The sequence below is a fragment of the Salarias fasciatus genome, assembly GCF_902148845.1.
Source record: "Salarias fasciatus chromosome 23 unlocalized genomic scaffold, fSalaFa1.1 super_scaffold_20, whole genome shotgun sequence".
Classification (NCBI taxonomy): domain Eukaryota; kingdom Metazoa; phylum Chordata; class Actinopteri; order Blenniiformes; family Blenniidae; genus Salarias; species Salarias fasciatus.
This window is the reverse complement of record NW_021941230.1, coordinates 10,109,827-10,181,674: the sequence shown is the minus strand read 5'-3', so window position 1 is coordinate 10,181,674 and position 71,848 is coordinate 10,109,827. Positions and strand designations below refer to the sequence as shown.

The 71,848-nt window shown below is 43.3% G+C and overlaps 3 protein-coding genes across 4 annotated transcripts in view; 2 read left to right on the top strand and 1 right to left on the bottom strand.

The window, feature by feature from the left end:
* LOC115383789 (interleukin-1 receptor accessory protein-like 1) overlaps positions 1-5,910 on the top strand; it is a 209,549-nt gene extending 203,639 nt beyond the window's left edge. Inside the window, exons 11-12 of one of the 2 annotated variants that reach the window (XM_030085972.1) lie at positions 1,887-1,931; positions 5,181-5,910. In XM_030085972.1, the coding sequence (XP_029941832.1) occupies positions 1,887-1,931; positions 5,181-5,908 (773 nt within the window). In that variant the 3' untranslated portion in view covers positions 5,909-5,910. The remainder of the gene's footprint in view (positions 1-1,886; positions 1,932-5,180) is intronic. The other variant, XM_030085973.1, reaches the window with a different exon arrangement.
* A 7,900-nt stretch (positions 5,911-13,810) lies between these two features.
* Positions 13,811-15,264, bottom strand: LOC115384020 (tripartite motif-containing protein 35-like). Its single transcript, XM_030086277.1, has one exon. It carries the CDS (start codon positions 15,262-15,264, stop codon positions 13,861-13,863), a length of 1,404 nt encoding a protein of 467 aa, XP_029942137.1. The 3' UTR covers positions 13,811-13,860.
* Positions 15,265-23,698: 8,434 nt separating this feature from the next.
* Positions 23,699-44,579, top strand: LOC115383815 (complement C3-like). Its single transcript, XM_030086004.1, has 38 exons — positions 23,699-23,827; positions 24,481-24,676; positions 24,756-24,918; positions 25,122-25,216; positions 25,521-25,609; positions 26,265-26,347; positions 26,441-26,528; positions 26,658-26,760; positions 27,126-27,246; positions 27,347-27,462; positions 27,746-27,892; positions 28,292-28,391; positions 28,479-28,573; positions 28,650-28,838; positions 28,915-29,070; positions 29,224-29,353; positions 29,920-29,994; positions 30,127-30,496; positions 30,646-30,734; positions 30,828-30,967; positions 31,221-31,433; positions 32,074-32,125; positions 32,210-32,299; positions 33,396-33,596; positions 33,730-33,805; positions 33,913-34,072; positions 34,201-34,296; positions 34,485-34,635; positions 41,380-41,465; positions 41,653-41,730; positions 41,833-41,988; positions 42,097-42,159; positions 42,252-42,333; positions 42,416-42,505; positions 42,591-42,680; positions 42,765-42,848; positions 43,202-43,346; positions 44,438-44,579. The coding sequence occupies exons 1-38, from the start codon at positions 23,742-23,744 to the stop codon at positions 44,577-44,579; spliced, it is 4,686 nt and encodes a 1,561-aa protein (XP_029941864.1). The 5' UTR covers positions 23,699-23,741.
* The last annotated feature ends 27,269 nt before the right edge of the window (positions 44,580-71,848 follow it).

Sequence of the window (71,848 nt, the reverse complement as noted above, 5' to 3'; positions counted from 1 at the left end):
TTCTCTCACGGCGATGTGCCAAAAAAAAGTTGTGTTCGAATGTCTTGTCGCTTGGTGTTGCTCGTGTGGCTTGTTGTCCGAGTGCGGCGTTGCCGGTGATGCCTTGTGTGTCGTGTTTCTGTCCCGCACACCACACCACACCCGCGAGACCATCACTGCTTTTTTCTAACCGCTGGATCAGCAGGGGGGCCCTTCCAGGTACCCGGCTTCAGCTTTTGGATTAGGAAGCGCAACAAATATGTTTAGCAAATAGCTTGGTGTGTTTTTTGTTTTTTGTTTTTTTTATTCCCGTCAACAACTTACTGGCAAAAAAAAAAAAAATGGAAAAACCAGTCAGCTGCAACAGACAGCTCAAATTTAGACTACATGACGGCTTTTCTATCGCACAAAAGTTTTTAAAGTTTTGCGGAATAAAAACAAAGAGTGTGTCTGAAAAGGTTAACCAAAGATAGCACACGCAGTGCATGTTTGAATGAGGACTTCAACCCTACATTTTACACAAATTTGAGAAAAGATCTTTAAATTAATCTACAAAATGTCCTTGAAGATGAATGCAGTTTGTAAAATAATAGAAATTCATGAAATGTTGTGTATAATAGTCACATTTCTTAGATTAAATTCTAAATAAAAAGATAACATTTCTTTATTGTTTGACAAGAAAGGTCAGGTTGTTTTCAGATATTTGTACGTGGATTATTTGTCAGAATCAGAGTGAAATGGAAGACAGCTACACGTACTTGGAAGATTTTTTTCTATTTGATGCGCCTTTATACTTGTACTTTACATCGTCCTGGCTGCAAATGACTAATGTGCCTCCGCTCAGCGCCACATTATCACCTCAGAAAAAGGTCTAGACTCACAGAAGTTCATTCTTTTTTTTTGCGCAGAAGTATTTAAAGAGCACGACCTACACAGCTTTAAAACCTGTGGGAGGCGTTATGTCTTATATATGTGCCACGCAATTAGCCGGAGGAGCCAAACCTATTATTACAGTCCATGTTCCTGATCCAGCTCCATAGCAAGTGCGCCTCTGCATGCCGCTGTGTAATGGTGTCAGCTGTACAATCAACAATCTCGTTATGCATGGCTCTTAATGCATGTTTTACCACAGTATATTTCTAATGGAGCCTTCCCCCCCATGCCCCCGCCATGCTTATCTTTGATTAACTCATCACGCAGATGAGTTTGATAATATCATCATGTTATTAGCCCCCGTTTTTTTCCAACAGTTGCATCCGCCTGTCTCTCTCCCCGCACATACCGCCATCACTAATTATGTTCCTCCTCAAGTGGCGTTGTGCCAAGGTTATAAACTGAAAATCCCTTGCTGTGATTATGTGCTCAATGCGAAGGGGGACTGTGGTAATATGGGAAAAATGGCATAAAAATGCAAGGATTGAGCGCCCGCCACAATCCTGGCTCGGCCGCTTTATTGCGCCGACGTGTAAACATTTAGCCCCCAATGGGAGCGCGTTAGCATCTCAACAGTTGATGTAATAAAGCATAATCCACACTATAGATAAACACAGTTTGGCCATTCGGGGATTTCCGCATGTGCCAACAATCCTCCTCCTGAGCTGTTGATTCCGCAGCGCGCTGGAATATTTTTTTTTTTTTTGAAGCATATTTCTCACATCCTGATCGAGCGCAGAATCTGTGTTTCTCGAGCATGACTCGGCTCGCCTCCCCACAGCCTTTGCTTTTTTATGCTACGTGTCCCATATTAAACTGGAATAAACTGGAAAGCGCGATTCAGCCGACCATTGCGTGGACAGAGCGCAGTTTATGCCAGAGTCCCCACCTCGACCGAAACTGTTCTTGATGCACTCCCATGTTCTGCCGAATCTGCTGATCCCACTTTTTCCAATTGAAATATCTATGTTTAGGTTTCACCAATGATCATTTCCAGGATGACACAAGACTACTTAGAGGTACTTTGTTTCTTGACGCTCGTGCCAAACACACACTGACACACACACACACACACACACACACACACACACACACACGGACCGGCCCGGGAGGATAACCTTGCTAGCACGTCGCGACGCGCCATGAGGCCTTATGGGTTGTTACTAATGGTTTGAGTGCTGGTTAACAACTTTATTTATGCTTCAGAGATCAGTGATGAATCTTTCATGATTGGTGTTTTTAATTTTCTTCTCGGGCGGCATTCACTGATCTATGAAGCCTCCTTCATGAATTATGTAGCTAAACCATTAGCCGCAGCTTATAAACTCATTTCGACACACAACTTACTGAAAAGTTTTGCCAGCAATTCTTTACTTTTTAACCCGAGTAACTAACAACACAGAGTTCTGGGTGTTTGAGTCTGTAATATGTGGAGACGTATCACAACGCAACCAGCCAATAGAGAAAAAGGTTCATTAATGGGTTAATTTGTCTGAAATCAATCTGGAAAGCACAATTTGACAGAAATAATCTGGGAATTGATGTCATATTGTGATAAAATCTGCCCCATTTGCTCTGTTTGTACAGGAATGTCTCCACTAAATGGTGAACGATCACCAGGAGGTGGAAAGGAAGTTTTGAGGCTGTTTGTGTTGTGTTAGTCTCACTGAGAGATTTTGATTTGCCTTGTTTATTTTACTCTAGTGACACTGGATTACACATTAGATCGGGTTAGATCACTCTTTTTTTTAATCAGATATTTGTTAAAAAAAAAAAGGAAAAGGTAGAATGAGAATTTGAGAATTTTATTTACAAGATATAAAAAATAAAACTGAAACAGCTGGAGTTCATCTCTGACAGATAACAATAGATTTAAAAAGAAAAAAAAAGTCCACCGTATAGACATTACTGTTTTTCTGCACCAAACTTTTAAAATATTCTCATCAAATTTTACCTTTTTCTTTTTTATTAATATATCAACAAGTCAAGGGAAGATGGCACCTAAAATATGTGCCATATTAAACTAGCAATATTTTTTTTTTCCTGCATTCACGCTCAGTGTTACAAAGTCTTACATCCGTACGCTTTCTTTTTATCGGTATTTCTTTCCGTCTTCCAGAAGCTAACAAATGTGGCTTTCATGCTGCAATTCCACTGGTAGCCACATGGGGGCAGTGTTGAAAGCAAACAAAATTGAGAAACATATAAAGACTTCACAAACCACAGACAGCAACAATCGTGCCTCTTTCGGAACAGCACACTAAGCTTTTTAGATATCGATACCGCAGTACCGATCACACAACGTCAGGTCAAAACTTTTTTCTTTTCTTTTTTTTTTTGTGGGGCTGATTTTTCATGTTTTGCCCAGAGCCACAGTGATTTCCTGCCCCGTTGTAATTCAGCATTGATTGAGATTTTATGTGGACGTGAATCGATTATTACACACGCAGCCGTTTGATTGTAAAGCTTGTGAATGGAGGAGTGTAATCTATACGGCTATAAAAGCGACGCCACCCCAAGAGGGCAGATTTACTTCCAGGCTAATCAATCCAAAACGTAAAATGAAAGTACAGCTCATTAGCTAATTATAAAGTCTCCATTTATTCCTTCCTGTGGGTTCTTTTCACGCGAAGATGAAAGATAAGATTTGCTCAGTGGAGCTAAGTTTACTCGGATCACACTTTCCCACATACTTTGATTTGGAAGAGAAACCTCTTCCATTCTTTCTCGGACCCACGCTGCTCTTTCGTCTTTGCTTTAGATAAGAAAAGCTCATCACCACATCAACGTTTATACACTCCGCTGGTGTTTGTAGTGTGAAATCTCACAGGGTTTAATCTGAAATGACAAAGATTAATAGAAACTGGCACCGCTGTCTTATTTCATGTTGGATGTTGTGCGTAAAACCGATGCCTCTCCTTGTTTGGTCCTCGTATAAACTTCTTAAGTACTACAGAGTCTGCAGTTGTGTAATAACACACACTCTGTCCTCATTTATGTTTCAGCATCTTAATACCAGACGGTGGAATAATTTATAGCGCCAGTGTACATTTCTTAATCCATCAGATGTGTGCGGTTTGTTTTAGATCTTCAATCTGAAATCTTGTTTTTCCAACACGACACCGTCTCCATCCAAAAGTTAATTGGATTTGCTTGAAACTTTGATGGCTCGGTCGCTACAAGGCCGGGAGATGTGATACTGCTCAACAGGCCTTCGCTAACTGAATCACACAGACAGCTGCGGCGAAAACAGCCGCTCAGTAAATTTTTCGTTTGTCAGAATCTCGATTTGCGTGCGCATCATCTGGAGTGTGTGTCTGTAACTTCATTTGTGTGTACACTGATCTGTACGTACCTGATATTTGTGTGTCCGTCCTGGAATTTGTGGGTGCGACCACATACTATTTTGCTTTCGAGTAACAAACCCTGTGCTTGTGTAATTTGATTTGTTCTCCTCCGATTTCCTGTGATGCTTCAGCATCCTAATACCAGAAAGTGGAATAATTTATAAAGTATCATCATAGTCTGATGTAGTTTTACGATTGAACTAACCTAGCAGTGATGCAGCCTTCATAGATTAGACGGTGAGCCTGCAAGTCAAGACTCAGGGAATTGAGAAGTACGAGATTTGAACCGATATTTAAGGTCAAGGTTTTCTGGAAGGATAATTTCGTGAAAGATATTTTCCTGGAATATTAAATTGTTGAAGTACACTTGTTAAAGAATCTGTAACAAAAAACAAACTGTAAAGCACTTCTTGTTAGATTTTTTTCTTTACATTTCGTAATTTGCAGAAAATGACTTTCATATTTTCAATTTAAATGCTTTTTTTTTTTTTTACAGTTTTAAAGTAAATAAACAGCAGGGGTTGTCAAACTTACTGTTGTGTGTTTGGAATATATACAAAGAAATCAAGGAGTTACCGAACATTGTCTCCTCTCCGGTGAAGGTTCAGACTCATTACCGCAGTGTCATCAGCAAACAAGTTGATTCTTTTGATTTCATCTGTGAAAAAGAGCCGAGGTTTGTCTGAGGTGCCCAAATCTCATTACAGAGGAGCAAATTGCACACGCACAAACATTTTGCACTGGGATTTTTTTCTAGTGTTTGCACATATCTGAAGACACACACACACACACAGATCTGAAGACGCACGCATGAACTGAGATTCATACACACAGCTCCCAGGCCAGGCGGTGAAATTTGCTGTGGTTGGTGAGTAGCGATTGTGAGGAATGACGCAGCTCTGTCTTTGCCTCTGTGTGCAGCGTACATCGAGGATGTGGCGCGCTGTGTGGATCAGAGCAAGCGCCTCATCATCGTCATGACCCCGAGCTACGTGGTGCGGAGGGGCTGGAGCATTTTTGAGCTGGAGACGCGGCTGCGCAACATGCTGGTGACCGGCGAGATCAAGGTCATCCTGATCGAGTGCGCCGAGCTGCGCGGCATCATGAACTACCAGGAGGTGGAGGCGCTCAAACACACCATCAAGATGCTGACGGTCATCAAGTGGCGCGGGCCGTCCAGCAACAAGCTCAACTCCAAGTTCTGGAAGCAGCTGCTCTACGAGATGCCCTTCAAGCGCATGGAGCCCCTGAGCATCTCCCACGAGCAGGTGCTGGACGTGAGCGAGCAGGGCCCCTTCGGCGAGCTCCAGACCGTCTCGGCCATCTCCATGGCGGCGGCCACCTCCACCGCCATGGCGACGGCACACCCGGACTTGCGCTCCACGTTTCACAACTCTTGCCACACCCAGATGAGGCAGAAACACTATTACCGTAGCTACGACTACGACCTGCCGCCCGGCGGCACGCTCCCGCCGCTGTCCGCCCTCGGGAACCAGCACACCTACTGCAACATCCCCATGACGCTCATCAACGGCCAGCGGCCGCAGGCCAAGTCGCCGCGGCAGCAGAGTCTGGAGGAGGGCCACGGAAACAACGCCATGCTGCCGCTGCTTCCCAGAGAGACCAGTATATCCAGCGTCATCTGGTGACGGGGGCGGGGGGACTCACCTCTGGCGCCCGGACCCCGGAGGCACCGGAGCCAGGCCGACCCCAAAAGGCACTAAGCTACTTGCTGCTGTTGAATTTGCACCAGGAAACAACAGGGGAGGGGAGGGGGGTGGGGTGGGGGGCGATGGGGTAAACACCCACAAACTGGAGCTGGATTTTTTTTTTTTTTTTGGGGGGGGGGTCTTTGTTTCTTTTCTTCTGTTTTGAGCCAATAATAAGAGCTTTTGTTGTTTTTTTTTTGTTTTGTTTTTTTAAGACTTGAACTAAAACAGAAAGCAAGGAGAACTTCTTTTGTATGCCTGTATACAAACACTCACTTAACACAAAGCCAACACCGATGATCATTTACCCAGAGAGTCAAGGAATACAGGGTCCTGTACATACCTTTTTCTAATTCTTTGTAGCAACAGTGTTTGGGAACTTCTTTGTTTTGGGACTCTTCCTTTTTTTTTCTCTCTCTCTCTTAATTTCTTTTGTTTGTACAAAAAGTGAAGCAATGGCCTGTGAGATGTGTTGGTTCTACCTGTTGTTACCTTTATCTTAATTTGTCGGCTGGTGTAGTTTTTACAGCTTTGGGCGTTGGGGGTTTCTTTGTGTTTTGAGGGATGGGTTGGGGGTGGGGGGTGGGGGGGGCAAACAAAAAAAAAGTCTTCGGGAGACAAGGAGGAGTAAGATTCGGACTTGGGCTCAACCAGAATATGCAAAACTCGAAGTCCAGGGATGCAGGTCGGGGTTTTAAAGGCGAGCGTGTCCGAAACCGACGAACGCTGAGGAGGGGAACACGGAACATGGTGCTAGGCTTCACATCTCTCTGTTTCTCTCACTGGAAAAAAAAAAAACATTTACTTTTAAAAAGAAAAACAAGAAGAAGAAAAAACAGCCTTGCTATTTACCTTAACAGATGATTATATCACCGAAAAAGTAATTATGTGTATTATTTTATGAGGAAAAAGTCTATTTTTGTAACCGAGGGATATTTGCTTAGAGAAGTTATACCTATAATGTTTCTGATAGAAGGAATCCGGGGGGAATATGGTTTTAAATGGAAAAAAAAAAAAGAACCAAGTTTTGTTGTGTGGAACTGCATAGCTCACAAAAACACTCTAATAGGTCATTCACTAAATGTCTTATTGCAAGAGAAAAATGTTTTCATTGTTTGGGAGGGGGGGGGAAAGCAGGGTGGGGGGGAGTTTTGACATTTCAGACGCTCGGCTCGGGCTTTCCACATCATGTTTCACTGCAGTGATTCACGGCCTGTCGGAGGGGGACGACGGCGGCGGCGGCGACAACGACGATGATGATGTCAACGCGGACGGAGGACAGAGACGAGACGAGACGTCAGCCGAAGCATTTAACGCATCTGCCTTCTCCCCCGCAGGAACCGAAAACCAGGCTCAGACCGTCCTCCGCCCCCTCGTGAAAAGTGACAGCTTGGTTAATTGTTCGCCACCCTCCCCCACTGAGATCAGTGAAATAGGGCTTTTCCCATCAGAAAGAGGAATCCAGGAAACTCCTTGAAACCTCTTCGACTTTTCGGTCAGTGGCTCCCAGTCTTTATCTCTCCGCCCCAGCTGACGTCACGCCGGCGGACCCTCCCAGGATCAAAAAGCATTCGGTTTCACCTTCAGAGCACATTTCGTCCACTCGAGTCGTCTCGACGCACTTTATCGGACACAATCCCCAACGTTAGGACCCGACGTTCGTTCCCTGCTTTTCTTGACGCGTGCCAAAACCTGAGAGAGAAGGCAAAGCCTCCGAAGCTCGGGAACCGTTGATTTAGACATTTTGTCTCCTTTCAGAAAAGCATAAGAAAACAGAATGTAGTTCAAATGCAAATAAAATCCCAGAAACACAACAGAACCAAAGCGAGCTGAAGTGAGCTGTTCTCCACCGTGGTGTTATTTATTTTTTTTTTTCTTTTTTTCTCTCTCCCGGTGACGAATCGGTCCAATCAAGAGCTATTCTCACACATCCACTCAGACCTGTGAAGGCGTCCTGTTTACGTCCTCCTCCTGCAGCTGTGCCACATCATCCGTTTCAATCAAGGCGCCGACCTCAGACTAAAATACCTGCCGTGGATTTCTCATTTTAGTTCCACAAAATATGCAAAGCGATTGAAAAGTAGTGTTTTTAATCCTCAATCTTACTGTCATCGAATCTGTTGAAGCAGGTATGGATTTCAATAAAATTGTATTCAATGTTTTTTTTTTTTGTTTTTTTTAATTAACCGATAGATCTTTCTTAATCCATCTCGCTCACAAAAAGTAGTGCAAGGCTTTTAGGCTGAAATGGCGTTGTGTAAATATAATCAAGACAATAACGTGATCACAGTGGAGACAATCGAGCCATATTCACCAGAACCAACGGTCATTTTAGTCACAGAGGGGCGCCGCCGAGGCCGAGCGGGATGACACACACACACACACACCTGAGTTTCAAGACGAGCCGACTTGGTTTCTGACGGGGAACGGCGACGAATAACAATATATAGCACAGAATTATTCCAGGCACTTTCACGACTCTCGAGACGACGTCTCTCCTGTTTTCGGATTTCTTTTTTTTTTTTTTCTATTATGTATCTGCAATGTTCATTAAAAGAGATACTGTTATTAATAATAAAAAAACACATTTATGGTAATGTGATTTCTCACTTCTGAGTGTGTGTGTGTGTGTGTGTGTGTGTGTGTGTGTGTGTGTGTGTGTGTGTGTAAGCTGAGAGCTTTGCTAAACAATGCCAGACGCCTGTCTTTGTTTATGGAGCGGCGGTCTAGATTGCTGACGATGCCCGGATGGCTTTTCGTTGGCAGTGAGCCAAGGTAACCCCCCCCCCCCCCCCCCCCCCCCCCGAACCCCCCGACTGCCATAACTCTTTCCGTCTCCCGTAAAAACCTTGAAACAACAATCAATAAGTCTCCTTTTTCAACTCGGACTGAATCAGGACGGTCCGTGTCCCAATTGTTGCTTTGACCTCGGCGACCTTTTCGCCGACGGTTTGCGAGGACAGCTGGCACAACGGGACGTTTTCATTCCGCGCAGCGGCGGCGTCCTCTTTCGACGCTCGCTTTTTAGCGGGAGTTAGCCAGTTCGTTCAAACTGCAGCTGAGAAAACTGATGCGGAGAGAAAAGGAGTCCGACGGTGTTAATTAGCCTTGGCGCTCTCGTCTGGAATGATGAGGTCGTTTGAGTTTGAAGGAGGGGTCAAAGTTCATAGGAAAAAAAATCATGTATGAAAACTATTTCGCTTAGCTATCTGAAAAAAGCCTGTAAGGGAACCTTTGTGTCGAGCGCCACTGCAGCCAACTAATAAATGATCCGAATTTCATTGGTTTTATTGGATAAAGTTGTGATTTCACTTAATTGAAAATATTTAACAGTGGAGTTTTTAGTTCCTTAATTTTGGAGTTTTGATGGTTGTAGACGACTGAATACACACATTTCAGTCTTTTTAGTCAGAGCAGTTCCCCCACTTATCCTAGATTATTTTTTAAAAGCTATTCTAAAGGATTTTCTGTCAGACTGTAGCAACTGTCTATTGTCATACAGTGACATCTGGTGGTCACATCTGGTATTTCACACCTATAATTTCTTAACGTGAGAGTCAAGAACAGCCAAACAATGAAAAAAAAAAGTAACTTTTAGTCAATATAAGAAGGTAGTGGATGATCATAAGGAGGACATTTTACTTTATATACTTTTCTTTTGTATGTGTGGCTGTTTCATGGAAAAGATGGATATTTTTACATGAGGTTTTTAAGATGCTCAGCCTGATTTGTCTGCTGTGGTCTTTAGAGACACTTGAGGGACAGTCCGCTTGGATCTCCGCGGTGAGACGCCGCCGTCGCTTTGCTCCAGAGCGAGCGTCTCCAACACGCTGCTCAAAGATGGAGAAGAAGTTGTCGGTGCCAGATGAGTCAGAATGCTGTTTCCCTGCGTGGAGCTGGAGCAGCTGCCTCCTGCACACACACACACACACACACACACACACACACACACACACTCCCTATAGCCAGTCTTGTTTTGCAGCATCATTCCTGTAACATTGAACTGCATTCGCATGAATGCAGAGAGACGCCAGATGTTGTCATCTGAGTCGATGTGTCGCCATATGGTGTGTGTGTGTGTGTGTTTGTGGGGCAGTTCAGTCACTTTCCACTCAAATGGAATCATTTTCACTTCATTGTAGTCTCTCGCCATAAGTCGTGGTGATGTCCAGATGTTTTGTTTCCACCTCTGTCCACACACACACACTCACACACACTGCTGAGGAGCATTACTCATGCTGGCAGGTATACCATGCCCCCGACGCCCCCCCTCTCCCCCCATGTCCCACAGGGCCTTGTTACTCAGAGCTCAGTGCTCCTTTGCCCTGCGTGACTTGTCTTCCACTCCAAGAACCAGGCCAATTGTCTGTACACGGATAGGTGGCAGCAGTGTGTGTGTGTGTGTGTGAGAGAGCGAGCGAGAGAGAGACATCGTATTTCCAGAGTGGATGCAGGCTGCTGTTAACCCACTTTTGGAGTCACTCCGAACTCACTAGGCATAATTGCCTGCGTGTGAGCGCGCAAGATGCAAAGGTCACGGATCACTGATTGCTTCGCCGAGGCCTGCAATTTACCTGAAACACTCCAACTGTACTTATTATTTGGCGGCGGCATCGATGCGGGCGCAGCCCGGCGCTCGCTGCATATTGATCCCGGTGAGGAGGACACAGCCGGCTTATCTGCTGTTTTTACTTCTTAATTGAACACATCAAGGATGTGTCTGAGGGGGTCCCACACACACACACACACACACACACATTCAATGTCAGATGCTGCCCCCTGCTGGAGGAACCGCACCGCGCACCCAGGAAAGGATCCTCTCGCAAGGCATGCTGGGAGAACAGAGAGCCAATTTGGAGCCATTATGGGAAAAGTGGGGTGATGGGTAAGGATCATTCAGTCATGATAAAACTCACACACACCATCTCTAAATTGCCCCAGCTGGAATCTTTCTCTAATTATTTATTTTTAGGTAATGTGAAACCTATAATTGTGCAGAATGGAAGCCTCCACCCTCCAAATAGGGACAATTTGGAGGAACCCAGAAACACGTTGAGCCTCTGAATCCTGTTTAAACGAAAGAAATTGAAAATAGCAGATGGAATCTTCGAGTTCAATTCAAGATTTAATCATTTTTATGCAGTGGGAAATGTGCTTTTTTTAAGCAATGTTTGATATTTTTGTCAACTGGAGTTGGGTTGACCACAAGAATAAAAGAAAATCTGTGTTAGCCTATTTTTTTATTTAAAAAAAAAGTTTTTAAATCATAAAAAATAATCCAAATGATGAATCTGGGTCTCCTGAACAGGTGATTTTCTGAGCCCAGCGCAGAGCAGTAAATACCCTGATGAATACCATGTTAGAGATTAGAAAATAAAAAAAATCCATACATCATATCTTCTGACATGATTAACTTTAATTTGGTAAAGTTATAAATTCAATTGTACTTTATTGATGTAACACCAAATATGACTGCAATTCGTGTTTAAACGAGTCTCTTTGTATCTTTTTTTTTTTTTTTCATTATATACATCTCAAAGTTTGCGTCTGTGATGTCTGTTATGAAACAGGAAGCAGTTATATTTCAAGTTTGTCCGTTTGAAAATACTGACAGAGTAACACCGCCCTCTGCTGGCCAAGAGAAGACATCATCGAAACTGAAAGAAATTTACTGTAATTATTGTTTAAAAGGTATTTAAAGCACCTACAATGTAATATTTCCTTTTTTAACCACATTTAATTGCATTGTCAATACCTGTCAATTCACCTGCATCACAAAACATGCTTTTCACACTTTTTCTTCAACAATGTGGCAATTTGTTGAGGAAATACTTTGGTGAAAGGAATAAAATGATTAATTGTTACTCAGTCTTTTGTGATAATTCTCGACAACTAGAAGTCATTAACTGTGACTGTAGTGAGACAGGTGGCACATAGTCCTAAAAAACAGTAAAATGTCACTTGACTTTATTGTAATGTCACTTTATTTTTCATTGTTTTGCCTGTCTCATTTGACTCTGACAAAGTTGCAAACAAGATTTTTAAAGTTTCCTAATTTTGCACCAAAAAAAAAAAAAGTCCGCAAGACACTGTTGTTTTTATGTTTGTTGGATTCAATATGGTTTTTTTTACGTGTCTTTATATATGTTGGTTTTGGTTTTCAAAAGGTTGGATGAATAATGATAATAATGATAAATATTGACTGTGTTTTTGAATGTTTGATGTGTTTTTAATATTCGTTGGATGAGTTTTTGTATGAGATTGATTCCTTCTATTTTTTTTCTGTATTTTTCAAAGTCATTTGTTTCCAGCATCAATTTATGTTTATTTTTCGCATTTCACCCTTTTGTTGTTCTGATTTTTGTGATTTTTTTTTCTTTATTTTAGAAATTTCAGTGCAATATTTATTGATATTTGTGCACCAAAGGATCACCCCGTGATGAGCTAAAGCGACCACGTTTGAACCAAAATCAGAGGGTTGTTTAGAACCACTAGACTTTCGTTCAGCAAATAATACCAGCATAACTGGATACAAGTAAAAATAAAATTCCATAAATATTTAAAATATAATTATAACATATTCTTTCTCCCTTATAACAGTTCCCCAGAGTATATAGAATCAAATATATAGAAATTACACCCCTACAATTCCTCACAATGGACTGCACCACCTGACGTCACACAGGTGAACGAGCGCTGCCGCAGCTGCGCGCCTTTCCTGAAGGGTCAGACCAGGGGAAGGAGGACAAGACTGAAGTGAGTTGTTGGGTGTGGTGGAGTCTGGCTCTGTGGTGGACACCCTCCGCACTAATAAAGGCCTTTAAATGGTATTGGTCTTTAAAAGTTAACCTTGAAAGATCTGAACCTGCAATTTTCTTCGAGTTATCTTTGAAAAATGAAACGTTGAGTTCATTTTTTTGTGCACTGATTGTAACTTCCACTTTTTATTCTCAGTTAGTCCATGTTAAAGTATTTTCTTTTATAATAAATATTATTGTTAGAAACTTTTACAGTACTGCAGTGAAATTTCCACTGAATTGGAGACACGGAGAAGGAAAAGACAGGACTGTTTTCAGTGGCGTTGTGATTCAGTCAGGTGTCACTCCTGACATTGTGGCGTTTTCCTCTCAGAGTTTAGAGTTTTCAGTGCAGTGGAACGTCCATCAGAGAAATGTAAATTTCTTCAAATGGTATAAATTAATGGAGTTTCTGTTCATGTTTAATTGAAAGTTTTCTGGACTGTTTGTGGTTTTGTGTTTTCAGTGCAGCAAGGGTCACTGGCGTCACGTTTTCAAAAAATACGTGGACATGATCTGTGGTTAATACGCCACATTTTCTCCAATGTGGTAGTTTTACCTTCAGATATTTTTTCCGGTTTGAGTTGAGACCAGTTTGAAGTTTGATTTTAAACTAGTTTGGAGATTGACACACATACAGCGCTTCATATCTCACCAAGTCTCCCAGAGACGTGAAACCCAACAACCCGTCTCCCGACACCTTTTCTTTGTAGACCACACCTGCCGTGCCTCAGCCTTCATAGACCCCTGGCTGCCTCTCCAGAGCTGCCGGCTCCCCGCCGACACCGTGCCCACCAGTGCAGCGACAGTGCTGGGGAGGTGAGGCCGCGGTGACTGCTGAGAGTCCCACATCTCACACACACACACACACACACTCACAGTGAGAGACTTTGACAACAAGGATGCGATCCTGAAACTGTTGTGGTGGTGGAAAGAGGGACATACTGTGCACAGGTGTATAAATGAATAAAAAGAACGCATCCTGACTGAAGGAGTCTTTATTGCTGAGAAGAAAACATGGCGTTTGGTTTATAATCGACAGAGTCCAGTGGTCTTGCGGTCTCATCTGGTCTTAAATGTATTTATAAGAATTTTTCACGACACGTTTGATGTGTGGGGGTCGACACTCACTCGGATCTCCCTCGGTAAAACTCTCAGTGGGAGATGTTTGGCGGTGGAGATGTACGGGAACATCTTCTCTGTGAACTTGTTGTTGAAGGTGTAGATGTGTGTCTCAGTGTCCAAATCAAAGAAGGTCAGCTGGTCTGTCTTCCAGTCCAAGGTGACCCTGACCCTCCGAGGCTTGGTCCTGACGGAGAAAGGAGTGTAGGAGTGTGACGGGGTCATCGCTCTGTATCCGCCGTGATGGCGGTCGATGAGCCACAGTCCGGATAGCTGGTAAGTTCTGTTCCGGACGGACTCCGCCAACACGCCCAGCTTCCATTCCGGGCTGTCTCCAACCTCCACGTCCCAGCTGTGAGTTCCCGAGCTGAAACCCTGAGAAGCGAGGACGGAGGAGAACTCGATCTTTTCTGGGGTCTCCTGGGTTTTTCCGTCTCCCGGGACCAGACTGCTCAGATCTTCTGACAGGACCGTGTCGGGATCCGCCGTGTTGGGGTCCAGGATGAGGGGAGTGTAGGACACCAGGTCTTTCATCCTGTTCCAGATGTTGTACTTGAGGTTTCCCAGATGTTTGGTCACATCGATGTGCGTCCCTGAAGGCAGCTGTGGTTCACCCGTCATGGAGCATTGCTGAACTCTTTCCACTGCCGCCTTGGAGTTGAGGAGAAAGGGGAGATCGTCATCTCTCAGCTCCTCCTCTGTGGCTCTGATCACGTCTGAGAGAGTCTGGATTTGTCTACTCAGAGTCTCCATCATCTCCTCCATCATCCTGCTCTTCTGCTCCTCCTCCTCCCTCAGCGCGGCCATCCTTTCCTTCTCGTCCTCGGCGAGAAAACGACGAAGCTTCTCATAAGTCTCCTTCATCCGCCTCTCGGTGTTTCGGGCCTGAACCTCCAAGTCTTCTGCCGTCCTCTGGAGCTTCTGCCCGGCCAGCTGGACATCCGCCAGCCTCCTCCTGAGGGGCTTCAGCGCGGTCTGCAGGGCGTCCCGCTGGTCCACCGCCGCCTCGTCCACGGGTCTGAAGCTGTGGTGGGTGTGCTGCTCCGAGTCCCGGCAGACCACACACGCCAGCTGCTGCTGGTCCAGACAGAAGAGTTTGAAGGTCTTGGAGTGCAGACTGCAGATGGTCCGTGGCGCCCAACTCTTCCCTCTGGCCCTCCGGACCTTGTCACTCAGGATCTTCACCAACAAATTGGGAGGAAGTCTGTCCTTGGAGTGTCTTCTTTGACAAAGCGGACAGAGTCTGTCGTCTCTCTGTTTCCAGTGAAGCTCCAGGCAGCGTTGACAGAAGCTGTGGCTGCAGCCCAGGATGACTGGCTCCTGAAAAACATCATGGCAGATGGGACAGAGAAGATCGCTCTGCAGTCTGAAAGACATGGAACGCTTCTCTCGTTTTCAGCAGAAGTCTGAAGCGTCCGTCCTCCGGTCTTCCTCAAATCTCAGTGAAAGTGAAGGACTCAGTGTGACGCCGCCGGGTGTGTCTCAGGGGAGGAGCTGCGTCTGCTTCAGTTTTTCAGGTTCAGTTTCATTCCAGACTGATTCCCACATTTCCACACCTCTCTCTGCAGGTGAGCTGTTGTCTGCTAATACAGTTTTGCTGTTGTTCCAGTCCACCAGAACAACACTTTCCCTCCCTTGTCCACGTTTCAGTGTGAAGCTGCGACGCTGAGCAGGAGGAGCTGATTCCTCCTCACCTCTGATGCCCCGGACCAACTGTGGCCAAAGTTCAAAGGTCATCACAGGTATGAAAAACAGAAGGTTAACATGAGAAGACAAACATTTATCACAGTTCGGTTTGAATGAGAGCTCCTCCTCCTTATTTCCAGTAATGGTGTGACATCTAAACAGCTGTGTGCACAATGAGTATAGATGTACATAGTTTTTTTTTTTTTTTACATTTTTTAATGTATCATGTGTCAGACCATCCATGGCCTTGAAATGTCTAGAAAATATTGTATTAAAAAAAAAAAAAAAAAAATAAATAAATAAATGTTCTGAATTAATTTGGAACAATGGAACCAAACAGAGGAGTTTCAGTTGAAAACAGTCTGGTTTATGTTGGAGGTTCATCAAACCGGTGGAAATCTGGACTGTTGTAATTCCTACATTTGTCCACAAGAGGGCGTAAATACAGGAGATGTTCACTGAGTAATCATGGAAGTTTGCCCTCTGGTGGTCAAAGGTAGGAGCGACTATAACCGTGTTAATCGACAACGAAATGGATTACAACCAAACTTCCTGTTTCAAATTTGCAGTCTGATTTATGGTCCATCAAATATTTGTGATGAACTTCAGTCATTTTTTTTGAAGATAATTTACTGCAATCTCCACAATTTACTGTCCTTACGTCTGCTGTGTGTTGTTGATTCCTGTGTGATTGCCCTCTGGTGACCAAACAAAGTCAACAATGCTAGCTGTGTTAAAGCAATCTGGGAAGCTCCTTCAAAATAAAAACCCTATTTGCAGTGTATTTCTGATTTCAAGTGATATTTTTATTTATTTAGATTCATTATTAGCATTTTTTTTTCTGTTGAAGAAACAGATTTTGACTTTTCACTGAAACAAAATATAAAAATTGGTGCAAACTGAGTGTCTGGACATTTAATTGTGTCAAAGAGTTAAAAGGCTGTGATTCAGTTTCACCTTCACTTTGTTATACTGTAAAATTAAATACCCCACGGTGCATTGCAGTCCAACTGAAAAGCAGTAACAGGAATCACCGTTGGAGGCGTTTTCTTCTCCTTCCTGTATTGTGCAGAGGCTTTGAAAGAACTTTTCTTTATTTGCAGTGTTAGAAAATGACCCCACATATTGCATTTGCTGTAAACACGTCCTCAGAATGCCACAAATCCACAAGAAAATAAAACACAAAAAGAAAAACGGGAGAGGTGTAACTGGTGAATGCTTATCCTTCTAAAAATACATTACAGGTATATGCAGGTCGCTATTCAGTCATATTTTTTACATAATATATGAAAAAAATCTCATCTGTTGCTTTTTGTGTAATTATAGATTATAATGTACGTATATTATGGAAAAATATATATTCTGTCCATTTTAACAGGGTAAGGGGAATTGTTAAGGAGTTCACTGACACTCTGAGGAATGTAATGTGTTTATTTTCGGTGTTTTGTAGCGTTTACACTGTTTTTATACTTTCAGTGTGTCGTTTAACTCAGGTGATGTTCAACTTGAGCAGAGTCTCTTCCTGATAGAAACACTGCTGCAAGGTCAAAGTCATGCTCTTCCACCATTTCAGTGTCATTAAGGACATGTAGATGGAAATCTAAAGCTTTTGTCCTCTGCTGGTGTCCAGATACACGTCAGTCCTCGCGTCCTGGACGCCAACAGAGTTTTATGGAAGTTTCTACTTCCATGACTCCACGGCGCACTGCGTCAAACTGCGAGCGCTCAAAGGTGATGCTGTAAAGATGGATTTACATCAGCCACATTTGTTATTTTTTTTTCCTGTGGCTCCAATAATATAACATTCTTATATTTTATTATTGGGCATTTAAATGTGATTTTATTGTCGGTTTTAAAAATGGCTGTATTAAAAAATATATATATGCATATATTGTTTGTAAATAAATCATAGTTCTTTAATAGCAATGCAGACACTGTGCAGGACATAGGAGAAAACACCTCCATTTGTGATTGTTACTCTCCTTCAAATTACTGATGAGATAGCAATAGGTGTTTAATTTTAAAAGATAACATCTGAGTGTGAAGCTCATTAGCATACTTTAAGTGAACTGTTTGAAAAATACATCCACAGAAGTGCAGAAGCAGCTGCCTCATCACAATTCAGTTTGTCTTCAGATTTACTCACATTGAGCCAAAGCTCAAAGCTAATCTAATAGAGGTTGACATTTGTTCTAAGCAATAACTCCAATTTTGTTGAATTGTGGAGGAATCAACCATAAGAGGCTTGTTCCCTCGTCATAATTTAATCAGGCAAGTGCTCTGTTTAAGTCTTCCAGTTTGTTTCACAGCAAGAAGCCGAAGGTTTGAAAATACACCTGAAGTCCACACATTTACCTTGTCAAGAAATGCTGTGCTATTAACTTTTTAACTTGTAGTTCCTGCTTGTGACCACCAGAGGGCGACCCGTCCACTCATCAGGTTCACACAGAACGGGGGACGGTGCTGCCAACTGAATGAATGAAGGAGTGGCATGCTGGAAGCCATATGATACACACAAATAAAAATTCACATTTTGTTACATTTTTTTCCTCCATAAGGAGGTCGGCTGCAATTCACCATGTGACATGAAAAGACGAGAATAAAAGTAATTTCACAGCAGTAAATCACTGACATTGTAAATGCTGTCCATGGTGCTGAAGATGCAAAAAAAAAAAAAAAAAACAAAAACAAAAACAAAACAGTCAGGTGGGTCTATATTCCAAAGCTCACTACCTCTCACATGACAGGTAGTAAGGATAGATTAAAAAAAAAAAAAAAAAAAAACATCAACAGATGAACACAAGTCCCTCAAAGCAACAGCAAGCAACAAACAGATGAACATATGGAACAGCCAGCGGCACACGGCGAAGAGAAAAACTAAATTCCCACGGCGAACACCATGGCCAAAAACTTTGAATGTCTGAAAATAAAAACAACACAGCTGTTAGCAACTTAAGCTGTTGCTGCTGTATGTGAAAGTCTCTTTCAGCTCAGACATGAATGACTTTTACTTCAGTGTTTTTTCGTTGTATTTTAGTTTAGTCTGGGTTCCAGAACATGCTTGTCGCCCTCTGCGCTTTTCCTCCCTTGTCGTGTTTCAGTGTGAAGTGAGCAGAAGGGGAGCTGCCAGCTGATTTCTCCTCACCTCTGATGTCTTTGACCAGCTGAATCCAAAAATTCAAAGGTGGAGGAAAAACAGTTCATGCACATTGCAGTAAGTAGAGAGACTCTAATCCATGTTTTGATATTTTTTCTTTCGTAATTTTAAACTTCAGTACTTTTCATGGAGACATTTTAAATCCAAGTGTGCCAAAAGAATAATTTAAATCTCCATATTCTCTGTGTTGTTAATACTTTCTCACTTTTGTTGAATTTCTTGACACACATTTGTGTTTCAGGTAGAGTCCCATGTCCTGTTTTTTGCCCTTTAATGTATTGATCATTACCCCTCTTTAAGATGTACCTTATTTTGTTGAACAAAAAACACCAAAAATTACAACGCCACAAAAAACTGATAATCTGTTTCATCCAGACTGACAACAGGTGCTTTTCCAGTAATCTTCTAACACCTTCTGAATTTTTTGCACAAATACACCAAACAGATTCATTCCACTGAATACGAGTTTCACGTGTTCATCATTTCAGAAGGTTTACTTTGAAGGAAACTACAGGAAGTGCTATTCTGATTTCATTCTGTAATTTTACTTTTGGTTGCAGTTTCTCCTTGTGGCCACTAGAGGGCTCTCACCACTCATTATTTCCAAAGCAGTGGTAAAGCCAGTAAATTGTGGAGATTTCAGTGAATTATTTTTGATAAATGATGAAACATTTATCGCAGATATGTGACGGACCGTCTACATGAAGCAGCCTGTAAAGTTAATCCAGGAAATATGATTGTAATAAATTTGTTTCGAGGTTTATATGGTTGTAGTAGTTAACCCTATAAACACTTCAGTCAGTTGACAAGCATGTAAAGTGTAGGTGTGTTTCCTGATTTGACCCCAGTTCTGTTTTCTAGATGTTTTTACAGTGAGGATAAATAAAAGGAGCTGTTAATAAACCGATGAGCCGCAACATGTTGACCTGTTAGGACTGAAACATCCAGACAATATGTTTTCTGACATTAATAACCTGAATTTTTACAATGTTTATCACATTAAGACAAAAACTAAGATAGTAGTGAGACATTCAGTAACCTTTAGTGATGTGGGTTCGATTCCCTGGCCAGGCGGTGGTACTTGATCTGAAGTTAGTTCAAACTTCACACCTTGTCAGGAGTTTTAAAGGGATTTCAATATGTAACTGTGAAAAGTGTCTTTTGAGTATCTGACAACAACTAATCAAATGTATTATTACTGTGACACATGGTGGTGAAGACGTTTAAGTCTGTCAGACATGCTTTGGTATAAATGTAGAAACCAGTGATAGAGGCCAAAACATTTTCCGAAACCGGGCGCTATGCTCTTATTTGCACTCTGAAAATCGGCATTTTTGAATGTGTTTCAATGAGACCCGGGCTCTTTTTGAAACCAACATCATCGCCTTTTGCTGGAATTCCTCATGTATTACAGTTTTTCTGCGCTTCCGCATTATCTTCACTTTACCAGCAGAGGTTGGCCTTGGACCTTAATAGTCAGAACCACTCTAGACGTGGATAGCCTTGACGTGGTGCGGATAACTGGAAAGAACAAAGTGGAAGTTCTGCTTTTCCTGGTTGTGACTTGAAATTTCCAGAATCTTGACAAAGATTACAATTACAGCGATCACACGTAGGATCTAAATCAAACCTAATCTTACTCAATTTAGTTTTTGACCAATGGAGACGATGTACCACTTTAAATTGTACAACCATATGTCTGAGACAGACAGATGACGAAAAAATTCAATCAATAATATTTTTCCACGTCTCATCTGAGATCCGTGTGTTTAAGTCCTCTTCTCACTTACATTTAAGTGTCTGCAAAGTACCCATCTTGTACTTATTAAACAACCCATAGATGGCACTTATGAGACGCTTGGTATCTGGTTTGAGTTGAAGAATATCGTCCAGAAGAGTTGAAGGTGGAGAAGAAGGGAAAGAGTCCATGTTACAGGTGATGAAGTCTCCAATGTCTCCAATTTGTAGATATCTGAAGAAGTGAGAACCAGGGATACAATATTCAGTCTTCAGTTGTTCAAAAGAGATGAAAACATTGTTTTTGAAAAGTTTATCCAGTGATGTTATTCCAAGGTTTGTCCAGATCCTGAAGGCCTCATCAACTAATGATGGGGGAAACATACAGTTTCTTCGTGGTGATGCAAAAAGGGATAAATTGACAAGTTTAAAATGCCTCCTGAACTGGTTCCATATCTTAAATGAATGAATAACAAGCGGATTAGAAGTAAAATTTGAAATACGTTTTGGGATAGGTAACCTGGTACACAGCAAAGACACAAGTTCAATGTGTTCTACCACTGATACCTTCTCTAGGGCTGCCCATGATGGTAAGTTAGCAGTTTCTGTCCAGTACAACATTGCTTTCACATTGGATACCCAATAATAAAATAAAAAGTTTGGGAGTGCCAAGCCTCCTGCACTCCGGGGCCTCTGTACTATACTTTGTTTTAATCTTGGTGTTTTTTTATTCCAAATGAAAGAGGAGATTTGACTGTTTCAATTTTTAAAGAAAGATTTGGTTAAGAAGATTGGGAGACATTGGAACAAATACAAAAATTTGGGGAAAATGTTCATTTTAATAGTATTGATTCTGCCACCAAGTGAAAGAGGCAGCAACACCCATTTTTCAAACTCTGGTTTTAATTTTGACAGCAGCACCTGATGATTAGCTTTATATAACTCTTCGTGATTCCGTCTGATCCATATGCCCAAGTATTTGAATTTATTATGACAGAGTTTAAAAGGATCCAAAGTAGATGACAACTCCCCCACCGTTCCGCCTATGAACGTAGCCTCAGATTTCTGAAAGTTTACTTTGTATCCAGAGATCACTCCAAACTCTTTTAGCAGATCTTAAAACTTTTGGAAGACTATGTGGTTGGTCTGAGACAAATAAAAGCATATCATCCGCATAAAGTGAGACTTTATGCTCCATTGTTCCACGGAAAAGCCCTTTGATGTCAGTGCATAGTCTCAAGGCAATTGCCAAAGGTTCAATAGCCAAAGCAAAAAGGAGGGGTGACACAGGGCACCCCTGCCTTGTACCACATTGAAGTTGAAAATAATTAGATAGATTATTGTTAGTTCGAACTGCTGCAAGTGGAGAGGAATATAGCACCTTAATCCACTATATTAGTTCCAAACCCAAATCCTCTTAGTGTTTAAAAAAGAAAATACCATCTCGCCTGATCAAACACCTTTTCGGCATCAAGAGAAATAACTGCTTCAGATTGGTTATAAATTATATTTAATAAACATCTAATATTAAAGAATGAATATCGATTTTTAATAAATCCTGTTTGATCAGGTGAGATGATGGATGGCAACACTTTCTCCAAACGATTTGCCAAAACTTTAGCGAGAATTTTTGTGTCTACATTTAATAATGATATTGGACGATACGAACTACAGTTTAGGCTGTCTTTATCTTTTTTTAGAATTAGGGAGATGACTGCTTGACGCATTGTTGGTGGAAAGGATTGTGATATAAAAGATTCATCGAATGTTAATTTCAACAGTGAAGTAATTTGAGGAGCAAATTCCTTATAGAATTCAGACGGGATTCCTTCGGGACCAGGAGATTTCCCTGACTGCATGCTCTTTAAGGCCTTATGTATTTCAGCGTTGGAGATTTGTTCTTCAAGACCACTGGCGACATCAGATTCCAACAATGGGACGTGGAGATTTTCAAAGAAATTGTCTAAGCCAGAGTGATTGCTGGTGGGAGTGCAACTGTATAAGTTTTGATAATATTTTGAAAAACAATTTTTTATATCTAAATTGTCTGTTCATTTTATGCCTTGATCATTTTGTATTACTGGTATAGCCTGGTTGGCTGTTCTTTGTCTCAACTGTTGTGCTAAGAGTTTGCTGGTCTTCTCTCCATGCTCATAAGAGTGACTCTGAGACTTGGAGAGAAGATGTTCAGTTTGTTTCGTAGATAGAACGTTATATTCAGTTTGTAATTGTAATCTATGTTTATATAAAGTAGGAGTAGGAGAGTTACAATAAGGGGCATCCAGCTTGGCGATCTCATCAGCCAGTTTAGTGAGGCGTTCCATTGCGGTTCGTCTCTGTTTTGCAGAGAATTTTATTACAGGCACGCAAACACGTCACAAACGTACCAAGAATCACTCAGGGTGGAATATGAACACAGAACCCGGCCAAAATAACACACTAAACAAGAACGTAACTGATCATGGCACACAACAACAACTTAAGAACAATAACACAATCAAGTTTGAAACAAGGAAAACAACCCCCCCCCCCCGAACATGTCCCATGATGCCTTTCGGTCATTCACCCCAGTGTTTCAAATATGCAGCTGGATGTTGTCTCACACAAATTGCATGTTCTCCCTGTGCGTTGGTTTCCTCCCACAGTCCAAAAAACTTGAGTTATCTGATTCGCTCATGCACCCTGCAGCCTTAAATTGGCTAAAACTGGCACAGCGTGGTTCAACTTCCAATTCAACACACACACACACACACACACACACACACACACACTTGTATAGCACAACATATCTGCACACATTTTTCCCTTCTAAATCCCTGCTAGTCAAAAATATATTGGTGTTTATTGTGTTGAGCTGCAAAGAACAACAATGTGAAATCAGAGTTTTCTGTTTTCTGCATGCTTTGGTCATGCATTGTAATCTAGTTTGCATTAATTGAAAGTCAAGACGACATGTTATCACTGAGCATAGCCTTTAAATTTCATTTCCGATTTTTTTTTTTTTTTTTTTAGATTTATGAGAAATTCACCTGCTTTCTTTGCGTTGCAACCAAACTCGTATCACTGCTGGATATTGCTAAACATACGTTTCTGTACCATCTCATTGATTTTCTCATGTTTATCTCTTTCCCCTGAGTGCCAGTAATGTTTCCCAACAGCTGCTGGGAGGTCAGGCGTCTGTGTTTTCACTGAGAGTTGCTTTTTGGGAGGAGTATGGATGGGGCAGGAGGAGATTGCTGGGTGGATAAATGGAAGGAGCTGCACCAGGACCAGGATGAGGAGGATGAGGAAGACTCTGCTGCCGCTGCTGGCCTCTCTGGCTTTTGCCTCTCTCACGGCTTCGGCTGATGGAGCTCCGCTGTGAGTAGACCTGCTGCAGCTTCATTTTTATCCTGAATCGTTATCAGCAAGTGTTGCTTTTTCCTTTATCTATCTTCAACAAGTAGAGATTTTTCAAAAAGTAACACCTCTCAACCTCAGAGTTGCACAATTATTGGTTTGAGGAAGAATTCAAATTACGCTCAAGCTCAATAACATATTTCTTGAAGTTTGAGGAATGTTATCTCGATTTCCACATGTATGCATCAAAAACACGACTTATATTCAGTAATTTGAGACTTTGTACTCTCTTACCTCCACCCCTGTCAGAAAATATAAAAACAGAACTCAATATAGCAGTTTGTTGGTTTAATTTTCGAAGTTTCCAAAACATAAAATAAATAAATAAAAAGGAAAACCCAGTCCAGAGCTGAGAGGAGAAGTTTGATCTGATCCCAGCTGCATGTTTGTCAAGCTCATCAATAGATCACTCATTGTGTGTAAAGTCCAGGCTGCAGCTCGCCACCCTCGTCTGAGCAAATACATGCGTTTGGGACGCAAGCTTTATTAATTTGAGTGAACTGGACCTTCAGTCATCTTTTTAAGAATTTTAGTTTGGCATAAAAAAGAGGCCAGGAAGCTTCACTCTGAAGCCTTTCTACATCCCAGTTCTCTGTCCTCTCTCCTCTCTGCAGCAAAGTCATGTCGGCCCCCAACCTGCTGAGAGTGGAAACAACAGAAAACATCTTTGTGGAGTGTCAGGACTGCACCGGGGGAGACATCAGGGTCCGAATCAACGTGATGAACCACACAACCAAGACTGAAGTCCTCGATTTCACCTCTGTGACTCTCACCAGGCAGAATAACTACCAAATGTTTGGACAAGTCAGGGTGCGGGAAATAATCCGAATGCAGAAATGGTTCTGTTGAAGGCCCCTCCTTCCTCTCACTGGATGATCTGTTGTTTTAGATCCCGGCTGCAACATTCAGCAAGGATCCCAGCGTGAAGCAGTACGTTTACCTGCAGGCTCAGTTTGACGATCAGCTGCTGGAGAAGGTCGTCTTAGTTTCCTACCAGTCTGGACACATCTTCATCCAGACAGACAAGACCGTCTACACCCCCGACAGCAGAGGTGAGTCTGCTGCTGCTGCTGGAGCCTGACGACACCGGTCCTGATAGAGAAGTCAGTCTCTGCTATGTGAATTATAGCAACAGTAACAATTCAGATGATGTTTTTGTTTGAAGACTGGATTTTCTGATGTTTTTAATGGCTTTTGGATCCAAAGAGGTTCTTTAAATACTTGATGTACACACTGTTTTTTCCTCTTGTCACAGTTCTCTACAGGATGTTTGCTGTGACGCCCCAGATGGAGCCTGTGGAGAGGGATCCACGAACCAGACATGAAGCCCATGTCACCGTTGAGATTGTGGTAATGTGTCTCATTTTTAACTGACTACAGACACCTGAAATCACTAAGAGCATGCAAACACACTTCAGATTCAGTTTCACATAAGCTGGAACATTTGAACCTCAAGCTGTTTGATTCCGTTTGTTTTAAGTTTGGAATCAGAACAATTTTACCATAAAATATGTTTCAGACAAAAGAATGTATTACTCTCACAAGATATGTGTCCCTCGGAGCTGCACACATAAAAGTATGAATCCATTGATTTCATGCTGAAGTTGTCCTCGGACTGGATGTCTGAATGATAAAAGATTTTTCTTTCCCTCAGACCCCTGAAGGCATCATTTTACCACTTGATACAGTCTCTCTGAGATCAGGGATTCACTCTGACGTTTATCAACTCCCCAAAATCGCAAGGCGAGTATTTTTATTAGATTTTTTATTAGTTTCTAAATTTACATTTTTATACTGAACAATTTGCAGGAGCCAACAGGTCACAACTCAGGAAAACGATAACTTCCAATATTGTGAATCAGTATTTTCATAGTAATTTTATCACTTGCTGATTTTTTTTTTTTTTTTTTTTTTTTTGTTATGGTGAGTGGATTTTGGACCCAAGATCTGACTCAGAGACAGGAGATTTTTTTTTTGAGAGGATAAAGGCGTGCTGCACCCCCTCTGGTTACAAGACAGTCTTTCATTTATGTGCATCATAACTCTAAACCACAAATGTGCAAAAGAAAGCACAAAGAAACACATAAATAAACTGAGTTCTCCTCTGTCTGTCTCTGTAATAAAAATGGTAAAACAACATTTTTTTTTACCAGGATTTGTCCTGAAATGCATCTTTTAAAAAAAAATAGGGAGGGTGGTTCAGAGGGATTGTTGTGTAGTTTGTGTATTGAATATTAATAGTGGATGTCAAGATAGAATAGTAATTCTTTATAAACCAAAAACCGCTGGATGTGTTCATTCAGAGTCATGATTAAGGCAACTTGGACACGCGGACAAGGAGAGATGGTTATGGTAATTGTTATTGACTGTGTGTGTGTTTGTGTGTGTGTGTGTGTAGTCCTGGCCTGTGGAAGGTGGTGGCCAGGTTTCGGAATAATCCACAACTAAGCTATTCAGCAGATTTTGAGGTGAAAGAAGACGGTGAGTCTCTTCTTAACTTCACTGTTGAACATTTTTCTAAACATATATTTTACTTGAAAGGAGTAACATATGGAAAATGTTTCCTTTTGCCAGTGCCTCCCAGTTTTGAGGTGAAACTCAAGCCTCAGGTGTCCTTCTTCTACGTGGACAGCAGCGACCTGACTGTGGAAATCAGAGCAACGTGAGTCAAACTTCAGAGGAGCGCCAGTTCAGGCTGGGTTGTTGGTGTAACTGAGGAAAACAATGAAGCACTGAATCATCTCCATGGCTTCAGTTGCTGCTAAATTTGACCATCTTCTTGTGCTTTCAGGTATCTGTCCGGCGAAGCGATGGACGGGACGGCTTATGTGGTGTTCGGGGTTATGCAGGGCGGTCAGAAGAAGGGCTTCGCAGCCTCTCTTCAGAGGTTCCCAGTAAGCACAGAGTCATCCTAGTTAAAATGCTGCAGACTAAAATCAAGACGTTTAGATTGGGGAGGGGGGAGGAAAGGGGCACAAAGCAAATTTAATAGATGGCAGAAAGAGGAAAAAACCAAACATCAGGTCTTCTGCCCTGCACATGCGTTCGTACAATCACAAATACCGTCTGTATTTTGATAATATCAACAAGTCCAGTTCAGAATGTCTACATGACTTCCAAAACTGGATTGTTAAACTCTTATTTCTAGTCATTTCTGAAGCTATAAAGACTTGAAATGCTTAAAATTGTGTCAATGCATGATTTTTTTTGCCGCTGAATGTTTCCCAGGATGTTTTTTCACTGTTTGTTGTGGCGTTAGGTCCAGCGGGGCGAGGGGAGGGCCGTACTGAAGAGTGAGCACATCACTCAGACCTTTCCCAACATCCAGGAACTCGTCGGAGACTCCATTTTTGTCTCCGTCAGTGTGGTGACCAAACTCGGTAAGAGACCAGGACGTCTGCTGATGCAGCTGAACGAAACCAACAGATGACCCTCTGCTCTTCACCTCCTGCTCGATTTGTGGCTTCCTTCATGTCGCAGGTAGTGAAATGGTGGAGGCAGAAGTCAGAGGCATCCGGATTGTCGCTTCACCCTACACCATCCACTTCAAGAAAACTCCCAAATACTTCAAACCAGGAATGTCATTTGATCTCACGGTGGGGAGCTTCTCTTGTGTGTACAGAAAATTCAACTGAAAAAATAAGGGGAATTCAATAAATGTGAATTTGTTGATATAATTACATTAATATATTACACTAAAGCAAAGACAAGACAGAAGAATCCTTTATTTTAGAAAAAATATTTCTGGCGCGTAAAAACATTTTTCACTTTCAAAAGGAAGTCTCGGATCTCAGCTCATCGACATAGATAGAGAGCCGCTCCATATTTATTTGTACTTAACTGATTAATAAAATCTCACTGTTTGTCCACTGATGGCAGGTTGAAGTTTTGAACCCCGACGAGACTCCAGCCGCAAACGTTCCGGTGTCGGTTTTTCCTGGTGACTTTCAAGGTGTCACTGCGAGCAACGGCATCGTAAGGATCGCCGTCAACACCGAGAGAAACACTCAAAGTCTCAACGTCAGAGTGAGTCCAAGAAGGATTATTGTTTTTTAATCAACTTTTCAAACGGAAGCAGAAAAGGGCACAAATACAACTTTTATTTGTTTTAAAATGAAAGCTACAAATGTAACTGCAGTTCTGTGAATATCAGATGATCGTCTCTCTACTCTTTGTTTGCTTGTTTGTTCACTTGTTTGTTTCCTTTGCGCTCTGTCCCTCTTCCTGTCTTTCTGTCCCCCTGTCCAATCCAGCAATATCATGCATCAGTATTGAAATTAAATTAAAAAAAAAAAAGAAAGAAATCACATTATCAAGAGGAGCTTCTATATTTAAAAGCTCACAAACCCCGAAAACCCTCCTGTTCCCCTCCCCCGTCATTCCTGTATAAGTGACTTAATTTGTCTTTGTGCATATTGATTCCAGGCCAGGACCAACGATCCTCGACTCGCACCGAAAATGCAGGCAGAGGCCGGAATGACGGCACATTCATACGCCAGCAGCTCTGCCAGATTCATCCATATTGGTAAGAAACACATACAATCACTTCAAATGGTTCATTATTAATGTGACGATTTATTACTGTTGCCTTTTTTTTTTTTTTTTTTTGGAGGTGTGGATTCAGCAGATCTACAAATAGGAGACAACCTGAAAGTCCATCTGTACTTGTACAGTTTGACATATGAGAATCGAGACATCACGTACCTGGTGAGTCCTCTTTTATTCCTGCAAAGTTACTCGCATGTTCACTCGGGTGGATTGACTGTGGGGACTTTGTCTGCAGATCCTGAGCAGAGGTCAGCTGGTGAAATTCGGACGTTTCAAGACACAAGGGCAAGTGCTGATCGCCCTGAATGTTCCCATCACCAAAGAAATGCTGCCGTCCTTCCGCATCGTCGCTTACTACCATGCAGACCATGAAGTGGTGTCAGACTCCGTTTGGGTGGATGTGAAAGACTCCTGCATGGGCTCGGTGAGATGTGGAGATGACGTTAAAGAAAGAAAACATCAATTCAGATTCATTTCTCACTTGTCTGCTCCACTTTTAGTTGAAACTGGAGCTGGAGAGACCTGCAGCATCCTATCCCCCTGGCAGGAAGTTGCATCTGAAGGTCACCGGAGACCCCGGCGCCACGGTGGGACTGGTGGCGGTGGACAAAGGCGTCTACGTCCTGAACAACAAGCACCGGCTCACGCAGAAAAAGGCAACATCTTTAACTCTCCAAGCAGAAATACCGATAAAATAAACAAGCTCCATGACATTGTTTTGATATAAGCTGCATAAATACTGACAAATCAAAACACCACAGTCTGACATATTTCATTATTATTTATTTATTCATTATTCTGCCTCTCAGGTGTGGGACAGAGTGGAGGAGCACGACACTGGCTGCACACCAGGCGGAGGGAAGGACGGCATGGGAGTTTTCTACGATGCGGGGCTGCTGTTTGTGACCAACACTGCTTCAGGAACTCCTTATCGACAAGGTGACCATGCATATCAACCCCTAACTCCTCTCTCTGATCGAAAAGGCACCCTCTGCTGGTGGACAATGAAACAAATGCAGAAGAAGCAGAAAAGCTGTAATTCTGGGGAAATTCCAGCAGGGGGTGGAGGTGATGTTGGTTTCGTGTAAATTATCAGTTGATTTTATTTTATCAGTTAAGGTTTTGCTTAAATCACACTATCACAGCACCTCCTCTGTCCACGTGATGCGGCCACATGCCAGGCTTGAACAATCACATTTATATCCGATTTCAAATGTTCAATATGGAGACGTCCTGCTCAAATCCTCAAAATGGGGTTTCAGAACGCTATCGGGGACGTCACGTAAGTTTAGTCCATCTTTTATATACCACCAGTGTTTGAAAAAGACATTGGAATTTTATGTATCTGAAATAATATCCTAACAAGAAGATCTAAATAAAGACAAAAATATAAACAAACACAAGACATGAATAACCTCAAGGGCCATTATGTAGTTTTTTAAAGAATTAGCCTTTGTTGACGGCTCACTCGTGTCTTCGATCCTCTTTTCTTTATGTCTTTTCAGAACCGAAATGTGCAGAACCTCAGGCAGCAAGACGGAAGCGAGCGTCTCCTCTCATGGAGGGTCCCACCACTTTAGGTGAGAATCACAGCTCAAGATAACTCAATTATTACAAATTCAGTCTTTTCTTTTCAAGACACACTTGTAATTTCGCTGTCTTCGCATGTATTGGCGAAGAGATATTAACTGGCGTTCACTGTTTATTTACAGTTGATAAATACAAGTCGAACAAGCTGCAGAAGGACTGCTGCGTGGATGGTATGAGGGAAACGCCTCCTTCATACAGCTGTGAGAGACGCAGCGAGCACATCGTCGACGGCCCGGCCTGTGTGGAGGCCTTTCTGGACTGCTGCAGAGAGATGACCACGCAGCGAGCTGACCACAAGGAGGAGCGTCTCAAACTGGCGAGACGAAGACTCAGCAGGAGGTCGATGTCCGACACGTATTTCATTGACCCGTTAGGAGACGAGGACGATGACAGTTACATGGACAGCGATGATATCGTCAGTCGCAGCAAGTTCCCTGAAAGTTTTCTGTGGACTGATGTCAAACTGCCCCCCTGTCCTGCAGGATTGCCATGGTGAGTTCCGCCGCAGCCACCTGGCGCACATTCAGAGTTCTGTTTCATCCCTACTGACCACCAGAAAGCGGTGCTGAAAGCACTGAATGTCCCGCTGCGCAGTTTCCATTTAAACGGTTTAAATTGACTCGCCGCTCTCTGTCTCACAGCGGACTGACATCAGTTCAGAGAAGTGTTCCCCTGCCAGACTCCATCACGACCTGGCAGCTCACCGGCATCAGCCTGTCGCCGACTCACGGTGAGCAGTCCCAACTCACAGTCCGACGTGTTTCACCTGCGCCTCTCCTCCTCTTCACACCCCTCATGCCGTCCCCCTTCCACACTCCTACAGGAATCTGTGTTGGAGAGCCGTTGGAGGTCGTTGTCCGTAAAGAATTCTTCATCGACCTCAGCCTGCCTTTTTCTGCTGTCCAAGGAGAGCCGCTGGAAATAGAGGCCGTCCTCCACAACTACACTCCTGATGCAATCACTGTATGTGGCAGCTAATTGTATTTTATGTTATTTTCTAAAGCAGAAGGGTTACTTAGAGAATTAATTTATATTTTCGATTAATTTCACCAGTGAGACTTGAAGAGAAATCAATTATTTTGCTATTTCTGTGAGGGTTGTGAAATTTAGAATTATATATTATAGATTTTATGTGCGTGGATGTCAGGTCAGATCATCAGCCTGAATCCACTCGTGGGGATTTTCACACCCTTTCTGTCTTTGTGTTGCTTTCCAGGTGCGAGTGGATCTGATGGAGGAGCAGCACGTGTGCAGCGCAGCGTCCAAACGTAGGCGGTATCGACAGGAGGTCAATGTAAGACCCCAAACCACAACATCGGTGCCGTTCATCATTATCCCCATGAGGGAGGGAGAAGTCCAGATTGAGGTCAAAGCGGCTGTCAGGGACTTCTGGCTCAGTGACGGCATCGTGAAGACGCTACGGGTGGTGGTGAGAGACACCGACACAGATTCTTCCTCATCTCCACAGAACTGAGGACATTTTTTTTAAGAGTATGAGTGTCTCTCAGTTTAAACCTTGGTCTCCACGGCCACATTTCTGGCTCAATCTTAACACATTGCTCATCAAAACGTAGCTGCAATCCTTGTGATGCTCACAATGCTTTGATTTTTTTTTTCTCAATCTCAAGCAGTTCTCTCTTGAGATGCATTTGTTTGAGGAGAGTGCAGAATTTTCTCCCATCCGCTAAAATACATTTTGGAGACAGATTCTTTCACTCAAACCCAAAAGTTTAAACTTTGTTTACAAACTGATTCCTGCGACATGGATGATCCTACAGACATGGACATTTCAGGATAATTCCGTGACAGGTTTGTAACACTCAGGGAAAAAAAAAAAAACTAAACAAAAAACAATTTCAGCTGTAAAGAGCAATTTGCAAGTGAACATATTCAGAGGGGAAATGTTCACAACAGCACAGCTCTGTGTGCAGCAGCTCAGTTTTCAGTAACAGCTTCAATGTCAGATTCCACACAGCAGCTTGAGGTTATTCATTACGGGGCAGGTTGGCCTTGATTTGAACCATAAGATCCATGGTGCTCTGTAATGCTTGTCTGTGTTGTTTGTCTAGCCTAACGGTGTACTTGTTACGAGTTCTAAGATCGTCACTCTGGACCCTAAAGGTGTGGTTGAGTTAATTGAATCCACAGAAATCATTAATTACCACTTGTCATCCTCACTAACCAACCACTACTTTTTCCATTCAGGTGGAACACAAGAAGAAATTCTCAACAGTCAAATTCCCAGAAAGGATATGATTCCAAACGCACCTCAGAGCACACACATCTTTATCACAGGTAAGAGAAGTCAATATAATACATATAATATATGTATGTATTCCAATTGGGGTTTCACAAAAAGCCCCGCCCCCCCTTAGTTACTGTTGCTAGCCCGACAAGCTTCTTGACACCGACGGACTGTCAACAGTGTCATGGCAGAGAGGAGTATACCGGTGCGTGTCAGTGACTCTTTTTAGAGCAATACCAGTGCAATATCCTCCAGATGGAGGCAAAAAGGGGTTGCAATATGCAGTGGAGGAGTATATTGATTGATTGATAATCATTTATTTCAGGCACTAACACAAATATCATAACAATAACTAAAAAAAAGGAACAATGTATATTTACATATGACAACAACAACGAGAAAAAAAAAATAGAGCAAAAGTAGTGCCTGAAAAGGAGTGGGAAGAAGAAAAAACTTATTTAATCCCACCCCAATTTACATCAGAATTAAACTGAACTCTTATGTCACGTCCTGTAATTTCTGCGACACAGTGGAAGCAAAGCGGTTATCACTGAAAGGATCTATATAAATGCGGCTGATATAATTCACAATAACAGAAATGTTTGAATGTGGTGATGTTACCATCGGCAACAGATGATTATTACATTGCAATATTACTTACCAACAATGGTAAGGGGTTATGAACAATACCAACAATGGTAAAAAAAAGACTACACCAGCAATGGTAATGGACAATATACTGATAAGGTAAGGAAACACACATATGAAACTAATGCAACAAGATAGAGTTGTCAATTTAGGATCTACTTTTTTTATATTGTGACCAGATCATGTCTTTATAGAGAATTTTAAATCTATGAATATTTTGGCATTGCTTGTGTTGGGTATCCAATTTGTTCCAAAGTTTCAAAACATTAAAATAAGAAACACTGTGACTATGGACCAGTCGTGTTCTTTTACAGTTCTCTTATGTTAGCCCAGCATCCACACCCTCCATAAGAGCGTCACCATGTGTTATCTATCGAAGCTTACAGACAAGACACCCGATTATTCTTACGCTGAGATTGATCAGATTCGAAATCAGCACTCAGATCTGCTCTCGGTTCTACGCAGGATGGATAAATGAGAACCAATGTGTGTGTGCAGGGAGACAAGACGTTTCAGGTCCCGTGGAGAACGCCGTCAAGTCCGTGGGCACACTGATCTACCGGCCCTCAGGCAGTGGAGAGGAGAACTTGAGCCACATGACTCGGCCTGTCATTGCAACCATATATCTGGACAGAACCAACCAGTGGGAGACCGTCGCCTTTCAGAGACGGGCTGAAGCCCTTCAACACATCAAGACTGGTAACTCGGTCAAGCACACATGCATCATAAATCACATGGCATGCAAATGACTATACCTATGCTGCCATAGAAGTATAACTACACACATTTGATAAGAGTTATTGAAAAGGCTGCGTTTCTTTGTTTTTTCCAGGCTACAGTCAGGAGTTGACTTTCCGTAAAAGGGATGGGTCTTTTACTGTGTTTCCGACTCACCCGAGCAGCTCCTGGTGAGAATTCCAGATCTCCACCTTTCATTCACAACCTTCACCATTCCACAAATATACTGAACACACATGGAATTCCAAATTAAATAAGACATTCTCTCCCCTTTAAGGCTGACAGCCTATGCTGCTAAGGTGCTGACCATGGCCCATAGTCTGGTGGCGGTGCAGGAAGAAGTGATCTGTGCTGCCATCAAGTATTTAATCCTCAACACGCAGCAGCCCGATGGCATGTTTCGAGAAGCTGGAGCCATGATGCACGCAGAAATGACTGTGAGTGAAATGATTCTGAATTCTTCTGATTTTCCCTCTGAGATGAATAGCGAAGCTAAAACTGATTCATCTTTTAAAGTCACATTGATGTGAGCATGGTAAATGTTCCTGGGATTCTGTCTGCGTAGGGAGACGTACAGGGAAGAGATTCAGACGCCTCCATGACGGCCTTCAAGCTGATTGCAATGCAGGAGTCACGGGCGCTATGTGCCGCCACCGTTAATGTGAGGATGCCACCAGCGTGCACTCTTTTCTCTTACATTTGCTTAATTTACTTACTATTTACATTGGGCTGTGGACATTTTTGAGCTATTTACGCAAACCTGCAACCCTGTTACCTGCTTCCCTTCGCTTGTGTTTAATACCTCATGTCTATCCTGTGTTGTGTTTCCTGCTTTCTTCATCTTTCTAGCATCTGTCATTCAGCATAAACAAAGCAGTGAGTTACCTTGAGAGGCGCCTGGACAGCCTCACCAATCCTTACGCCGTCGCCATGACTTCCTACGCGCTGGCCAACGAAGGCAAACTCAACCGGGAGGTCCTCTACAGATTTGTTTCCCCAGGTGTGTTCACAGCGGATTATACCAAGCAGATATTCACACACAACCTAAATACTTTAAAGGGGCTGTGTCATGCTTTCTTAGCTAGTCCAAACCCTATTATTGGCATTAACATGGTAATAGTTTATTTTTGGCGCTCAGGAAAAGTCATTTTGTGTTAAATAAAAGATTTTCTGGGGCTAATTCTGAAACCCGGAAGAGAAAATGCTTTGTTTCACTGAAAATCCCACCTCTCCCCCTGTGGACTTTGACTGACAGCTTCTTCAACCAATCGGAGCTTCAAAACAAAGACGTCATGTGTTAGTGTCTCTAAGGGTTAGCTTTAGCTCTTTAGCTTTAGCTTCTCTACACGCAAAGACACGCGAAAACGTCTTTTCCTGTTAGAAACCCACCAAGCGCCGACTCTTCAGACTCTTGCTCTTGCTTGACTGTTGCTTTCAGACGATGGTTGAAGTTTATCTCTGTAAAAAAAGCGGCAACGCTGATTGCCGAGGGCTGCAGTGGAAAATGCGAATCAGCTGCGTGCTGGTCAGAGGACAGTTGGCGTGTTGTCTGCGTGGGGGTGCGGTGGGAGAAGAGTGGTGGGGAGGAGTTCAACTTTTTTTTTTTTTTTTCGTTCAAAGTGATTTTTATTGAAGATTCTGTCTGACATAGCAGAAAATAATACAGACAGCTTTTTGTGTATAACCCCCCTCCACCCTTGAACACCCCAAACCCACCCACCCTGTTGCACCATTAGAAAAAGGAAAAGAAAAATCAATAATATCAATAATAAAGCCAAAGATTAGAAAATCAAAATGCAGTCACTTGAAACCAGATTACTCCAGATAAGTGATGGTTCTACCTCTTTAATCCGATCCAAAATAGATTGCCAAATATGAAAAAAAAAAAAAACTTGCTAGCACTGCCTCTTATAGAGTACCTTATTTTCTCCAGAGTTAGATGATGCAGAGGCTCAATGAACCATAGTTTGAAAGGTGGCGCATGTTTTTCCTTCCAATTTAGCAAAATGAGCCTTCGGGCAACGAGTGTGGCAAAGCCTACCACCACCTTACATTTTTTATTCAGATTAGAGAATTGTAAATTGATGCCAAATATCGCAGTTATGGGTTCTGGTTGAATATTGACCTTTAATGCATCAGAGAGGAACTTGAATATGCACTGCCAAAAAGGTATCAATTTTGAACAAGACCAAAACATGTGGGATAATGTAGCAGCTGTATCAATTTCACAGCGATCACAAGTTGGGTCTATGTCTGTCTTTATTATAGCTAGTCTAGCTTTTGACCAGTGCAATCAAGTTCCTCTTCCTACTTTATTCTAGTTTGAGCCAGTGGTTGTACATTATGGGAGTTAATCACATTATAAACTTTACCAATAAGTCCTTTTGAGAGTGTATTCATGTCCAAAATTGTTTTAAGCAAAGAGTCTGGTGGACGTGAGGGGAAACAGTGGAATGATGCTGACATGAAACTGCGTAGTTGAAGATATCTGAAGAACAGAAAGTCATGAATCTGAAAGGTTATTTTCAGTTGTTGAAACGAGGCAAATAGTCCTCCGACAAACAAGTCTTTCAGAGTCCTCAGGCCATTTGCATCCCAGGCTATAAAACAGTCATCTATAATTGAAGGGACAAATGTGATTATGTGCAATAGGAGCAAGGATTGACATATCATTCAAATTGAAACTCCTTCGAAATTGTGCCCAGATTTTAAATGAGTGCTTAACGACTGGATTTGCAGAGAATTTGCATAACGATTGAGGCAGAGGTAGTCTTGAAGGAATGTAAAGAGGCAAAACTGCAAGACATCTTTTCAAGTTTAATCCATCTGGAATCATTGCTATGTGAACGCCAATATAGCACTGCCCGTAAATTAGAAGCCCAATAATAATATTTAAAGTTAGGAAGTGAAAATCCACCATGTTCTCTGTGTCGCTGTAAAATATTTTTGGAGATACGTGCAGTTTTCCTGTTCCATATAAATGAGGATATTAACTTGTCAATAAAAGAGAAAAAAGTTTTTGTAGAAATAATGGTACGCACTGAAATAAATATAAAAATTTAGGTAAGACATTCATTTTGATAATATTTATTCTTCCTCCTAACGATAATGGTAACGTATTCCATTGTTCAAGGTCCTGTTTGATAATATCTAATAAAGGGACAAAATTTGCCTTGTACATATGTTTATAATTTTTTGTTATCCATATACCTAGATACTTAAATTTATCTTGACTGAGTTTAAACGGGAGTGAAATTAGTGTATTTTGTTGGGATATAACATTTATAGGCATTAGTTCACTCTTCTGCATGTATACGTTATATCACGATATTTTTTCGAAGTCCTCCAAGAGACCAAGTAAACTTGGTAGGCTCTGGAGTGGCTCAGGAACATACAAAAGTGTATCATCTGCGTATAAAGATACTTTATGAACAGAGTCACCACTTTGAACACCTATAATGAGGGCATAATTACGCACTGCTGCTGCTAGAGGTTCTTTAACCAGCGAGAATAACAAAGGGGATTAAGGGCACCGTTGTCGCGTCCTACGTTCCAAATTGAAAAAGTGTGATAAATTGTTATTTGTTCGGACTGCGGCTGCTGGAGAGGAATATGGCATACGAATCCAGGAAACAAACTTCACACCGAAACGGAACCTCTTGTGTGTAAAAAAAGATAGTCCCACTTCACCCAATCAAAAGCATTCTCCGCATCAAGCGACAAGATCACTTCTGGAGTATCGGGTGGAGAGGGATCATGAAGGATATTTAACAACCTACGAATATTACAAAATGAATATCGATTTCTAATAAAACCAGTTTGATCCTTGTTTACGATTAAAGGAACAACTGATTCGAATTAACGTGCCAGCATCTTGGCAAAAATCTTACTGTCCACATTCAATAATGAAATTGGCCGATATGAATTATGTTCTAATTTACTCTTACCCTTCTTATGAGTCAAAGTTATTACAGCCTGTCTCATTGTTTCTGGGAGTTTGCCTAGTGCAGAGGATTCTTCATATACAGAAAGCAAAAGAGGGCACAATTCTTTTGAGAATTTTTTTAAAAAACTCGCTCGGGAAACTGTCAGGCCCGGGTGCCTTCCCACATTGCATAGAAGCAACAGCAGTTATAAATTATTGTTTAGAGAAGGGTTTTTCAAGGTCCAAAGCAGATTGATTACTAATAGTGGGAAGATCAAATTTATTAAACAAGGCATCAAATTGCTCTTTGTTTCCACAGGACTCTGAAGTATACAATTGTGAGTAATATTCAGTGAACCGGCGGTTGACATGTATAGGATCTGTTAGCTTCTCGCCATGTTTATTATTATTTCATGAATAGTTTGGTTGACCTGTTGTTGCAGTTGATGGGCTAAAACTTTTCCAATTTTTTCACCATGCTCATATATTTTATGTTTTGATTTATTGAAAAGGCTCTCTGTTTGTTTTTTAGTTATCAAATTAAATTCCGTCTGAAGAGCTAAACGTTGCTTAAATAGCTCAGATGAAAAAGAGTGAGCTAGGGCTCCATCAAGCTGCAATATATCGCTTTCAATCTTTCTGAGGTGCTCGTGTTGAACTCTTTTCACTCTAGCACTGAAGGCTATAATTTGGCCTCTAAGATGAGCCTTTAGTGATTCCCATATTAAACCAGAATATATACCTGCACTGTTATTAAGGAACCATATATTCATCTATTTCTTTTGATATAAATTTCACGAATTCTTCATCGGAGAGCAAGAGCGTATTAAGTCTCCACGGTCGATATTCACTGCCCAAAGTTGGCATATTGACTCACTAACAGTGGCGTGTGGTCTGATATCACTGTAGCCTGATTTTCACATTTAGTGACTAACAGCAGCAAAGTGTTATCAAGGAAGAAGTAGTCTATTCGGGAAAATGTTTTGTGAACGGGTGAATAGAAAGAATAGCATCTACGGCCAGGACTGCGAAACCTCCAGACATCCTTCATTCCGTATGTTTTAAGAAGCTGATTAACCACTTGTGTTGAACGGTTTGGCCGCACAGTTTTAGATGAGCTACGGTCCAATGACGGTGATAATGCACAGTTAATGTCGCCTCCCAGGATAAAATGATGTGAGTCTATATTTGGTATTTGGGAGAAGAGTCTAGTGAAAAAAGTGGTGTCATCCCAATTAGGGGCATATATATTGGCTAAAACAACAGGGGTATTATTTAGTCTTCCCACCACTATAACATATTGCCCAGCTGAATCAGCTTCAACTTTTGTAGCGTTAAAGGACACAGTGTTTTTAATTAGAATGGCTGTGCCTCTAGACTTAAAATGACAATTTGAATGAAAAAAATTGTCCTGCCCACCCCCCTCTAAGTTTTGAGTGATCAAAAGTAGTTAAATGGGTCGCTTGAAGAAAAGCGACGTCAGTGTTCAACTGCTTTAGATGAGAAAGCACCCTCCTACGTTTTACCGGATGGTTGAGGGACTTTACATTCCAGCAGACAAAATTTACCCGGCAGACACCGGCCCTAGTATTCAACAGTGGGCAAGCCATGAGTTTTGAAACACCATAGCATTAAGATTATGCGTTGAATTAAATCATACCAAATCAAGGAGTATTCCGACACAAATTTAAAACATGTGCTGAAGAAATTCAAGGTAAATTTTGGTGCAACAGGTACCCAACCCCAGAAATCACTGACAGAAGCAAGAACAAAGTGACTGAACAACCCCCCTACTACAAAATCCACACGTTTGTTTGGGTTCTGGCTTTACAGGCAGCTCCATGTTTGATATGAATAAAATTGACTAAAGTCTTTGTTTTCTATATACAAAACATACAAAAAATGTATAGATATTGGCATTACCATGTAAACATTGCTCATTAATCATTTTGATGAACATGAGACAAGTAAAAAAAAAAAGAAAGAAAAAAAAAAACATGCCCCGATTCTATATAAACTTAAAACTGTCAATACTCTGCAAAAAAAAAAAAACAACAACAGAGGACCAATTCTGTGCGGAGAGTTGCTGTGTTGTTAGCTTTTTCCAGCTTGACTGAAAGCAGCTCCGATTTAAGCCCCTCGATCTCGTTCGTGATCACTTTAGTGACTTCCCTTTGGAAAAGTTCAGTCATTTCAGTCTTGATGGATGACAGCAGTTCAGTTTTCAAATCCTCCAAGTTGGTCTGCCCACCTTGTTCAGACATAATGCTAGCCGGATCACTGGAAGGATCCGCAGCAGTGCTAGCCTTGAGTGTTTTGCTAACGCTAGCCGTAGCAGAGCTAGCTCCGTTTCCAGAGGTCTTGGTACGAAGGTTACTTGCCATTCTTCGAAGTAAAAAGTCGTCTCAGGGGGTGTCACAGCTTCTTAAATGAGCCTATAAAGTTGTACACGATATCAACATGCCATAAAAAAAAAAGAAAAAAAGAGACGTATTCTCTCTGCGGAGCCTGCGGTACACACGTCCTACTCCATTGGCTGCTCACCAGCGCCCCCCGGAGAAGTTCAACTTTTGTGACATACGAGCTGTTTTCTACCCGAAGGGAGGGGCTGTTGTAGAGAGCAGCAGACTGAAAAAGATTACTCAGACATGCATGGATTAAGGCAAATAACATTTTTGGGGTGGTTTTAAAGGGAAATAAACTTTGTGGCATGCTTAAAATCTTAAAAAAGTGGATTTTGCATGATATAGGTCCTTTAATTCCACGGGGAAATTCTTCAAGAATCCCTTTTAGTGAATAAGTTAACACAGTAAGTGCTGCAGATGTGTTAAAAACAAGCAAACACAAAAACATTGAACATTAGAGCACTACTTAAGACCTAAAACTAGAATTTGGCACTCAGAGAGCGCAGACCTCCACCACAGCTCAAATCAGTCACCGACAACAATAAGAACACCACATATAATTAAACAACATTGTGATCGGGGGTGTGATCTGAGCGGAGTGCTGCGGCGTGCGGTGCCTCTCTCTGTGGCCCTCTCTCCGTGTGTGTGTGTGTGTGTGTGTGTGTGTGTGTGTGTGTGTGTGTATCTGAAAAGGAAACCGAAAAGCAACATAATTTATGTTATTTTACTTGATTTTAATTTGAAAATTGACCGGATTCTCTCGTATTTTCCGTTCCCGACTTCCTGTGTGGTGCGATCTGCTCTGTCCAGCTTTACAACTGGCGGTGCACGGCGCGCGAGGCTCGCGGAGAAAATAGAGAGGAGCGGAGCGCCCGCAGTACACGGCGCGAGCCACTACGCACGCGGCGGTCCCCTGCGCCTCCTGTATGAACCGTCACATAGGTTAACAGGGGTGCTGATCTGAAACTCGGTGCGCGGCGCTTCTACTTCGGCGTCTGAAGTGGCGCGTCCTGTGTGAACCAGGCGTTTGTCGCCCCCTGTCGGCGGGCCTGCTCAACTATGTGAAAGACTGCTCTATCTCTCAATGATAAAGAATCCTTTAAAAAATTCCTGGATCCAGACAGTGATCTGGATCATCACCAAAATTTAATGGATTCTAAGTTAGCCCAAGACCCACCCTTCCACACAGTTTCATTGCAGTCCGTCCATTACTTTTCCGTGATCTTGCTAACAAACCAACCAACAAACCAACGTGATTACATAACCTCCTGGTGGAGGCAATACTCGAATCTTCACCAGATTAACCTTGGTAAAGCATTTTTAAAGACTGATACATGAACAATGTGTGTATCAGTCAGCTGGTTGAGGCATCTTTCATGTCGAGCACAGTGTTCACAGGGTTTTTTCCTTCCAGATTTGTCTCACTGGCCTGTAGCTAAGGGACATCGATACACACTGGAGGCCACAGCGTACGCTCTCCTGGCTCTGGTCAAGACCCGGGTAAGCAAACCTATAGGCTGGGAACGCAGCAAGCCTGAGCTCAGAGTTTGATGATGAGTGGCTGATGGGAATTTTGGAGTCTTGGTGATGATGATGGGGAGGGATGTACGCTACACTCCTTCATTTATCTTCAATAGTAGTGATTCTAAACCTCAGGAACCTGAATTTTACTCTTCTGTTCATGAAGGCTTTAGAAGATGCCAGACCTGTAGTGAGATGGTTCAACCAGCAGCAGCTTGTGGGCGGAGGCTTTGGATCAACCCAGGTACAACAAAACTTCCTCCACTCCTTGTCCTCAGTAGACTTTCTTTTTTGTTTGCTCATCGCCTTCGCCTCACATTTTCTTCCTCCTTGTTTTTCTCTCCAGGCGACAGTCATGGCGTACCAGGCTCTATCAGAGTACTGGATCAATGCTAAAAACCCAGAGTACAACCTGAACGTGGACGTTTTGATGCCGGGCAGGGCGATACCTTACAAGTTCAACGTGAACAGAAGAAACCACCACCTCACAAGAACATTGAAGGTTGAAGCACAGTCCTCCGTTCACTTTCAGAAAACACGCCTGTGATGCCTTCTAACCTTTCTGCGTTTGTGTTTGTGTGTGTGTGTGCGCTTCTTAAAACCTCAACAGAGTAATGAAATAAATCAGGACGTGCTGGTGAGAGCCACAGGATCAGGAGCAGCAACAGTAAAAGTGAGACATCAGCTTTGTGTTTCCTCAATATAATTTCAAGCTTTTGTGAACGTTGTTAATTATTCTGTTCATTATTCTTCCATCTGTTTCAGATGGTGTCCGTGTACTACGCTCCGCCTCAAGAAAAACAGAGTGACTGTCAGAGGGTCAACATGTCAGTGGAGCTCGTCCCAGGTAACCTGCTGCTTTCCGTTTCTGCAAAGCATCGGCAACGTCAGTGTGAAGAGTCCTTCATGAGCTTTTTGTCGTGTTGCAGAAGCACAAGGTGTGAATTTCCCCCATCCAGAGAGGAAAGCCAGACAGCCTCTGTTGCTCTGCAGAGGTGGTGAATGCACCTGCGCTGAAGGTGAATGACATTCAGCATTTTGGGTGATGTGAGTCTTTTTTGACCTCAAAACAAGAACATTGACACTTGGTGTTTTTGCTTCCAGGGAGCTGCAGTGCGCAGAAGGGCAAAATCAGTAGTGATGAGCGCACTGCTAAGATTTGTGAGGCAACACTGACCAGCAAAACTGATTTTGGTAAGAAACCATTCATGTTTCTTGCCGAGAATGAAAGTTTCTCTCTATGTGGGAACCTCTCACCACCTCTCACTTTTTACACAGCATACAAAGTACAGCTGGAGGAGACAGTCGCTGATCCGTCCACAGACACTTACGCTATGAGGATACTGGACGTCATCAAAGAAGGTGAGCGTCTTTAACTTTCAATACTTTCTTTAGCCTGTAAAAGGCCATGCAGTCTTTATACCTCTGGTTTTATCTACAGATCTCTTTTAAACGTGTCACCGAGAGGATCTTATTGAAGCTCCTGTTACTATGAGACATGAACTCGTTCATCTTGACATCTATTCACTGGTTGCTGCTTGCAGCTCATCGCACGAGCCTGTTTCGTTCTACCAAGTTAATCAAGCTAAAAGCAGTTGACTTATAATGATAAGAATACAGTTTCTCAAACAATTGACTGTAGTGCGGAGGCAGGAAGGCATTAAGTGTCTTTAAAATGGAATTAAAATAAGTTGTCTTTGCTGTCATAATTGCAGGAGACACTGATGTTGGTCCTGTGGGTAAACTGCGCCCGTTCCTCAGCCATCAGCACTGCAGAGGGGCTCTGGGTCTTCAAAAGGGTAAAACGTACCTCATCATGGGCTCGTCCCGAGACATCCTCAGAGACGACCAAGCGCGGACGTACGTGCAGTCAGACTTTTCTACTATAAGCAGACGTGGACAAAATTGTCGGTACCCTTCAGTTTAATGAAAGAAAAATCCACAGTGGTCCACTCCAGGTGCCTTTTCCAGACGGCTCCTTCCAAAGATGTTGGATAGGATTTAGGTCAGGGCTCATAGAAGGCCACTTCAGAATTATCCTGTGTTTTCCTCTGAGCCATTCTTGGGTGTTTTTAGCTGTGTGTTTTGGGTCATTGTCATGTTGCAAGACCCATGACCTGCAAGCTTTCAAGCTTTCTGACACTGGGACTCTGTGAACATAGAGCTGATCTGCCCTGGCAAAAACTTCCTTTTTTATCTCTACTGTCCATAGCACATTCTCCCAGAGGCTTTGTGCCTTGTCAACATGTAGTTTGGCAAATTCCAGTCTGGCTTTTTTCTGATTTATTTTTAGCAATGGTGTCCTCCTTGGTCATCGCCATGAAGTCCACTTTGGTTCAAACAGGAACGAGTGGTGCGATCGGACATTGATATTCCTTGGGCTTGAAGTTCACCTTTAATCTCTTCAGAAATTTTTCTGGGCTCTCTTGTTACCATTCGTTTTATCTGTCTCTTCGATTTGTCATCAGTTGTCCTGATCTGGCCACGTCCAGGAAGGCTGGCTACAGTCCCATGAATCTTGAATTTCTGAATAATATGTGCAGCTGTTGTCACAGGAACATCAAACTGCTTGGAAATGGTCTTATAGCCTTTACCTATAACATGCCTGTCTATCATTTTCTTTCTAATCTGCTGAGACAGCTCTTTCCTTTGCTTCCTCTGGTCCATGTTGAGTGCGGTAGACTTCATGTGACTCCCTGTCGCCCTCTATATGAGCCACTGACTGATTACAAGATTGTAGACACCTGTGAAGCTAATTAGTGGACACACCTTGGACTGACATGTCCCTTTGGTCACATCGTTTTCATCAGATTCAAGTTGTTTCTCTGACCACTGTGAATTTTGCTTTCATTAAACGAAGGGTACCAACAGCTTGGTCCACGTCTGTATCGTCGATTCTCACATCAGTTCATCATGAACTCCTGTGTAGCTCACTGTTTTTCTCTCTTCAGGTTTCAGTACGTGCTTGATGAGAAGACCTGGGTTGAGTACTGGCCCACAACAGAAGAGTGTCAAACAGATGAACACCGACTGTCCTGTTTGGGCTTGGAGGACATGGCTCTTATGTATACAGTCTTTGGCTGTCCGCAATGACGAAGTCCAAGGAACTGTAACCTTTATTTTTATCCATCTAATGTGTTTCCTATGCAACGTTGCATGGGAGAATAAACTATATCGCCCTTAAAATTTGGTGTTTTTCACCTGAATTCTCTTGGCCAGTCCTTGTACACTTCATAAATTGTATTGACAGTATTGCCTCACAAAGAAATCTCAATACATTGATCCTGACATGCATGAAATTTTCGCAGTTCATCATTATTGTACTAAAAACTGTTATTTGACAAATTCATGGAAAATTCAGTTAAAATGACAGTGTGAAATCTTAAAATTAAGAATATTTTTGGTGGATTTGTCGAGGTGAAAATCTTGTGCCCGTCTCCACGGTGCCGCACCGTGTTGCCGGACTTATGACGCTGCACACAATACTGCTAAGTGGTGCATCATGGGGGATTTGGAAGTTGTTGTACATGCTGCTTCTGGTGAGAAATACAATGAAATGTCAGTAGTCAGCTTGCATGGCAGCATCGCCGATGCTCAGATCTGAGTGATGTGATGAGTACGTTGTTCTTGAGTCCGTTTTGACCCACAGGCCTTATGTTTGACATGTTTGACTGTTAAACACAAGCATCGAGTCAATATAGTGCTGTCCATGGTGCTGAAGTTACTAGATACACTGTGAAATTATGGCTGTGCGGTATACACGGCATGACGGTAGAAACGATATAAATTTGGCCACGGTCGAGCTTTGCACTCTGCCATCATACCGTCATCTCACCTGATACAGTTTAGCTGCTACTACGTAAATCAAATGAAGGGATTTAATTTATATGATATGAATTTTAGGTCATACCGCCAGCCCTGTGTGAAATGCGCACACACACACACACACACACACACACACACACACACACACACACACACACACACACACACACACACACACACACACACACACACACACACACACACACACACACACACACACACAAAACGATACACTCCAATGCACAAATGCATAGAGATTAACTATTGCTGTCCAATGGTCTTGAAGCTTCAACCCAAATAATATTTGGTGCATTGGTGAAAGACACGCACACGCACAAATACACACAAAAATGCAGAAAGTAAACAGAGTGCTGTCCATGGTGCTGAGATATCACTTTTTTTCTTTTTTTTTGCTGAGATATCACTTAATGTTATTAGGTACATTGTGTGAAAGACACAGACACTAACACACACATGCATAGAGTTTGCATGGTGCTGTCCATGGCGCTGACTGCTCAACTGAATACAGTTATATCCCTGTCTCCCAGACAGTTTAGAAGCACATTCTTTACAGATAACGTGTGTCTTGTCAAGTTTGCCATCTTTCTTGTAAAATCCATAGTACTTTGAACGATGGATTTGAACTTTGAGGGTGCGTTAAAGGACAGAGGATTCTCCGCCGCATGCGCGGCTCCCTCCGCATGAGGACTGTCGGGAGCACGCACGTCAGCCGCACGTCAGCCGCATGTCAGTTTGTTTACGTCCGCGCAGTTGGAGCATCGTTTTTTCGCACAAGATTAAAACACATTTGTAATCATGTCGGACTCTTCATCAGTAAGTAATAACCCTTTGGGAATTACGTTTGAGCGTAAGAACGCGCACAGAGGCGGCGACTCGACATGATATGTCATCTCGCAAACGCATTCCCAGATTGATTGGCATTGTTGATGCCCAATTACGAGTTGGGAACCATACAACGCTGATTGGTTCGCAGGATCCTCCAGCATGTCTTTAAAAATCTAAATCTCTTGTAACTTAGCGCTGCCGCTACTGCACTCCGCCATGTTGTAGTAACTTGTAGCACAGTGTGTGTGTGCGCATGTGGCTTCCGTCCGTCTTCGGGAATGATGGTGCATTCAATACGCCTCAGAAACACAAGAGAGAATACAGTGCAACGTGTAAAAACCGATGCAACTTTGAAGATTACCGATTAGGCACACAGCGAACGATGCATCATGATTATAAGCCGTCATCGCATCGGTACACACTGAATGAATCGATACACTCGTATCTCACACGTATGTATCTCGATCACGATCGATATCGATTAATCTCCACATCCCTAGTTTCAATGAGACCCGGGCTCTTTTTGAAACCAACATCATCGCCCCCTGCTGGAATTCCCCATGTATTACAGTTTTTCTGCACTTCTGCATTATCTCCACTTTACCATCAGAGGTTGGCGCTTGGACCTTAAATAGTCAGAACCACTCTGGACGTGGACAGCCTTGACATGGTGTGGATGACTGGAAAGAACAAAGTGGAACTTCTGCTTTTCCTTGTTGTGACTTGAAATTTCCAGAATCTTATCAAAGCATTCAGAATAGCATTCATTATGTTCTCATCAGGTGAGGCCTTCCTGAAAAAAACCAAGCTTCCATCCAAGGCTGGCCAGGCTGAACCAAAACCCAGAGGGGTGTTTTTTCACTAATTTCACTAACTTAACAGTCACCAACCACGGAGGGTATGACAGTGTAACCCTGAGAAAAATATAGTTGGTTTTATTGTTTATTGCACTGTTGTTCACTTGTTAAGTTTTGTGCAATGTTTTCTATAAGAGAGTGATTGAGGTGAACTGTATTTTGGGGTGGTTGTCATGACTCAGTTTAGCCACCAGAGGGCACTTGGTATACAGGCAGCATTTAGTTCTTCAGACAGGCGCATTGCATGCCGGGACAGAGACATCCACAACTTCCTCAGAGGTCGGCCATCTTAATACCGGAAAGGTGTGAGAGTTTCTGTGGAACGCAACGTAAGGTTGGTGATCTCTGCAGACGTTTATACTCTTATTTCGCTGAAAAATTTCAATGGAACATCTTAAAGCACTATAAGGCAATTGCTGTTGTGACTCTGAGTTATATAAAAATTGATTGATCAAGAGATTCACTCAGTTGCCTTTTATTCATTTACTTAATTATATTGTGACTGTAATTCCATTATTTGACTTGAGACTTTCTGAGCTCCTTTTATAAATTTTTGCAATGCCTAATTCATTATTTTTTAACGATGTGTTTACTGGTGCACTATTTCGTGTTGAAATAATCTATGGGGGGGACATTATACATTCACCATAGATTTAACAATGTGGAAGGTTACTGTTTGAAATATAATATAAGCAATATAATGAGGTTCATGAGATGTAAGTATTTCTGAAGTTTCAGGTGCGTAAATTGTTTATCTTCAGCCCCCACTACAGCCCTGTCAAATCTTAAAGTATTTTCGTACAAAACTAAAAATATGGACACATATGGGTTGTCTAAATTATTCATAAGTCTGCAGTGCTATAAATATATCTCAGTGTAAGGATTTGAACATGGAGCCTAATATGAAGAATATTATGACACCCCAATTTTTCCTGTTTCTCTGCCCTCTGCTGAAGCAGCTTCTAGTTTCTGGATTTGGCACCTGAGTCCATGGTGGACTCCTCCTTTTGTTTTTGTAGACTTTGGATCATTGTTTCTCCTCATGGACAAAAATGAACTTCGCACACAACTCTGGCAATGACTGGTATCTTGGGTCATCCTCCATGCACCTTTTCCTCTTAAATGGGACATATTTGTTGTAATTCGCATCAGTTTGTTGGACTTTTTTATGTTTGTTGGAGTTTTGGTCCAGGTTGAGAAACTTTTGTAACCATGCTGAGCAAGAAGGGATTTCCTAAGAAACGGACTTCTATAGTTAGATCTGATAGGAGGCTGCCGTCACATGTCAGGATGTGGTTGTGTTTCCATGACAGAATTAGAGATATCCTCTCGGATTAAAGCAGGCTGATTTGACTCCATGTACCTCCTGCAGGCTGAAAACTGATGTTCACAAAACCGAAACATGTTTGTGTTTCTTCATTCTTTATGTTCTCAAACAGTGTTTCAATCAGTAAATTCCAAAAAGGCTGCATCAATAAGTAATACCTTTATAAAGCTGTAAGCTCACAGCTTAATGGCGAAACAGGATGAATTTTGTCCTGATCTCTGATGATCAACGTCGGCAAAGGCCCGATTGATGGATGTGTGAGAATGACACGGTGTCTGATGTTCCTGTGGAGTGAGGTGTGTTCAGAGAGATCCTCTCAGCAGTTCTGAGGAGGAGAGATAGTCGATAATGGACGTGTTCACTCTTTTTTTCTAGAACTCCTGCAGTGTGTGGAGCTCTGGAGCGTGGAGCCCAGCCTGCCCAGTGCCAGTCTGTCCACGCGCTCATATCAGCCTGGTAGTCACTCCCTGACCGAGACTAATAAAAACATCACTTGAGCGTCGTCAAACTTCTCCAAGCGCTAAGAATGGACCGGTACACTCACCAGCGTATTTAATCAGGGCAACCAGATGCTCGGCTTTGGTTTCACTTTTCCATTACTTTTCACACGTCCCGCATGTTCAGATGATGTCCTGCATCATGATTGAGGGTCATAATGCGTCAGATGCATGTTTTATAATCTGATAATACAGAGAGTCCTGGGATCAGTCTGCGGTTCAGGCCGCACTGCATCATCTTGTCTGTAAATCGGGAAAGCGGGACGTGCGGAACCTCAGAGGAGAACCAGCAGCAAATTAATGCAGAACAGTGAAAACTGGAGGAAACAGTGAGCCGTACTCTGGACAGAAGGAAATGCAGCAACATCAGACTGGAAACTCTCTCTCTCTCTCTCCCTGGATGAACACAGTGGAAGGTCAGTCTGACAGTTTCAGTGAGGTAATTTTTCCATTTCACACTGAGAATGTGAGACTCACAAGAAAGTGTGTCTCAGAAAGAGGCTTCCCGTTCTGTGGACATGTTCCTGCTAGAACCCAAAGAAAATTCAAACACAGACGAGGGAACAGCAGCTGAAATAACCAGCGTTCACCACGCTGCAGCCTGCAGTGGTGGCTGTAGAAGAGAGGTGTCTGGGGTCAAAGGGAACCCCTCCTCCCCTAGCACCAGGAAATAGAAAAAATAAATCTAAACAACAAACTAACAGTGTATTTGCTTCATTTTCTATAAATAGTCTGCCAAACAGTTTGGGGTACTTTTTAGTAGAGATTCCACCAATTGCTGATTAATATAAATAAAGGACACAAACCAGTCAGCGGTTTGATGACTGCAGCTTGAGGCTCCTTTTAGATTACCCATCAGTATGTGGTGAATAAACATACTGTATTTAAATTAACACTCACAGTATTGGTTGAAATTGAATAACAATGATTTGCCCCACCTAATAAATTCACCGCCAGCTGCCACTGGCAACACTCCCTATCACAGCAAAGCTTTGGAATGTTCTAAGATGAAGGGTAACGTGGAAATGTTTCTTTTTTAATGTTATTTTGGACTCAAAACATCAAGAATGCGTTGGTGTCCCACATTGTCCCACACAAGCAGAGTCTTGGTCTCATCTGGGGAGTCAGGATTTGGTCAGATTCATTTTAATCCTTCAAATCGCTGTTCCTGCTGCGTATCAGCCTTCACAGTACCGAGCGCACTTCATCCTGCAGAGACTTGATTACCCACACTGCTCTGAGCTTTATCTGACTCAGTCCAGCTGCCCTGGATCTCGCATACAAAATCTTTTGCTGTGTATGTGGTCTGCTCATTAAATATATTTCTTTAAAATATATAGTGAATGTATTTTCGGAACACAGGACCATCAGACACCATGTCGTTCTCACACATCCATCAGTCGGGCCTTTGCTGACTCTGATCATCAGAGATCAGGACAAAATTCATCCTGTAGTGTGTTTCAGCTTTAAGCTGTGAGCTTTTGGATCTTCTGGCTGTATAAAGGTTTTACTTATTGGTCCAGCCTGATTGGAATTTACTGATTCAAACACCGTTTGAGAACATGAAGAATGAAGAAACGCAAACATGTTTAGGTGTTGTGAACATCAGTTTTCAGCCTGCAGAAGATACACAGAGACAAATCAGACTGCTTTAATCTAGGAGGATATCTGTAATTCTGTCAAGGAAACAAAACCACATCCTGACATGTGACTGCAGCCTCCTATCAGATCTAATCATACAAGTCCGTTTCTCAGGAAATTACTTCTTGCTCAACATGGTTACAAAGTTTTGCAACCTAGACAAATATCCATAGACAAAGATGATGAGACACAGAGAGACGTGGTCGACCTGGAACATGGAGCTGAAGCTGCTGCTGCTGCTGCTGTGGAGCTCAGGTAGGACTCTGCTGCTCACTGCTGCTTCTCTCTCTGCTGGGAATTCTCCTCCATCTGGGAGTTTCAGTGCTCCACCAACTAGAAAAAAGACATTAGTGTGGTCCTGAAAGCTGCTTCATGGGTCATCCAGATGCCTCTTTTCTGGGGTGAGGATTTGGAGCTGTTGCTCCAAACTTCCAGGCAGTCATTCCAGTACGACAGTATCAGTGATCAGTATCTCATCTGGAGAGCTTTGCTGTTTAGGAAGGATTCTGCTTTGCTGAGGAATGAAAGACTTGTGGATATTTTGGATTCAGCATGTTTGATGTGAGGTTTCCAGCAGATCTTCTTGTTGATTTTCACCCTCAGAAACTTGATTTCTGGAACTCTGTCTACTTCTACACCTTCTGTCAGAACTTTAGAGTCTCTATATTCCCCTCATGACTTCCAAACAACATACATTTACTGAGAGTTTGTTTGAATCAAAGCTCTTTTTGAATGTGTTCAGTTCTAAGTTGATTTCCTGTGAGAGCTGCTCTAAATTCTCCCTGGACAGAAAATGTAATCAGAAAACAAGATAAATTGTTGTATTTTACAGAATTTACATCCCTCATGACAGTTTTTCTCAGTAGTTTTGGAGCATTTCTCTCATGACTTTTTCCTTTTGCTCAGCAGTCAGTTCAGCCTCCTCAACATTCAGTCATTTGTTCTCATCACAGCAGCAGTTTCTCTTCATTCTGCTGTCCTCCAACTCTCTGCTGTTTGATAACTTGATCTTTTGCTCATGTCCTGTCAGTCCAGATGAACTCTCCTTGTGATGCTGAATCATCCTCTTCTTGTTGGAGCTTTGAGCCAGGAGAGCATGGCAGAGTTTTCCTTGTATTTTCTGAACTGAAGAGCTCCGGTTCCACACACTTTGGCTGGACCAGCATGTTTACTGCAGGCAGCTTGAATGAGGCATGAGCACTTCTGTGGTGAAGCCCAGGGCAGTATGGGTAATGGAGTCTGTGCAGGATGAAGGAGTAAACGTGCGCTCGGTCTTGTGTAGGCTGATGTGCTCTGATAAGCGGCTTTTTGAAAGATTCAATAGAATAGTTGCGCTGCTGAGCGTTGTTGGAGCTTGGAGAAGTGCCAGGACGCTCAGTGGACATTTATAGAAGTCCTGAAAACTCCATACCGGTGCCTACCGGACAACTGAAAGCACTGAGTAGCTGTCACAATCTGTCAAGCTGATTTTAGACATTTTTTTAATCTTTTTTTTTCCTGAAAATGTCTGCTAAATTGAAGAATTATAATGAAGCATTTTCTGAACTGATCTTATCAGTTGCAACAAGTCTTGGTGAAAGGACTTCATTTTAATGAAGTTCCCTGACAGGAAAACTTGCTTTTGAGGAATGAACTATCCATTTTGACCAAGTGACACGTTTTTGCAGGTTTTTTTAATCGATTTTCATCACCGGATCAATCACTCTGATCACACCTCACACAACAGGACCATCAGACACCATGTCGTTTTCACACATCCATGAATCGGGCCTTTGCTGACTTTGATCATCACAGATCAGGACAAAATTCATCCTGTAGTGTGTTTCTGCATTAAGCTGTGAGCTTTTGGCTCTTCCAGCTGTGTAAAGGTATTACGGTAACACTTTACTTGAAGCACCCCTGCATAACACATAAATACATTATAGCACTGTAGAACTGTAGTTATAAACACTCATAAATGATCACAATGCTTTATAACCCACTATACAGCTTAGGATTAGGGTTAAGGTTAGGCCCTGATATTATAAAGCATTGTGATCATTTATGAGTGTTTATAGCTACAGTTCTACAGTGCTATAATGTATTTATAATGTGTTATACAGGGGTGCTTCAAGTAAAGTGTTACCGGTATTATTGATCCAGCCTTACTGGAATTTACTGATTGAAATCCTGTTTGAGAACATAAAGAATGACGAAACACAAACATGTTTAAGTGTTGTAAACATCAGTTTTCAGCCTGCAGAAGATACATTGAGACAAATCAGACTACTTTAATCTGAGAGGATATCTCTAATTCTGTCATGGAAACACAACCACATCCTGACGTGTGACAGCAGCCTCCTATCAGATCTAATCTTACAAGTCCGTTTCTCAGGAAATCCCTTCTTGCTCAACATGGTTACAAAAGTTTCTCAACCTGGACAAATGTCCAGAGTTAAAACTCCTGAATCCATCTTGACTTTCAGACAGCACTTTCCGTTTGTCAATAAATTCATCCAATGAAAACATTTTCTATTATCCTGGAAAACTATGGGAGTAAAGAAACAGGCCTGTAATTATTGATCTGGTGTCTCCAGTTCTGTCCAGTAGAATGACTTCAGCCGTTTTTATTTATTTTGGGAATTTACCAGTTTGCAGTGACAGACAGCTGATCGTCATATCGATGCCATCCCAGTCCTGAGAAAAACCCCAAACCAGCACAAAACTAACCTGCTGTGTCTCCAAAACCTGCCTAAAGCTGAACCACGTCATGGTTTTCAGATGTTATTCCCAGATTTAGTTTCTTTGGTCCCGTTTACACAACAACGTTTCAAGAGGAAACAAATCATTCTGGAGTTTTTGTTTTGGAAAAGTTTTGCATCTATCAATAAAACAAAACTTTTGTTGTGTTTTGAGGTTTGTGCTTCCACAACAACGATGCTCAGAGTCACTGAAAACAAGTTTTTGGAAATGGCTTCCAAGGTGGAAGCTGATGAAAACACTGGGCTCTGTCTCCTGGTAGAGGACAGGAAAGGAGACTTTGTGAAAACGCTCTGTTCATCTCCTGGTCGACTGGGGAAACTTTGCTGCTGCACATGCACAGCACGGCCGGGTCGACAGGGCTTCTGCTCATGCTCAGTAGATGGACGACAACAACAAACACAAACAACAATGATGAGTTTCCTCTTGAAAAGTGGTGAAAACAGAGCCTCGGTGTCAATTCCAAAATGAAAATGTGGAGTTTTCTGTCCCACACTTTAAGACTTCAGGTCAGACTGAGTTTGTTAGATTCGCTTTTAAAAATAATCTAATTCTCGACCTTTGACCTCTGTTGGCCCAGTCTGGATGCTCTTGACCTGAGCTGGACTCTTCATACTTTCAGCTCATCTTCAGATCAAGCATATTTCACTGGAATGTTGACTCTGAACTCAAGCTGCATGATGAGAAGTGAGAATCAGTGAAACCTGATGAATCCTGAACTCTGTCTCTGTTTCCCCTCAGGAGTCCATCTGGAAGACAGAAACCATCCAGCTGGTAAAGAAAGTCCTCAAAGATGAAGAAAGAAAGAGAATCTTTGTTCTTGCTGACTTTGTGCTCTTTGCTCAGAGGCTGATGGTGAGGTCAGGTTGGTGGGAGGAAGCTCTGGCTGTTCAGGTGCAGTGGAGCTGAAACACCTCGGAGAATGGAGACCAGTGAACGACTTTTTCTGGAACCTGAAGTTATTAACTGCAGTCTGTGAACGTCTGGACTGTGGCTCTGCTGTTTCCATCAATACAACATCCGAGTCCTCAAGCAGATCTGCGTGGAGGGTCAACCCTCAATGTTCCCAGCCTCTGTCAGATTTCAAGAATTGCTTCAGGTCCGCTGATTCTCCCTCTTCCATTAATCTCAGGTGCTCAGGTAAGACCAGTGAGGTTTCATTAACTGCATGTTCTCAACATGGTAAGTTCAGACAGAAAGCTTCTATCATGACGTCAGGATGGATCAGTCAGTAAAGATTCAAGGTTTTTATTTTCCATCTGTTCACATAAACCAGCAGCTCAGACGAACAGGCTTTCATGTTTCTGTGGAGTCAAGTTAAAAAAAAACAGATTCATTTATCAAAAGTAGAATTAAATACTCAGCAGGAGTGAAATAAAGAATAGACGCAAAACAACAACAGGACCAGATGCGTGTGCGTGTGCGTGTTTGTGAGTGTGTGTGTGAGATGTTTCCATCTCAGTTGTCTTCAGTTTCACTGTCAGGAAAAAACTGTTGCGAAAAAATGTTTTGTGTTCTGATCATGCCTTCTGTCCTGTGACAGTGTAGCTACAGTGTCTCTGGTTGTAGGTACAGCGTTTTCTGAAGTTGTAGCTGCAGTGTTTGTGTTTGAGGCTGTAGCTGCAGTGACCTCCTGTCCTGTGTTCAGACTCGGTGCAGCTGCTGAATGGATCCAGCCGTTGTTCAGGCAGACTGCAGGTGAAGACTAACCCGTCTGACCAGACCTGGTCCTCAGTGTGTGAAGCAGACCTGGACCTGCAGGATGCACAGGTGGTGTGTCGGGAGCTGGGCTGTGGGGTTCCTTCAGTCCTGCAGGGGGCGCTCTATGGAGACGTGCAGACTCCCAGGTGGAGCCCAGAGTTCCAGTGTGGAGGCCATGAGTCTGCTCTGCTGGACTGTAGAAGCTCAGGCTCAGCTAGAAGCAGCTGCTCACCTGGTAAAGCTGCTGGACTCACCTGCTCAGGTAGAAGAGGAGCTGCAGCTTCCACTCCTCTTCTCTTCACACTCACTCCATCCTCTCACTCTTCTCTCTCTGCTCTGGGTTCAGGGGTGGATGAGTTCAGGTTGGTGGGAGGAGCCAGTCGCTGTGCAGGAAGTCTGGAGCTGAAAGTTCTTGGTGAACAGAGACCTGTGATGAGCTATAGCTTCACCCTGGAGTCAGCAGCTGTCATCTGTGAACATCTGAACTGTGGCTCTGCTGTTTCTGTACAAGCAACTCATGTGTTAGATCAATCTATGTGGAGAATCGACTCAGGATGTTTTCAATCTGGATTTGATCTGTGTAACTGTGTAGTATCATGGAGCTTCTCTCACAGCATGAAACTCACCTGCTCAGGTATGTTTTGTTGACTTTAAAAAATGAATATTGATTCTTGGTTTAACAGCAGATTAATTTCCTGCTGCTTCTCTGCTGCTTCAGTTTGTTACTCAAACCAGGGATCAGCTGATTGGTCTCCAACAAAATAATTTTGTCAGAAAAAACCTCAAATCCACAAAGATCTGAGGGTGAAAATACCTCAACTGCTGGAGTTGAACCGAGTTTCTACTGTTTCCTGAGTTTCTATCAATTTCTCTGAGTTTCTATCATCTGGTATGAGTTTCTACTCTTTCCTCTGTGTTTTGAATATTTACTTCGAGCTTCTACTGTTTCCTCTGAGGTTCTATTGATTTCTCAGAGCTTCTATTTTTCCCCTGAGCTTTTCCTGATTCATCTGAGGTTGTACTGTTTCCCCTGGTTGACGTTCTGTTATGTGTTCATCGGGGTTTGGAGGGTTATGTTAAAAATATAATCCGGTCCAGTTACAAGTTACCTGTCAAAAAGAAGTAGTCGGTAACTTCCTCTCACTACTGAAATAGTGAAGACAAAGTTATGTAGCAGAGTAGTTTAAATTAGTTTTAGACCAGTAAACAGAAATAAACACAAGGACAAACACAGTGTGTCATCCACTCAGTGTTCTGACAACTCTCACTCTCCACAAACACTAAATACTCTCAGTAATGTGATTACCTGCTGGACTCTGTGCTCAGCCTTAGTTGCTACCAGCAGCAGTTCTTGCTGTGGTCACTGTGGACAAGCGTCCAGGAAGCAGTCCTTGAAGGAGAAGCTGTGCTCCATAGAGGTGAACTGTACAGGAGCTTGATCAGCTGGAAGCAGGCTGCTCTTCATGCAGTCACTATTGGGGCTCCTTTGGTTTCCTGCACCCTCTGGTGGCCACAAGGAAGAACAGTCAGTTCAAATGCAGTCCGAAACAAGAGTCCACTCTCCATCTGTGTTGGGCAAGTTAGCTTTTTTTTTTTTTTTTTTATATATATATTTTGAATAGGGGTGTAACAATACATGTATTTGTATTGAACTGTACGGGCCATTCAGTTCGGTACAGGGCTGTGCACGGGTAAGTTTACGGGCCAAAGTTTGTTTTTTTCCCGGCTCACAGGTCGGATGGTGCGTGTGTTTACGTTCTGCCGCTAGCATGTGCAGCTACACCTGCAGCCATGATTGCTACTGCTAGCAGCTTCGTCCATGCTTCACTTGTCCGCGTGGCGCATTGGTCCCTGGGACGTAATGTCATGAATTTCTGTCCACGGACGTCCGCGCGCGGGACAGATTCTGTGACCGCGTTGCGCGTATGCGCACGTTGCGCCGGTACATGCATGCGCCAGAGCCCCTCAGCAAGCAAACCATGACAGACGCTAACTTTGGAAAGTGAGTCTGTGAAGCGAACAGGCTGCAACTCTGTCTGAAGAAACTCAGAGAAAAGCTGGTGGACGGAGAGAGCAGACTCTGTCAGGAGGGAGGAGACGGTCTGAAAGCAGTGTGCGAACTATACCGCGGCTGTCGGGGGGGGGGATATGTCTGCTTTTAAGTGACGCTTAAGGCATAGCGCCCCCACGCCTCAATGGTGAGGACAAGTACTGCATGCAGGTCAGCATCTTTATTAAAATGAAACAGTGATGCGCAAATCATCCATTAAAATTGCCCTGATTCTGCATTTGATCCATGATTATGATCATACAAAATCAACAATAATAAATTAAAGCTCGGGTCTGCGATCTTGGAAAACTAGTATGTAGCACGAATGTAGCATCTCCCCAAGGCTCCGCCCACCTCCCACCCCATTGGAGGAGCTCCCGTTGGGAGCGAATGTACTGGACGCGGAAGCGCAAGTGCCACGCGCACAGAGTTTGTGATCGCCTCCAATGTTATTAACCTAGCTGACTGCCCGCACACAACGCGCATAGGAGCGCAGCGTGCCCACTCCGCTTCGTTCTATTTTTCACGCAAGCCGCGAGCGCCTTGGCAACGCGCGTGCGCACTGAACCAGGGCTAGTGCACACCATTGAAATGTACGCGCAGGGGGCTGATACAACGGAGAAAGGATTTGATTGGTTTCTTAAGAGCGGTCCATGCCTTTCGATTGGTCGGAGTTTTCACTGTCCTGTGGCCGCTACAGTTGTCAGATTTTTTTCGCACCTTTTTCCGTACACATAATGTATTGACTTCTCCCAGGGGGCAAGGAGCATTTCACTCAGTATGACAAAAAGTGCTTTTGGACAACATCGTCTACCCTAGCTTTAAAGGAAATACATGGGGGAAACAGCATTTTTCCAATATTTAGGGGCCTCCCCCAAAATTTCACAAATCATGTTTTCAGGGGGGCTCATGTCTCATCAAGGGGGGCTGAGACCCCCCTGGCCCCCCCATAGTTCGCACCCTGAGTGAAAGTATCTAATCACTCGGGCGCTGCCCCGAGATTCAGAAACAGAAAAAAAAGGCTAAATAATCTCTGATACTAAATGATAACGTACTGACAATGTATGTGCCTCATTTCCTATAAATAATCTGAAATAAAGGAGCAGATAAACAGTCTAGAGAGCCGGAAAAGCTTCTCGAGGATGCGTGGATCAGTGCGCCTGCATGGAACGTACACAGCTGAGCCCAAATGTAGCAAGAGAGAAGAGCGTTTACATCGGTGATGTGCCGCAAAGCGGACACAGACATACGGACATGGGAAGCATGGACAACAACAAGAAAATTTAGGTTTTGCATTTTGTTCCATACTGTATTGAAACCGAACCGAACCGTGACATCAGAAACGAGGAACGTATCGAACCGAGATTTTTGTGTATCGTTACACCCCTAATTTTGAACAATCAAGCACCACATCCTAATCAAACAGTGTGTACATTGTACAACAACACCCCACAAAAACAACAACCAGCACATTTTTAACTTGTACACAGAGCACAGCACAGTCCTGCATTATAAAGTAGGATATCAAATGGGCAAGTTACTTTTAAAAAGACATTAGTTATAGTTACTAGTTACTCATTACAAAGTAACTGAGTTACAATGTTTTAAAAATAACAAATTACTTGGTAAAGTAACTATTGCATTACTTTTGAAAACAAAATGTGTTTAAATGTGTCAAAGAATGTGGATCCCCTCTTCCTGGAACTTTAAGGTGCATGTTCATTTATTTATTACAAAACTAAATATATGATTAACAGGGTTGGGGAGTAACGGATTACATGTAACGGCGTTATGTAATCAGGATACAAAAAAATTGTAACTGTAATCTGTTACAGTACACACAAAAAACATGAAATCTCGTTATAGGTACTTGTGAGAAAAACGCGGATTACCGAGCAGGATTACATTTGAAAATCAGAAAGAATATACCAGAATTACAACAGACATCCGGGCCGTGTCCAACCATTGTGACACTTTACAGCACTTTACAGCACTTTACGGCACAAACCGCTACATCATAGATCTACAAACAATAGACACTGTAGATATATAAATGATAGACACCGCATCGACCACTATCTTGGAGCAGCCTCTCGCTCTACTGATATGTTTAACCATGAATGAAACAACCCGCGATGCCATGGATTTTACCACCTGCTGCTGGAGTCATGGCTGCTCTAGGGAGAGAAACTCATTCTTTGGCTGGAAACTCAGAAATCGTTTTGTATTTCAGTCAGATGAGGCCCAGAACTTCTCTGTACAATGTAAATTCTGCCTCCCAGCTGTGAAAACGGTCTCAACATCCAGGGACTCAACATCAGACCTGAAGACACATCTGCAGATATGATACACACCTGAACTCACAGTGAAGCTAAAGTGTTCTTAGCCTGCTAACCTGTCAGTAACCTGCTGCTGAGAACCACAGCCTCACCAGGCTGAACTCAGAAGAATCTCTTTGAGGCAATAATATCTCAAGCCTTTATGCAGGATTTATTGGAGACTGCGTGTTTCCTTCTGTCGCTGAGGAATAGATGAACTCTGAACTCTTGAAAAAAATACTGAGCATGGCATACCTGAACACAAAGAACTGCTCCTCACTACAGCAGTACAGCTACACAGCAGACTGAGTATATAATATAAATGTGTGTTAACACTGTCAATGTGGCTCCTGGTGCTACTGCTGGACTGCAGAGCAACTAGAGGAATACATTCTGAACTGATGGAGCTGATCCTGAGTCAGAAAGAAAGAAAGTCAGGTTCTCAGTAGGTTTAGAGGATGTCGTGTTGTTGGTATTAATTTGGGCTGAACACACAGAGTTCAGCAGAGTTCAGAACACTCAGAGCATTTCATGTTTACTGTGTAGAGTTTTCAATACACTGTGAGGATGACACATTGGATTTGTCTATGTCTTTATTTTTATGTTTGCTGGTGAAGTAATCTAAAAGTAATCTGGTACGTTACTTTTTAATCGGAGTAATTAAAGTAAGTTACTGATTACATTTTTTTGGCAAGTAACAATTACAATTTTAAAGTAACCCTCCCAACCCTGATGATTAATGAAATACATGAACATTTGACCGGAAACGATACAAACAGGAAATGCTACATTAATCTGGTGTTGTGCTGAACTGTCGGACTGTTTTGCCAAATGATCTTAGAGTTTTGAAAAGGTCATTTCTGTTCGAAGAAATGAACCAAAGCAGTGGAGAAAAAAATAACAGTTACTCTCATCGCTGCTTGCTATATAGCCATGGTGTCTTCTCTTTATATATCTGACCTCTCCTCTTTATTTATCTGTGACCTCTGCTCTTCATATATCTATGACCTCCACTCTTTATATCTCTATGGTAGTGTCGTGGTTTGTGCCTTAAAGTCTGGACAGCTCACATGTCTGGAATATTCAATCTGATTTTCAAGTGTAATCCTGATCAGTAATCCATGTTTTTATCAGATATACCTGTAATGAGATTCCAAATGTTTTATGTACTGTAAAGGATTACAGTTACACTTCTTTTGTATCCTATTAACGTAACTCTGTCCCATGTACTCCGTTTCTCCCCAACCCTTGTGTTCAGACTCGGTGTGGCTGCTGAATGGATCCAGTCGTTGTTCAGGCAGACTGCAGGTGAAGACTAACCCATCTGACCAGACCTGGTCCTCAGTGTGTGAAGCAGACCTGGACCTGCAGGATGCACAGGTGGTGTGTCGAGAGCTGGGCTGTGGGGCTCCTACAGTCCTGCAGGGGGCGCTCTATGGAGACGTGCAGACTCCCAGGTGGAGCCCAGAGTTCCAGTGTGGAGGCCATGAGTCTGCTCTGCTGGACTGTAGAAGCTCAGGCTCAGCTAGAAGCAGCTGCTCACCTGGTAAAGCTGCTGGACTCACCTGCTCAGGTAGAAGAGGAGCTGCAGCTTCCACTCCTCTTCTCTTCACACTCACTCCATCCTCTCACTCTTCTCTCTCTGCTCTGGGTTCAGGGGGCGATGAGTTCAGGTTGGTGGGAGGAGCCAGTCGCTGTGCAGGAAGTCTGGAGATGAAATATCTTGGTGAACACAGACCTGTGGAGGGCGATGACTTCACTATGAAGACAGCAGCTCTCATCTGTGAACATCTGAACTGTGGCTCTGCTGTTTTTTTTGAAGTAACTGTTGTGTCACATCAATCTATGTGGACAATCGACTCACAGTGTGTTCAATCTGGATCTGATCTGTGGAACTGTGTGGAAGCATGGAGCTCCTCTGTCACCCTGAAACTCACCTGCTCAGGTATGTTTTGCTGACTTTAAAAAATGAATCTTTCCTTCCTGGTTTAACAGCAGATTAATTTCTTGCTGCTTCTGTGCTGCTTCAGTTTGTTACTCAAACCAGATATCAGCTGATTGGTCTCCAACAAAATCATGTTGTCAGAAAAAACCCTCAAATCCACAAAGATCTGAGGATGAAAATACCTCAACTTCTGGAGTTGAACTGAGTTTCTTCTGTTTCCTCTGAAGTTCTATGGTTTTTTTCTCAAGTTTCTACTCTTTCCTCTTAGGCCATAAGGTCAACCATGAAAAAGTGGCTAGAAAATGATTTTCGTTCCCATGTCTGGGCACTCCTTTTCAGATGCATTTTTGTTTAGAACATATCCTTACAGACTTTAGGTTAAAAGTTTTCTGCAATACATGCTGCAGTTTTTTTTGTCAGAAGCCATATATCTAAATAAATATAAACTGAAAAAAGCCAAAATTATATGGTGCTAAATTCACCTGCTTTATTTATCAACATCCACTTTAGCAGCAGAACATCTCTCACAAATTGACATTCATACAGGCACACTTTGAGGAGCAGGATTTTTAGTTATCCAGGTCTCTGTTGGCTCCCCATCTTCACAGTGCTGTCCTCTGCCACACAGAACACCTTTCAGACAGCGTCTCAGTCCTGCTGCCTGGTAGTTTGCCCTTTTGCAGTGCTGGAGTAGAGCATCGTGTTGGAGGAAGTCCTTGTTCTGCTGAAGCAGCTGCTGCCATGCAGAATGCTCTGTATCCTGCATCCTTCACATTTTCAGCAGATGACTGGCCGTACAGGCGGCACACATATTTGCCAAGTACTTCAAAGACGGACTGGTCCAGGTTCAAGCCTCTACCCAGATCTGAAGATGCAGTGAGGTATTCTGCTTTTTCACAAGCTACAGAAAATGTCTTTTTTCCCCTCGCAATGAAAAGCACTAGCAGAGTGCCTGAGAAGGTGCTGAGCACAAACTCTGTCAAGATCATCCTGGCCTCAGCCGGTCTTTCCCAGGATGAAGCTCTCCCCCTGCCCCCCATCAGACCTTCCTGGCACCCGCCACGGTGAACCACAGGCCACCCTCTCTTTCCTCCCACATCACCGACGCCGAATTGGCAGAAACAAAAACTAAATAAGGCTGGCAAAAGAAAGAAAACAAAAGAAAGCGCTAAATGAGAAAAATGAAATAATCCTTAAAGGGATACTACATTTCGGCAAATTGGCCCATTTAGTGCAATTCCTTTGTCATTTCGAACAGCATACTTACTGTTTTTTGTGATGGCGAGCTATTGTTTATACAGAGGTGAGTCGAGGAGGGCTTCGCAGCAGACATAATGGAAGTGGATGGTATTTTTGCTTCCCCTCATCAAACTCATGAAATACACAATCCAACAACCCCAAAACACTTTGGTGGACACGTCATAATCGCTGTGGAACACCAACAAATAATATTGTAGCATTACGACATTGAAGCAAATACTGGGAACTACTTTTTCTTTTGAAATCACTACGCCCAGATGCCATATTTAGTAAGTAGTTCCGTCTTAGCAATCTTCCCAAAACAACTCAATCTCATAATTTTGCATTATTTCACAGCGTAGTGAATGTGCGGATTATAACGTGTCCGCCAAAGTGTTTTGGGGTTGTTGGATTGTGTATTTGATGAGTTTGACGAGGGGAACCAAAAATACCATTCGCCTCCATTGTGTTCGTCCTGAAAACCTCCTCGACTCACCTCTGAATAAACAACAGCTTGCCCTCACAAAAAAAGTAAGTATGCTGTTCGAAATGACTAAGGAATTGCACTACATGGGCCAATTTGCCAAAATGTTGAAGTATCCCTTTAAATGTGTGTTTTTACGAGCAACATTTTAACCAGAGTCAGTCTTCTTAAGGCATAAACAACCCAAAAATAATTTCAGTTGAATAAAATGCAAATATATAAAATAGAGGTTCTCATCTCTCCAGAGGATAAAGACAGAATCAAACAAAGCCATCATTTGCCGCAGTTTCTGAATGTTTCCCATCACGCTGCTGTTCTTTTTTCTCAGACATCAGGAGCATATCGCATATTTTTGATGACTTTTAAAAAGTTTTCCTTGTATTTTCATGCTCTGAGCTGCTGAAGATTGTAGCCTGGTGGCAGCCATCTTGAAATATTTTGTGCTCTCCTATTGGACCAGCAGGTTACACATGACTCGAACCGCAGCACGCATGACAACAATATCACTACGCCAGTGAAGGAAATAGTACCGACTTCAAACACTGATTTAAAAAAAAAAACAGTGGGATTACAAATGGAGAACTTTCAACATCTTGCTCAGAACCAGTGCATCTTTTTAAATGAGTAAGAAGATTGCTGTGCCCCAGATGTGGGAACGGGATGAAACGATACGGCTTTCTCCTTACGGTCTATCTGTGTTTAGACTGTTTCCTTCAAGTTTGTACTATTTCCTATGAGGTTCTGTCATTTCTTCTCATTTTCTTTTGTGTCCTGTGAGGTTTTATTGATTCATCTGAGTTCCTACCATTTCTGCTGAGGTTCTACTGTTTCCTGTGAGGTCCTACTGTTTCCTGTGAGGTCCTACTGTTTCCTCTGAGGTTCTAGTGTTTCCTCTGAGGTTCTACTCTTTCCTGTGAAGTTCTATTGATTTCCAGTGGTGGGTGCAGTCCGCTAATCAGCTAACAGCTAATTAGCAAAGCTAACATTTTAATTAGCGGATTAGCTGTTCAGCTAACTTTGAAAAACATTAGCAGACTAATAAGCTTCCGGTAAATTTACACATTAGCGTAGCGGTAGCTCTGGGAACCAATGTAGGCTGACTCTAGTTTCTGAGGGTACTTGAATGCCTCTCGTGTGCTTCCACTGTGCAAAGTAATGAAAAGTCTCTTCTCTGGGGTTAAAAAAATCTCCGAAAATTGTTTCGAAAAATCATGGATTTTGTAATGCATATATCTCCCCATCCGTTTGTCCGATTGAAACGATTCAAAAACTGTTTGAAAGCCCGGGAACTTAAGATTCTGGGGGTATTTGAACGACTTGCGTACATGCTTGCGTCATGGTGGGACGTCAACAAATGTCGCACATGCACACTTGACGCGCCGGCTCGTCAATGGAGTCCAGAGTGCTAATTCATGTCAGGAAAGTTTGCGGTTAGCGGTTATTGTTAGCTTCAGCTAAATCTTTTAGCAGTTTATCGGTTTAGCGTTATCGAAGCTAACTTTTCAGTTAGCGGAAGAACGGTTATCAACGCTAACTTTTTGGTTAGCTGTGCCCACCACTGTTGATTTCTTAGAGCTTCTATTTTTCCCCTGGGGTTTTCCTGATTCATCTGAGGTTGTACTGTTTCCCCTGGTTGACGTTCTGTTATGTGTCCAGCAGGGTTTGGAGGGTTACGTTAAAAATGTAATCCGGTTTAATCTCAAGGGAAAAAAGATTAAAACTTACCCATCGGCTTCAGGAGTTACAGGCAGACATTGTCTTATTACAGGAAACTCATCTAACAAACTCATCAGTAGATCTTCTCCGATTAGCACAGTTTCCACACGTGAACTCAGCCTGTTACAATTCCAGGCAAAGAGGAGGAGCAACTCTTATCAGTAGATGGTTAAACTTCTCTACTGACAGTTCAATCATAGATCCAGAAGGCAGATTTGTTATTATCACATTATCTATCCAAAATGTTAAATTCTGCATTGCTAACGTGTATGGACCTAATGTTGACGATACGTCCTTCTTTCACTCCCTCTTCTCCTCACTGGATGATCACTCAGATCACACATTGATTATAGGAGGGGATTTCAACATGGTTTCTGACCCACAATTGGACAGACTGAGTACGTCAACAACTCTGGCAATCCTCAGAAACTGTGAAACAGTACATGAAGGATTTTGGTCTTTGCAATGCCTGGCGCTCTCACCACCCCACTGCAAGAGAATACACATTCTTCTCTTCAGTTCACCATTCCTACTCTAGATTACCGTATTTTCGGCACTATAAGGCTCACTGGATTAATAGGCGCACAGTCAATGAATGGCTTTAATTAAAAAAAATTCATACATGGGGCGCACCACATTTTAAGGCGCATAGGATGTATAGAATAGTGTGAGCGAAATACATGTTGGCAGTCTCGGTGGTTACATTCTCAGTTGAAATGTGTGAGTAAAGTGACATATCAGAGCAAGTTTGACTGAGGATCGCGCCTCTTCATGGATATGCAGCTCAGAGCGGCCACGACTGGTCTAACTCGCTTGGTCACCGGGCTTCAGCCAGCTGCCATCTCCTGAGTGAAGTGCCCCACCGACAGCTCAGCCGCAGCCGGCCAGCCGCTCCCGGCGTCCCGGCGGGTGGGCTGCCGGGCGGGGTCCGGCCGTTCTCGGAGTTGCAGCGTGCAGGCTGCCGCCAGCCGCTTCCCACGTTGGCCGGCTGTGTAGCTGCGTGCCGTGCTCCGCGGTTGGGAGAGTGGAGAATGTGCCTGAAGCTTCATGTGTTTCCCGTTCTCTTTAAATTAGCTAGGTTAGCAGCTTAGCAAGCAGGGGTTGTTTGCTCATGTGATCAGGGTGATTACCATAATACCCGCAAAAAAGGCGCGTCGAATTACAAGGCGCTCTGTTGGATTTTGAGAAAATTACAGGCTTTTACGTGCACCTTATTGTGCGTAAAATACGGTAGATTATTTCTTAACTGGCAGCACACTGATGAATGACATCTCAGAAATCAAAATGCATCCCATTCCCATCAGTGATTATGCACCAGTTTCATTTACTCTCAGAAATAAGAAGAATAAACCACCAACTAGAAACTGGAGATTTAATACATCATTACTTAAAGATCCAGAGTTTATTAGCTATGTTGCAAGAGAATGGTCTATATATTTAGAAAATAACGACTTGCCAGATACTTCAGCGTGCGTTCTTTGGGAGGCAGGGAAAGCGGTGATGAAGGGAAAAATAATTTCCTTCTCCTCACACAAGAAAAAGAAAGAAGCTTCAAGAACTTTAGAATTGGAATTAAGAATTAAATCGCTGGAGGAGGCTTATCATGTCTCCCCACAAGAGAACATACTAAAGGATATAAGGAAAGCTAAACTTGAACTGAATGAAATTTTAGATTAAAAAAAAACACAATTCCTGATCTAAAGATTCCGTTTAGAGAATTTTGAGCATAGTAATAAATCTGGAAGATTCCTGGCGAATCAGTTAAAAACAAACAAGGAGAAAAACACGATTTCAACTGTTAAAGACTCAGAAGGAAACATCAGCCACGACCCAGACCAGATCAATAATATCTTTAGAGATTTCTATCAAGGATTATACCGATCACAAATAGACATAACAGATGAATGAAATTAATACTTTTTTTAATGATATCAACCTTCCAAAACTGAAAGATGAAAATGGCTGCCGGACAGGACCGGGACGGAAATGCTCAGAGAGCAGGGACAGAAAGAGAGGAAGATAAAGAGAGGGAGAACGGAAGGGGGGGGGGGGGCACAACCTATGTACAAAGTCACAATACAAAACAGTGTTGTCGACGCACCACATGCAACCTAGAACAATCCCAAACCCCCAATCTAGACAACACCAAAACAGAGCCGACAACCAACACAGAAAATTACAGAACCATACATACATTTTTTTTTTTTTTTCCTTTTTTCCGAACCATATTAGTGAACAGACCAGGCCACAAAAATAAAAGGAGGTGTAGGGGAGGAAGGAAATGCAAGGACACGACAAACCGTATTTTTTTTTTTTTTTTTTAATATAGCTATTCGTAACTACTAGTAAACTAGTAAAGGTCTGCTACAGATCACCATTATTCTAACCACCACAAGAAGACAAGGTAACCCAGTATGTAAAGAGTGATTAAAGATCAACGTGATCATGTGAATATGATGGTGACAGTGATGGTGATAGTGATCATGCATATATGACCTCTGACCTCTGAGAAGGCCAGAAGCAGGCCAGAGAGGCCCTCAGAGCCCAGACAGCCGGCGGACATCACAGAGCCCGGATCCAAACCGCCCCTCCAGGCAGACGCAAACGCTCCAGTCCAGAAACGGGGCAGAGGAAAGCCCCGGCCGGGGACCCCAGCAGTCCCGGGGCCCGGGGCCCACGATCGGCAGGAGCCGGTCCACCCCGGGCGCCGGACGCCAGGGGCGGGCAGGGCCGAGAGCCCAAGGCCCAAGAGCCCAGGAGCCAACCCCCCACCCAGGCGGAGGGCCATGACCCATCCGGGAGAACCAGCCCACACGGGCGGCTACCCACCCCGGGCCAGTACACCCCCCAGCGCTCCGGCCACGCACCCCGAGATCCAGGGCATCACCCCCCCCCCCCCCCCCACCCACCCCCCCACCACCCCACCCCACGACCCCCACCCGGAACCCAACCCCCCGTCCACCGCCCGGCCCACCCCTCCCACCCCCTGTCCTCTCCCGCCTCACTCCCCCCCGCCCCAACCCAACACTCATACCCACTCACTCATACTGACACACACACATGCACACACGCACACACACAACCACTCATCCCTAAACCAAACGCACACACACACACACTCACATTCCAACACACTCACACACTCTCACGCACACGCTAACAAGCACACACACACACACACACACACACACACACACACACACACACAGAGTCCATCCTACCCCAAACACACTCACATTCCCGCGTCATCCAACTGTCACATCCTGTGGGAGACACCCCCGGAAGGCAAGGGAACACCGAACCCCACATCCAGGACCCCCCGCCACCCACAACTGCCGCCCCCACCCCCCCACCCCACCGCCGCAGACAGGTATGCACCCCCCTGAGCCAGCAGCCCCCCAAACCACAGCCGCTCCAAACCCCCGGCCTGTGGGGAAAACAACAGCCCCCCCCGCCCCACCCCCCACCAGAAGGAATCTGGAAACGGGGGCGCAGAAGACCCCATTGCCCTCCCTCCCCCCCCCCCGTCTCGTGAGTGTTGATGGAGTATATGTTGTTTGCGATTAAAATTTGAGGGTCAGTAACCACACCGTGCCGCGAGTGAGGCCAAACGAGCAGTTTCATCTACCTGAACAGCCCCACCCCCGACACAGCGCGCCAAGACCCCCCGATGTGTGTGTTTGTATGTGTTTGGTCGTGTTAGATGACTAAGTGCAATTAAGACTGAGAGGCGAGCCACTGAAGGGTGCAGTGATTGGGGCCACTTAGATGGCCCCCTCCACCACACCCAACTTGATAAGCCCGCCTCCCAAAGCCCTACGTGTGTGTGCATGAGAGCGGGGGGAGAGGGGGGTCCGCCACCCAGGAGCCCCCCGATGAAGGACAGGGCCAGGAGCGCCTAGACTTGCCTAACTTCAGTAATTACTTCATAGCCAGCAAGCTGCAATATATCTCCAAATGGCTTAAACCTAACAATTTAGATGAGCCATGGCTGGATGTAGAGCAAGCATTATGTGAGGATCTAGTCATCTCTGACCTGCCATTCATCAGTCCCACCATCAAATCCCATCGGTGTTTTAAAAGTATTAACATCAGTTCCTCTGTAATGGCTTGGTGGGACTCTCTAAAGCTAACCAATCTTCTCTGATCCCGTGTAAACTCACACCCATCTGGAACAACCCGGAAATCCTGCAAAACAAAAAGATGGTAAACTTCACTCAGTGGAGAAATAAAGGAATCAGCCAGTTTGAACATATCATTGAAAACGGCAACTTTCTATCATTCAATACTCTCACCTCACAATATGGAATCAGCAGCACAGCATCTTTAGAATATCATCAACTTAAATCTATCATAGGTAAAAAGTACACCTTTAATCAATTGCAGGGACAGCTACCTCTCGGGGTCGAAGAATTCTTAAACCTCAGTTCCCCAAAGTTGCTATCAAAGATATATAAAATATTATCAAAGGTAGAAGATAAAACCTTCCTTCCGACCTTAAAATGGGAGGCTGACTTATCTAACAACTTTGACCAAAATGCATGGTCACAAATATATTTAAATACTTTCAAAATGACAAAGAATTCAAATATACAACTAATACAATTCAAAATTCTGCATGGAATTCATTATACAGGACGAAGGATGTTCTAGATGGGTCTATCACAATCTGATATCTGTTCACATTGCAATGATAACATGACTGACAGCTACCTCCATGCCTTGTGGTCCTGCACACCAGTGCAGAGGTTCTGGATTCAGGTGTGTGAGGACCTGTCAATATGGTTCACATGCAATATTCCTGCAACTTCCACACTGTGCCTTTTAGGTGATTTGGGTGACATTAACATGTCAATAAACTCTCTACAATAAATAATACAATACAATACAATAAACAGTCTACATGGTTCTCACCATCTTGTGCATCGCAAAGAAAACTATCCTTGTAAATTGGAAATCCAGAAATAATCTGAGTAACAGGCAGTTTAAGAGTCTTTTATTAGATCATATTAGCTTGGAGAAAATGTCTGTCTGTTCAAAGGACCAATCAGTTGAATCTGGTTCCCTCTGGTCCCCTGTGATCAGCTCCATCACTTAATGTGAGGGGAAGATGAGGGCCTCTCCTCTTTGAGGGTCGGTTGTTGGTGGGGGGGGCCTGATGGCTACGGGTGGTTGGCGCTGTCTTGGGGTCGGGATCTGGGCTGCTTCGCTGGGAGCTGTCTTCGTGTTTGGTTTGGATTGGGGGTGTGGGGGGCCGCTGGTTGTTGGGGTTGTCTGGCGGCAGTGGGGCGGGGGCTCCGGGGGGCCGGGGTCGGTGGTGCCGGTTCATGTCCGGGTGGCCGGGGTGTCCTGGGGCGGGTGTGGCTGGGGGCCCTGGGCCCTGGTTCCTGGGGGATGTCCCCTTCTATTAGGGTGGGGGGGTCGGCCTGGCTGGGGGGCCCGTCGGCTCGGGCGTGCTGCCGTGGCCTGGGTCGGTGCATTCCCTGGGGTCTGGTTGCTGCCCCGGAATCCAGGGCATCGGGGTGGGTGGTTGTGGTGGTGGGGGACAGGGGGCTGGGGTGGATGGGTGGGGAGGTGGCGGACGGGGGGTGGGGTGGATGGGGGGGTAGATAAGGGGGTGGTGGTGGTGGGCTGTGGGGGTTAGGGTGTTGGGAAAGGTGGGTGAGCGTGTATGTGCATGTGTATATGTGTGTGGGTGTGTATGTGTGAGTATGTATGTATGAGTGGGTATGTATGTGAGTGTGTGGGTGTGGTGTGTATCTGGATATGTATGCATATGTGTGTGACTGTATGTGTAAGTGTGTATGTATTTGTGGGTATGTTTCTGTGAGCATGTATGTATGTGTGTGTGGGTGTGTATCTGTAAATATGTATGTATGTCTGTATGTGTGGGTGTATATGTGTGGGCGATTGGAGGTATGTATGTGAGGAGAGAGTGTGGTGCCCTGTGGGGGGTGGCCCCGGTGGGCGTGGGGGCGGTGGGCCCTGGGTCTGGGTCCTTCCGCTGCCCCCTGTCCGTCCTCACCTCCACTCCTCCTGATGCATGATGGGTGTGTGCTTCTTGGGTCGGTGGCTCTCTGGCTATGGTCGCTGTCCGCCCTGGTCCTGGGGGAAGGTGGCGCTCCGGTTCCAGCGGTGGATGCCCGGGCCCCCCGGTGCGGCACGCCACCCCAGCGGCGGGCCCGCCGGCGAGCGCAGAGTTTCTCACACCCTCCGGAGCCACACCCAGATCGCCGGGCCAGCGTGAGGATGATGTTCGCTTTCAGCGGTACTTCCGCCTCTCCCAGGCCCACTTTGATGAGCTGTTGGCCCGCATCAGCGCTCAGAGTGCTCATCTGTGATTGGATGACGCGCATTGACGCTTCGAAAGTTCAATTTTCCCAACTTCAGGCGTTGACGCCTGCAACCGTGATGCGCGTTGCCAATGCTCGAAGCGCTCGGAAAGCGCCGCTCGAAAAGCGCCTGATGTGCATCAGGTCCATTGAAGCTCGTCCACCACAGACTTTGAATGTAAAAGCGACGCCCGTGACGCTTGCAACACGTCCGGTGTGAACGCACCATATCAGTGCTGGGAAAGTTGCTTTTACAGAGTAACTAGTTGTAGTTACTAGTTACTCCTTCAACAAAGTAACTGAGTTATAATATTTTTAATCACTAGGCATAATTACTGTTGTGTTACTTTGACAAGAAAAAAATCGTTGAAATACTTCAAAGAATATGGATCCCTCTGAATGGAACTTTAAGATTCATGTTTAAGATGTATCATAAAACTGAACATCTGATTAATGAAATAAATGGACACTTGACAGACTAAATTACAAACAGGAAGAACTCCATTAATCTAAATGATTCAAATGTTATTGTGTGATAATTTGAGACACCATCAAATTTGATTTGTCTCTGTAGATCGCATTTTCACAGCTACTGACATGGATATTTGTCAGTAGAGTTCTGTACTTCCGTTGAGTTTAAAAGCCTTTGAATGATCAGGGCTGTCTGGGGATTTATCTCTGTCACGTCACATGACGTACTTTGGACAAATCAGGTTACTTCTTTCTGTGAGCAAACTCCGCTGCACTCTGGAGGAGGAAAAACCAGCTGAAAGGGTGAATTATAGGAACAGAAACACAGATTCATTGTCAGTAATGGCAACAGTGTAACACTGGGAAAAGTCATT

What these genes read in the sequence shown, in the direction of transcription:
- LOC115384020 (XM_030086277.1), bottom strand. Translation starts at nt 15,264, where the DNA reads ATGTCTTTCAGACTGCAGAGCGATCTTCTCTGTCCCATCTGCCATGAT.
- LOC115383815 (XM_030086004.1), top strand. Translation starts at nt 23,742, where the DNA reads ATGAGGAGGATGAGGAAGACTCTGCTGCCGCTGCTGGCCTCTCTGGCT. An exon ending in TGCCAGATTCATCCATATTG is followed by an intron (nt 28,392 to 28,478) that starts GTAAGAAACACA and finishes TTTTTTTTGGAG; the next exon opens with GTGTGGATTCAGCAGATCTA. An exon ending in AGAGACGACCAAGCGCGGAC is followed by an intron (nt 43,347 to 44,437) that starts GTACGTGCAGTC and finishes TTCTCTCTTCAG; the next exon opens with GTTTCAGTACGTGCTTGATG.